Genomic DNA, 72,089 nt, shown 5'->3' with positions numbered 1-72,089 from the left:
TCTGGTAACTTTCACTAGGACTTTCGACTGTGTCTCACTGTTAATAATATAATTTTGCTCTCCAGCCTATACTGGGAAGTGGAATACAGCCATCATGACTAAGCACTGCATTGAGTTTATCTTTCTAATAATACTGGGTACTCAAGACACCCCTAAACAAATGAGAGTCATTGAGTTTATCTTTCTAATAATACTGGGTACTCAAGACACCCCTAAACAAATGAGAATCAAAGGTTTTAGCAGATACTCAACATGATACAATTGACACTCCTGCAGTATTTTTTTACAAGAGAATCTGAACCTACCCAGTTCTTTTCCTTTGAACTTTGCCACCACTTCAGTACACCATAGTGTCTCACTATTATGCATGCTTTACTTCTTTCTTCCTTGAACAGTGAAACATTTTTGTGTCATCATGTCATTCTGTGTCACAACTTAAGATTTTACTATTGCTGTTCCACTATTTGATTTCTTTGATACACAGGTTTGTATCTTACTGTGATTATTTCTAGTCATTTGCATTAGTATGAAACCCATCAGTTCCTTCATTACATGTATCATCTGACTGCTATCAGTGTAATGTCCTGTCTCCTTACTACCTTACTCTAACAGATGCAAGCAGTTTGACTCTACAGTGTACCCTTTTTGATACTGGAATGCTTCACACAGTCACACAAGACTTGCATGCAGCCCCTGTCCCTGCTACATTTTCTTGATCTGCTAACATTTTCTTGAGCTGACTTAAGCAGGAAAACACATCAGTTAAATATTTCTTCCAGGCTCCAGGAAATACGTATTTTATTTAATAATAACATGAATGTGACAGCAGTATTCTTGACAGCAGTATTCTTGATCCTGAAAAATTAATCCACAGAAGCACAGAGGTCATGCAGTGCAATCACTCTCCTCGCTTCACTATCACCATGGACACATCCACCAGCTGTGCTCTGCAAGAACAGAACACGGTGCATCCTCATTTCCAGATAAAGCCTAAGGATCAAAACTCCTAGCTGCTGTATGCAGGTCCCATTTTCTGCCATATGAAAGCATTTAAATTCAGGTAAATGGTGACACTGACAGCCTTTATGCTCAACCAGCAGAGAATGTGTTGTGCTAGTTGTCCTCCAGGATTTTCCTTCACGGTTTTTTTACCCCTAAGGAATCACAGCCTGACACTGAGGCAGTACCAGCCACACACACACGGGCCAACAGAAAAGGGGTAAATGACAGCCATGATGGAAGCCACCTGACACAGGAGGCATACAAAAAGTTCACAGCAACAAATAAATGCTCAGCTAAAGGGAAGGAATACCAAGGGCTTCTTTAAATGCGAAACTAACGAAACCGCAGCAACTACATGCAAACTACGAGCAGGCGGCGATAGGCAAACCCCCATTAAGGCACACGGAATAAGTGAGGCCATCTTGATTAAGGGTAACACCTTCCCATTCCCGGCAATAAAGGAGGCGGCCGGTCCACACGGGACTTCCGCCCTGGACCAACGTGTCTGCTCGCTTCCGTTTCTCTCCTTGCGTGGAGTAGGAATGGCTGTCACTGAGCTGTCGGCGCTTCACTGTGCCGCTCACTGCCGTGAGTGCCGCGGGCGGGGAGCCCGGCCTTTGGTGGTGGGTGTGCGCTCCCGTGAGGTGAGGGGAGCTCGGCCCGGCTGCGCCTCCCCGCCGCGTCCTGGCTGCCACCGCTCAGAGAGGGAGATCTGAAGCTTCGGCCTTTCCCTAGCTTAATCCTGCCCCGGGTTAGGCTGCTATTTATGCTGGCCTGTGGGAAGTTAGTAACTTTTAGGGATGCGGGGTGCCTCAGCCAGGTGAGAGTTTGAAGTTTTCTGTAGAGACTGTGTTTGCCTCAGCTGAGCAGCAGCGTGCTGCAGCCTTGATGTTTGCGACAAAGTCTTCCTCTGCCTTGTGTCTGGATGGCTCATGGCTGCCATAAGAGTGGTCCTAGGTGATGCCTGGCTGAGTTGGTACGGGTGGTGGAGTTTCCCCGTGGTTTAGGTATGTATGCAGGAGGGCATGGCACGGCACTAATCCTTACCAGCCTGCTGTGGGCACTAGGATGTGTCTTTCCAAATCAAAAGCAAGCTACTGTTGAAAGAAGGGCTGTGCAAGAATACTGCAGTATTTAAAAACATCTGTCTTCAGGTAACACTGGATTCTGTAAGATCCTGTGTCTCACAATTAATTAACGCTTAAAGGCATCAGAGATTAGTTATAACTGTCCCTAGCAATGACATGGTCATTCTGCCTGAGGCTCACAAAAACAACCTTTGAAAGATGTATGCCATCTTTTCTTGCCAGTTTTATTCTGTTCTTGAAAGAGCATTAAAAGAAAGAGATTACATTCATGAACATGAAAGCAAGACAACTTTTTCTTGAGGGTGCTGTTTCCCTTTAGCTGAAATATCAGTTTAATAATGCCACACTGAGGATGTTTTTTGTTTGTTGGGGTGTGGTGTTGTTTTTTTTTTAATAAAATACTGTTTTCAAATGCCTTAAGTAGCAAAGGGCTCTGTGTTTTCTTGCGTGATTTCTGTACGCAAAATGATGGAAGTGAGGCACTTTGGTTGGTTGTGGGGAGTTTGTTGGTTTCAGCTGTGCCTTGACAAATCAACTATAATCTAGACGTAAGTTTAAGAACTAGGGGCGAAATGTAGCAAACTGGTACTCATTTTAATACAGATCTTTGTGTCTTTCTCAATCTGTTGGGGTTTTGGGTGGTGGTTGGTTTTGGGGGTTAATTTTTGGTTGGTTGGTTATTTTGTGTTGGTTTTTTGTTTTGGTTGGGAGGGGGATATTTGGTTTTTTGTATTGGGGGGTGGGGTTGGGTTTGGGTTTGTTTTTCAGAACTTCCTTAGGGTCAACAGTATTCACAGCTTTTGTGGCTGATCGCTTCTACTGGCAGTCATGGGCAGCAGCTGATCTTTAAAGGTCCTATGCCTCTGTGAAGTCTATGCAGTATGTGTGTGCCTTCACTCCTGTGATACCTGAAAAGGGATAGGATCCCCCAAATTTTCCACAGTTTAGTACCCTCATGGAAGAGAAAGTCACAGGTTATTTATAATACCCACAGAAGGAATTCAGCAGCTCACTGCATCAAAAGGTTAGTAGTCAGTTAGGTGGTCCCCGAAGCATGTGGGTCAGAGTGCTTCCAGTCAGATGCAGCACATCTTGTTTGTAATCCAGGTGGACAGGTAAGAGAAACCAGGGGAAGGAATTGTGGAAAAGTAAATGGGACAGAGGAAGAGTGGAAATGTGCAGAGATGTGCCGTGTTGGAAGGCTCATCAAGAAAAGCAAAGCATGGATGCTGTTTGATCTGTTAAATGTGGGGGTTAGCTCACTTGAGTTACGATGAAGAGGCTTTGTATGCTTGTGAGGCACAGTTCTTTTTGCAGCATGTACGATTCAGTGTACCAGAAGGGACAGCCTCAGCTGAGGGTCCCCTTGGGAAGGACTGTAGCCATCAAGAGAGGATGTTGGAATTCTGTTTACATATAGCCTTTGACTTACAGATTTGCATTTTGTTTAGGCTGTTGAGTGAAAAACTTGACAGTTGTGGCTGAAAATAACTTTTTACTCCATGCCTGGCAAGAATGTCACAATTCTGATTCCAGAAACCACATCATTTGATGGCAGAAGAATTGTGTAAGTTTTAATAATACTAACAGTTTTTCATTAAAATAAGTGAATTAAGGAATTTAAATTCTGAAAAATTTACAAAAAAAAATAAATTGTCACTCATTACTAAAATACTGGAGTTGTGAAATCCTGAGTCAGTAAAAGCTTTTCAGCTTTTTAAATGTTAACTTTGTGGCTTATTCTGTAAATGAAATATATTTGAGCCCCTCCATTCTTCTTTTAAATAAGATGTCTGCTACAAGTTAGTGGTGTTTATAAGCTGTTGTCTGATGTGGTGCTGAAGTAGTTTCAGTGCAGCATGTAAATATGCAGCTAATATGACAAGTATATAACTATGATCTGTAACAGACCCACTGGATAAATGTGAATCCTCTTTTAAAAGAGAGATGGTGAAGTTGCCTAGTGTGTCATTCTTGTACTGACAACTCTCTGAATCTTTATTCTGTCACTTCTTTCTCTTTTATAAGGGTATTTTTTCTTTATTTGTAGTTTTATGGTTGTGATGTGTGATGGTGGTGGTGTGGTTTGGTTTTTGGTGGTTGTTGTTTGGTTTTTTTTGCTTGTTTTTTTTAGAACAGCATCTCCCAAATGAGCTTCAGAACCCAGAGTTTTTACTTTCCTATCGCTTTCCTATTTGTGATGACAGGATCAGTTAAAACTTTACCTCTTAACTTCTCAAGAACCTGCTTAGCTCCTCTTAGGGACACAACCAACCCCTGAGAGCAGTCTGACCTGCAGCCAGTTGTTAATGAGTTGAGAAGGAGGCAGGTGAGTTGCAAGTAAAGTGGCTTGATGTATATATGTACAGGGTCTGCCAGCTGTGCAGGGAAGCAGGTCAGGGAGCTGATCCAGGTCCGCTATCACTCTTTGGCTGGGATATCTTTTTTGAGGTAAATACTCTGCTGTGAGAATATACTTTAAAAGGCAAAATAATAAAAAAGGTTAGTGATGGTAATATTTCTGTGAAGGCTTGATGATAAAACTGCGTTGCAAAATGAAGATTATTTGTACTGAATTTTGTACAAAAGCCTTACCTGATATGCTTACTGACTTGGTTTATTCTGAAAGTACATTAATCATTACTCTTGGCTATGTTACTAAGTTTAAAAAACAGATCTTCAATTTTACGCACTCTTTATATATGTGACAGTTACTAGAACAGTTTAACAGGAGCCCTAGTATTCTCTGACTCCCTTACATGGGAGGGAACGTAGCCAAAGCACTCAGGGCTTCTAGACTATCATTCTTAATTGGAGTGCTAAATCAAAGTGGAAGGAATCATCTAAAATTTGAGTATAATGTCAAGAAGACTGAAAGCACAGCCTAGTAATTTTAACCTCTACGTTGAAAAGGTGAGAATTAGTTTGCCTTTGTCTTAAGAAATTATGACCTGCCCCAAGAGAAATTTTTCATGGGGAAGGGATGCCTTAATGTCTTTGTAACTGTTAGCCAAAGGACAGGAATGAATATTGACTGCAATTGCACTGAAAGGCTATTGTATTGAATAGTGATTCATATGGGGTTTTTTTCACTAAGCTAAAATGTACAAGCCTAAACCTGGTCTTGTGATTCAAAAGGCAGAAAATAGAGAATGTTTATTAAAATGTGTCTCAGAGGCCCAAGTTGCTGGATTAGCAGTGTACCATTCTGGGCTTTTGTAGTACTAGCTCAGCAATTTCACAGGCAGGAAGAGCAACATCTTGTTTGGAAAGCTGTGTGAAGCTTTCTGACAAGTGCAGACCAAGAATGAAAATACGTAATTAGCTCAGTTTTGTAAATTACTTAGCATTATTTAACATTGGTGTTTCAAATAATTTATATTAATGAGAAGTTACTAAAAAGCTGTCCTACTTTGTCTTCCATACATGCTGGCCTTCACTTAGCTATTCCTCTGCTTCTTGATGGTCCTCTGAATTAGGGTTTGTTTTTTTTTTTCTGTCCAAAGATTAAGCGCATGCATGCTGAAATCTGGGATTTTGGAATTTGTAAAAGTCTGTCCCCATAGCCATAAAAACAGATTGGGTTGTCTCAGTTGTATGTCTACCAGATTTGCTGTCCTTATATAATGTCTGCTTGATTGTCTTGTCCAATGCAGTATCTTGGAGCATAGCTGCAGGGTATAATTAGAAGCAAAGGCAAGATTAATCTTTTTAGCTTCAAAGCCCAGTAATTAAAGCATGCATAAGCTTGGTTTGAATAGTACTTGCTCTGGTTTTAAGGCTTCAGTTTTGAACCTGCTAATCAGATGATTGTTCCTCTTATTTTTCTGCAGAAAAATACAGTGCTTCCTAACTTACAGTAGACCATCCTTTCTGTCTAATTTAATCATACATTATAGGTTGCTTTGCATCTAAGCTCTGTCCTGTCAATTCTCGGAATTTATTTTTGTTTTGTATCCTGATGTCATTTTATGATAATTCGTGTAATTCGTGAGAGTTTCCTTCCACTTTAGTTTTCCTAGCTAGTTTCTCTTTGCTGGTTGGAGTGAAATTTAGAAGCATCTCATAAATATGTAAACTGCAAGTCAACCCAGTAAGACTGTTTGACTAACTATAGATACATTCCAAGAGCCTGCTGTGATTCTGTTTTCTGAATAATCAATCTGTCACATCCTAGTGGGGAAAAAAAAAACCAAAACAAACCAGCAATCCTGTTCCAAATATTGTGACAAGTTTCATAAATATTTTTACTTATCCTGAGAGCAGTAAAGCTTTAGTCTTTGGGTGTGGTTTTTTGCACCCAACTATTTCTGTTCTTTATTCTTACATTCATTTTAGCTTAACGTGAAAAAATAATCTTACGTGTAGTAATTCAGTGGCAGCCATCAGAAACAGCTATAAAAAGTTCGAGATAAACTGAAAACATATTTTGTTCTTACTGAAAGTTAAAGATTTTGGGGGAGGAAAAAGAATGCATGTGTTTACATTAGCTAATGTAAGCTCTTCTGATTTTGGCAGAGCACAATTGTCATATATTCTTCTTTCAGATCCTTTGATAGCTTTCTCCTCTTACTGTTTTCTGCCCCAAAATAATATTGTGTAAGTTTTCTTTGCTGTGAATGCTGTTCTTTTCAGTTCTAAGTTTGGTGTTTTTTTCAGCTGGGGGAGGGACATGTAGGGGAGTTGTTATCTTACAAGAATTGTGTTATTTAGCCTTATGCTGAGGAGCTTTTATGTATTGGATAGACTTTGTGGGTTTTAGTGGTTTCTCAGTGGATATCAAGATGCTTAGTGCAGTTTACTTGAGCTATCTGGGCAGTATCAACTTACAGAAGGTAAGAAGAATATATCCCAGAGGTTTCTTGAGGGCCTGCTTTCGTGGGTACAGGGTGGGTGGTATTTTCACTCTGGGGTTTTGTCCAAATTCAGAAATCTCATTTACCATTTAAACTCTGTAAGAGTATTTATAAAAGACCTTCAAATTACAAAAGGAGAAGAATTTGTTCCCTCGTATCTCCACCTTCCAGTTCCATTTTTGGGGACAAACTTCAGTCTGTTTGTGGTTTTGGTTAGGGGGGGGGGGGGGTTGTTTTGTTTTTTTTTTTGGGTGTTTGGGCTTTTTTTCCACTGAAGGTCATAACAACTTCGGTCACATCCATGTCTGGTTTTGGCAGCTGAACTTACTGTTGTCCTTACTAATGCAAGTACTAAGTGTTTTGTTTTGCCTTTTTTTTGGACACAGAGATGCCGCTTAAGTTTTGTGTTTGTTGTTCATTTTCAGTTGCTTTCATGAAATTCTGCAGTATGAGTTGGGCTTTACTGAGCAAGAACTATATGGTTCTGGTAAGCACCAGCATCCTTTCTGCAAAAAGGACAGGAAAAGTTGCTGTGACAGATATAAAGGAAAGTAACTCCAATTTATAGTTCTAGGTAATAATATCGCGAGTTTGTTAATCTGTTTTAAATATAATACTTATTCGTATGATATCTTTCAGGTAACAAGATACAGATGCATTCTACTCTTGGGACTCTTGGTTAGTAATATTTGCTTTGTAAGGTATGAAAGGCCTTAATCCAATGTTGCTGGAGAGCATCAATTAGTATTGATACTATTAAGTTATCCTGGCTGCAGATAGTATGACTACAACTTCTGTAGTCTTCAGTTATTCACACAGTGGTACAAGAAAACTTTTCATCGTGAGAAATCTAATACATGTTCTTCAGCTAAAAATGTCAAAAGACTCAAAGGCACAATCTGTATTGGCCCAGATGGCACAATTGTGTATGTTCCCGAAATGCTGGCAATTAAATGCTTAAACCATGACACCTGCAAATCTAACATCTGTATCTAAAGAGCTGTATACATAGCACTCATTTTGGAATTGAAATATCCCATTTCAGTTAATGTGAACACTGGAAGTGTGCAAGCTTGCAGTTCTGGTTCTTCAAACTCATTTTCCTTCTCCTATTCTGTCACCTGACCCAAGGGGACAGAGGAGTTTTTTAGGTATCCTGAACAGAATTATGATGATGCTAAACTGTAGTTACAACTAAAGCTTTATTTTCTTAACAGCATATTATGATAAGTATAGCACAGAATTTACAGTTAGAATGGCACAGGATTTCTATAAGCAAAATCAGTGTAGTACAGTTTGTAAGTAGTGTAATACAGCATTTACAGTACAATTTAAGGTTTCTAATCGCCCGAGTCCTCTGCAGGTCACGTCAAATCTTAATGCATGGTTTGCTGTATCAATGTAACAATCAGAATCTACACTCAGTCAAAGAATAGGAGTCACTTCCTCATTCCTGAGAGGAAGAAGCCAACAGTGGAGGTGTCCCTCGTCACTGGGGCAGGGTCATAGGTCTCAGTGACCAGCAGCAGTTTGGGTCCACGCTCCCCACTTGGAACCTGGTTGATTTTGCAGACAGTGCTCTGGGGGCTGTTGTGTGATGGGCTGTCAACAGCACCTGGCTGGCTGTGTGCCTGGGACCTTCAAGGCCAGCAAGAAAGGGAGTAATTGGTCTGGTGCCCAGGAGCCTTGAGGAGAGCAGGGAGGGGAAGAAGAAATCTGTGTGGTTTGTCTGCTTGGTTCACAGGACCTTCAGGGCTTGATAACGAGGGGAAAGGGAACAAATACATGACCTGTTTGGTCACAGAGAATGGCTGCTTGCCTTATGAAATGATGTTAGCTATACTAACAGCATTACCAGGAGCTGTGAGCCGGGGGTACCGGTCACATCTACATGCTTCTTTACTTTTCATCAACCTTTTGCGAATGTGAGGCGCTAAACATAAAACTTCTTAAGCAGTCTTTTTATATCTTTCTCACTGCTTTTATTCAGTGTTCTACTTGGTTTAGGAACCTTTACCTTGTATTGAAATAGATAAACGTCATCCACAGGAGATCAGTAAAGTGTTAGTGTTTGTTCATCAGGTTGAGGGAAAACAGGCTTAATGGATTCCACTCTTCAATCATTAAAACAATGTGTTGGATCTGTCTAAAGCTGATACGTATCCAGGCTGTGAGCATGTGCATTCTTTCTTGGTTTATGGATGGGAGGGTTTTTTTCTCTTCTGTATGACCATCCTCAACAGTCAAAAAAGTCCTTTGTTGGGGTACTATTGGGAAACTGTCATTTCAGTTTTAATCCTGATCATGAAAAAGTGATATATTCCATTATAAAACTGTCAGTTGCTGTGGGGCCCTGGGATTATTATGGGATTGGATTGACCTGACAATAAAATGGGGTAGCCAACAGCCTGCTATGTATTGCATTTCATAGACTGGGCCATTTCATCTCAGCTCTGCAAACCAGTCATTTTTTTCAAAAACTGTTGAAGAACATTCCCAAATAATGTCTTTAGGATCTCGGTACTTGCCAAATTAGTAATAATAATAATTTTGTGTTCATGTATCTAGCAGGGTAGACAATTGAAGAAATATGTTTGTCTGCTGAACTGAGGAACTCTAGTTTGAAAATTTCATCTTTTAAAGCATCTTCTTCTAATACGGGATAAATTACCTCTTGAATGTGTATGTCTGGAGTCCTTTGCTTAGATGACATATTTTTGATGCCTGAGGGTGGCTGAAATGTAGTGTGCCTGGAGTGCAATATGCTTGTGGCAGAGTTACTCAGTTATGTCTGAAGTACAACTGTATTATGAGAATACATTTCTTAATTAATCCTGTATTGTAAGAAACCATTGGAGAACTTGATTACCTAATGTGTTCTTGTCCAACTTGAGGCTTTTCTGAGAGAACTGGTGGTGAAAGCCAAGGAGCCAGCTGAAGGCTGGTACTTCACTAAGACCTTTTCAGGGCTTTTGAGTACTCTCTTGAAGACCTGACCTCTAAAGCTAATTCAGGAGGCTGTTGATGTTAGTTGCTTGGATGTACATAATCTCTGCTTCTCCAGGTGAAGTAAATCTCCTCTGTTCAGGGCAGATTGTTGGCTCACTCTCTCTCCTGTGTTTCTTCTTCTTTGTAAGAGGAACAGCTCTTGTAATACAGGAACTTCTTTTAATAAATACCAGTGTGATAATTAAGTTCTTCCCTGTTCCCAGGGACTGAATTTCCAGCAGCTGCCTTTCTCCATAGCTCGGCATTACAGACTTAGTAGGGTGCTGCTCCTTCGATCTATGAAGTTCCCTGAATATATTATCTTCCTGAATATGAGGGCTTTTTGCTTTTTTGGCAGAGCTTTTTTACTGCTTATGGCATTTAGATGAAATGCTGTAAGTCTTGAGTGATTATGTATTATGATGGTATGTGATTCTTGCTAAACCAGTGTCCTGATTTTTCACTATCATCTCTTTGCCAAGACTGCCTGTGGTATAATATATGTCAGATGAGGCTTGTGGAGGGAGGTAATTACCTTTTATTAGACTGGCTTATAATGGGACAGAGTGCCACTCAAGCTTTTGGTCACACAGTGAGTGACCTCAGAGGGCTTATGTGCCCAGATGACCATCAGGTCTTTTTTCCATCATATTAGTCTAATAAAAGGTATTACCACTCCACAGAAACATTGCATGACTTGCAGCCTCCATGATCTAAGCACGCAGCAACATGGCAACCGTTACTGAGGCTGACCAACATGCTCTTCTGTGTGCTATTTGCAGTTTCCCCTCCTCCTGTTTGCCGTATGCACTTTTTAGGTCTAAGGTTTTTATAATCAAGATGTGAAAGTTCCCCTTAATCAGTGTAAAATATTTAAGTAAATTGTGAAACAAAATTTAATTTGTCTACTTTGAAATGGAAAATTTCACTTTGTAGTGCCTTTGGCATCTTTCAACATCACTTTAGTGTATGTTTCTTATAAATGAGACCGAGGCTTGTAACTCTGGGAACCTAAAGGTCATGTTTCAGGTATAAGCATGTGTAATTTGTCACTATGTCATGTTAGTTTGCTTTAAAACTTAACTTGTGTTCATGAGCAATGCAGTGCTTCATGGGATGACATTTATTGTTGCCCTTCAGTCACTAAGTGAAGGATACTAAAAACTTGTTTCTGGTGGCTACTTTATGCAAGGTGTGCTTCCTGCTTGAGATAATAACTAAATTAAAAAACAGTTTAATAAGGTGTTAGGATGTGTCAGTAATGATCTCTTCACTTGCACTGTTTTATCTCCTTAGATCTTCTCTGTTTTCATGCATTTAGGTTTTACTTCATGATGAAGGAAGCATTTAATTGTTTTGAGGAGTTCACCGTTACTTACAAAATCCAAGTTTCCCTTCACCCTTTTTCTGTCAATTTTGGGTTTTAAGATCTACTGAAATATTTCCCTTGAATTTTTAGGGGAGAGGGAGCCCTTTGGAAGGATGTTATTGATCTTGGAAGTGACTGAGGCGTCGACAGCAATGTTGAGGCAGTGAGCATCCATAGCTACTGAGTGATGCTAAAACATAAAACTTTAGATATTTTAAAATTGACTGATTATGTCCAGGTTATGTACCTCTGACACTGAGGAGTACACTGGTGTCTACCTGTAATTGCCAGCTGAATGGACTTCAAAAACAGATTTAAATAAGAATTATCTAGTGGTGGTTTATGTTAGTAATTCCTACTTATACTCAGTTATTTACTTATACCTGGTTATTTTAGGTGGAGTATTTAATGTCTTTTCTCATGAACGAGTATGTGTGGTATTTCTATCATAAATAAAGAAGTAAAATAGTATCAGTATGATCTGTCTAAATTAGGCAGTGACAGTGATCAGGAAGATGGAGCCGGCAAGGCTTGTTTGCCATGATGGCTTTTATACTGTTAATAAGTCCTGTAGTACATCTGCTCCATCAGCAATAAAAAGTTGTGTGCTAGTACTGTAATGGCTAATGGCTTTCCAGTATGCAAGTTCTTTTTTTTTTTTCTTTTTTTTTACTGCTAAGTACTTACTGAGAACTACTTCTTTAAGAGCAGAAAACAGAGCCATAATGCTCCAACATATATAAACTTTCATAAACTCTGTGAATTTACTCTTCTATCAAAATGTGCAAACACTCCCCAAGTCTTCTAACAGTAATCTGAAGAAGCCAGATGTCAGTGTGCTTCCAATGTTATTGAAATTATGACATTTTAGTAACTAATAGAAAGTAGGGATGCATTTTATATCCCTCTAGCTGTAGCCTTTTTCAAATACTGTAGGGTTTTTTTATGGCTTTTGAAGATAATGCGTTAAATGAATTTTGGTCAGTTACCAACAGATTGTCTTCATGGGACATCAGCACTCTAACTCTTCCTTCACCTCACAATTTCAAGGTATTTTTTCCTTTGAAAGTGTCAGCATCCATAATTTTAGTAAAGAGAAATTTACTGTAATTAATGCTAAATCATGGTTCTGAGTTTTCTTGTCTTATGATTAAAAAAAAATCACTCTGATGCATTGCTTGTTTTGATTATGAATTAATATCTAGAGTTAGGCTGATGTGGAAAGGTTTATTTTTTACTAACTGTCGAGTGGTATGTGGTCTGTTCTTCATCCCTCCCTTCCCATATGTTGCATTACAGTCTTACAGTCAAACTCCAGGCCTGCTACAAAAGCAGTAAGTGAAACAGACAGTAAAAGTTAACTTTCTGAAAACAACTGACCTAGGTGTTCTTCTGCATTGATCTGCATCATTAACATGGTATCTACTGTAGGTTTCTCTTAGAATTTTACTCTATCAGATCCAGTCTGGGAAACACTCCCACCCTTGATATTGGAGTAATGTAAATGTGAGAGGAGTGGGTTTCATTCCCTTTGCAAAATACTCACATAATTAAATAATTACTTAAAAAAAAGGTCTTTTGACTGCAAATCATGGGTTTGCTCCATGGCTATTTGAGTGAATTAAATTTAATACTGCTATAAAAGTGCTTTAGATGAGGGAAACCCATTCCAGAAGCTTTTTTTAATACAGTAAACTTCGTAGTGTTTGAAGTCTCTCTAAATCTGTTTCAAGGCTCTTTCTGAATGGAACTTCTAGGAAATTTGTGGTGGATAAGAACATACACGTACAGCATTTGCAGTGTTAGCAGATTTGGTCTTGCCAGTTGTCTTTCACAGGTCCCTTAAAAGTAATTCACAATCCACACACTTGAGACAGCGGTTAAAAACAAATGGTCTCAAGCACCTATAAAACTTTCCATGTTTTGTTTTGGTTGGTTCCCTTCTTCTCCCCTCCCCCAGTGTTCTTAGCTGGAAACAAGCCCCAAGAACTTAACAGCACTACATTTCTTCAGAGTAACTGGTGCTGTTCAGCACACATTCACTCTGTCATGGCTGGAGCTACACTCAGTCTGCACTTGAATTCATAGCTTATGGACAGATGTTACAATGAGTGTAGTAGCTAATTAGTATAGTCGGTACTACTCAGCACTAACTAAGGGTGCAGAGAAAAAAAATCCCTTCAGAGATTTATCATTTTACCCTGAGCTCTAACTCCCTAGTTTTTTAGCTTGGTAATAATCATCATCACTTTTTGTGGTCTTAAAACAACGCTGATGCAGGTAATAGTTTTTTACAGTGTGTGTGTTTTTCCTTAATTACCAACGTGTGATGTAAATAATTTTATATGAAAGCACTAAAGAATGTATACAGCTGAAAAATACTAACTTTTGTGTCTTTGCTATAAGAGTGCTCTTGCTCCCTTGTACCAGTGTGGGTTTTGTGCAGTCTTAATGTTTTGTTGGATTTTTAATAATAATAATACTTAACTGCATCAGTTCTGTTGTGTTCTGATGTGTATTTTGCAGGATCAGATATTGAAAAAAAAACATATTCTTCATGGCATTCTGAAATTATGCCTTAGTTACAGTAATTCTTACTACCTACCTATGGTCATTCTAAATTGCTGTACTTAATAATATGTATATTTTTAAGCATTCAAGTTAATATCGTGCAGCATTTAAATGTCATTTGTTCAGTCTCGAGACAACCTAAAAATGGTAGAAAAATATTTAGTAGTCACACTATACTGTTAGCACAGTAATCTTAATACATAGAAATTGAGGAGTTAGCTTTTCTCTTGGACTCGCTTGGAAAATATGAAAATGCTCACTTCCTGAAAGAATGCTACATGAAGCATTAAGTAGCATAGCAATACTTAATCTGAAATACTGAGAGAGAATGTTCTGTAACTTGAGTTTAGTATTTTACATACTAGCTGTATGGGACTGTAACTTAGCAAGCAAGGGTAGAATGTACTTAAATGAAAATGCCATTTTATTTATTTTTATTCTTTGGATAGTTACCTGGGATCATTCAGTTCCCTACTGAATTTTAAAGTGCCAGATCTGTGTTTTGAATTACTCTGAAAAGCTTTATTTATTGAAAACTCATGGTACAATTAAAGCATTGATTGAAATGGGGTTTGGAGCCTTCAGAGATGAGAGGGGTTTGAGTGATGGAATAAAAATAGTGTGCTTTGCTTAGAGAGTAGAAACATAACTTTGGCCTAGCATCTCTAGCCATCAGAGGACCATGTTCCTTTCCATGACCATATCCTGGGCTGCATCAAAAGGAGCATGACCAGCAGGTGGAAGGAGGTGATCCTGCCCCTCTACTCTGCTCTTGTGAGACCTCACCTGGAGTATTGTGTGCAGTTCTGGTGTCCTCAACATGAAAAGGACATGGAACTGTTGGAACAAGTCCAGAGAAGGGCCACGAGGATGATCAGGGGACTGGAGCACCTCCTGTATGAAGACAGGCTGAGGAGGTTGGGGCTGTTCAGCCTGGAGAAGAGAAGGCTGCATGGAGACCTCATAGCAGCCTTCCAGTATCTGAAGGGGGCCTATAGGGATGCTGGAGAGGGACTCTTCATTAGGGACTGTAGTGATAGGACAAGGGGTAACGGGTTAAAACTTAAATGGGAAGTTTAGATTGGATATAAGGAGGAAATTCTTTCTTGTTAGGGTGGTGAGGCACTGGAATGGGTTGCCCAGGGAGGTTGTGAATGCTCCATCCCTGGCAGTGTTCAAGACCAGGTTCGACGAAGCCTTGGGTGATATGGTTTAGCGTAAGGTGTCCCTGCCCACGGCAGGGGGGTGGGAACTAGATGATCTTAAGGTCCTTTCTACCCCTAACTATTCTATGATTCTATGACAGATGCTAACCTATAAAGGGTCCCATAAAAATACTAAAGAATGAAGAGAACAAAACCAGTTGAGTTAAATAGAGTGACTATGATCAAAATGTTATGGAAAACTTACTTTTCTCTTGAAAAGGAATTTTGACAAATTCAGTGTCTCAAATTTCTGAATGTAGAAATAAAGTGGTAGAAAGCCTATTCTTGATCCTTGTTGATGTGCTGTGGTATGGAATACCCCTTTGGCTAGTTTGGGTCAGGTGTCCTGTCTCTTTCTTCCATCTTCTTGTGCCCCTCCTCTCACAAGAGACTGCAAAGTCCTTGATAAGGGTAAGTGCTACTTAGCAACAACTAAAACATTGGTGTATTTTCAGCGTTGTCCTGAGACTAAAGCCAAAACACAGCACTGCACCAGCTACTAGGAGGGAGAAAAATAACTGTTCCAGCTGAACCCAGGACAGGTTGGAACTAGATTATCTTTAAGGCCTCTTCCAACCCAAACCATTCTGTGATTCTATGAAGAGGGGGCTGGCAGCAGTCCCTTATGATGACAGACACAAGGGTAAGAAAAGGGGCCCTTTTTCTATATCTGTAGAGAATTCTTACATGTCTGCTGACCCTCAGGGTATTACTCCTTTTCCCTTGGCAGGTGAATCTTGAGGTTTTGGTGGTTTCTGTTTGTGTTGGAAGTGGAGTTTAAGCAGAAGCAGGCAGTGGTGAGAGGGAAGTGTTCAGTGAATGTCAGCTATTGTGGTCCAACAGTTGCTCCAGATGAGTCATGAGACACATTTTAGTTCTTGCTGTTGACTGTTGAGTAGAGTTCTGCCATGTACAAAATCAAACTCTTCAGAATGGCAGCTTGAGTTCAATGTTGGTCTGAGGTGGGAATGTTGTTTTTGTTTCAGCTCCATTTCTGATGCCAGTTCTTAGTGCAACTCCACCCTTGCATGAAGCGTAAATGTTCTAGTTAGATTTCTAAAAGGGGTTTTTAGTATTCAGCATATGGATATACCAGAATGAACATATATTGTGGGCTCTGAAACTTCCATCTGAGGTGCTCATGAAATACATCTTCTGGAGCAGAACAAAGACGTGATGCCAATAATGCTTTAAATCAACTGTAGTTCTTTTGGATGGGTCAGTGATACTTCAGACCTGTCAGGTAAAAATCTAACAAACTTGAACCATGCAACTTTTGGTTTAAATGTGCCTTTCTAGAATATGCTTGCATATTTTAATCCCAGACATATGGTTTTGCTGATGTCAGGTTACCTCACAGGCTCAACTGTAGAATGGTAATTTACTGAAGCTTTCTAATATGTATGAAGTTATTGTACTTTCTTCCACATTTTCTGATGAGCTGGAGTTAGGGCTACTGAGCAAAGGTGTCCTGTTTTGATTCCATACTTTACCTACTTTGCTACAAAGCAAAAGACTGAGTAAGCCAATAGGAAGACCTCTGTTGTGTTTTAACACTAAAAGAACAAAACAAAACCTTAAGAAAACACAGTGATCGCCATCTGTATACTCCTGTAATTGGAGGTGGTTACACGGACAGTGTGAGTGAGCACCTTAACAAGGTTGAGATTGAGAAGCTTGATGCCAGTCCTGAAGAATTCAGAATGTAACTGATTTCACACCTCCACTGCAGGGTATGTGAAGCTACCACCATTTTATAAATTGAGTGAAAATTAGGTTAAGATTTGCACAGGGCAGCGGCATCATTAAATTACGAGGTTTTCACCCAGTTCCATGCTAGAGCCAGTAGACATTGTCTGTTGTGTGACAATGTGAAGTGTTTCTACTGTTTAAAAAACTTACCTCTCCCAAACCTCCTTAAACTTCTCCCCAATTGCAAGATTAACTGATTAACATTAACTGATGCATTCTAAAAAATAATCCAGTCCTGGCTGCTATCTTCAGTTTAAAGTTATGGAAAAAAAATTGCTTATTTGTTGACTATTCACTATGGACATGCACAGAGGCACCCATGTTGTCTGTGACTTCAAAAAATGCTGAAAAACAACATTGCTTGAGTTGAAATTACATGATTTTGTGGTAACAAAGAATCTTACTTTTGAGAAAACACTTGGCTTTAGTGAAGACCTTCTCCATTTTTTTTACTGTTTTGCTCATACAGCTCAAGAGAGAATGTGCATCTGCGTAGTAGTACTAACACAGAGGTTAAAACAGAACTTACTCCATAGAAAGATACAACTGAAGTGCAAAACAAGTCTTTCTTTTAAGAAAAAATAGTCACAGGCAGTATACAAGACAATTTGTTTCACCACTTGCATTTCAGCTCCTGTCTGGCATAGTTAGTTCAACTGGGTGTATGTTATACTAAGGCTTATACTATACATTCTTTCTAAAATGGAAGAAACTAAATTTTTCAGTAGAACTTGTGTTTTTTATGCAGTGAAGTATGTGGCTGACTTCAGTCACCTTCAGGAGTTTTTTTATAGTAGGTCTGAACTTTTGCTATCGTTAGCTTTTATTGGAATGATTCTAAATAACGGTATTTGCTGCGGCACAGCATATGGGGTGTGTTAATGCTTTATTTTTAGTATGCCTATATGCTCCTCCCCTACAGCATGAGCTGGCTTTCCTTATTCACATTCCTTGCAGTTCATCTGCCTATAAATGTTTGTAGAGTACATCGAATGATAATGGAAAGATACTGATGTGTTAAGTCATTAACAATAAAAATCAAAAATAAAACTTTGTGGTGTATTTGGTTTTAACACGTTCCACTACCACCTCAAATTCACCCTCTGTTTTTTAACTAAAATCTTATTTGGAAGTGTTTAATCTAATGCCAGCATTTGTCACACTTGTGGAGAGCATCTTTGGGACCAAGTCTGAAATTTTCTCCTGCAGAATGCCTGATGTCTTGTGGAGAAGAAAGATCAAAAGATTACTTGTGCTCTTCTGATGAGGGCAGTCATTGTTAACTTTCTCCTGGGGAGAAATTGTGGGTTTTTTTCCAAGTCATTGTGAAATGAAGGAGCCTGAAAGAGGGTATGTGCCTGTTAAGACACAATTCAGCTAGTTATACTTTCTGAAAGGTGGGTGGTTTTCATCAGATAAGCCTCATCCAAAACAAAAATATTATTTTGGGATGTTGTGGTATAAAACACTGTGTATTTGCAAAGCAGTAGAGGTTGCTACCTCTTCTTGCTTTACCTCAGTGGTTACTGATGTAAAGGTGCTAACGAACTTAGTTGCTTACAATTCACAAGCTGCATTTTTTGCAGTGGGCTCCTCAGGATTATTCAGCATATTTTAGGAGTAATTCTTGCTCTGGTCAAGCCTTGAACTTAAACTGCTGTTAAGCAGGATCTTGTGATCCCACACTGGAAAAAGGGAAAACAGGTGGTAGGGCTAGATATAATGGTTCTTTCCATTTTTACCAGTGCTTTGACAGCTTGCCCTAGGAAGCTTTCCCTTTAGAAAAGATATAGAGTAACAAGTAGAACTGGCGGGGCATACACAACTTCTGTCAGCCTCTGACTCCTGCAGTATAAATCCTTGGGTTTAGGAGTTGGTCATTTACTCATTTATGCAGCAACAAAAATTTTACTCTTTGTTTTTAGAAACAAACCTTTTGTTGTCAGTATATGGCTTCATTCAGTAATACTGTAGTTAAATTAGGGGTGTCTGTTAAGGCCTATGTATAACTTAAAAAAATTTTGAGTAAACAGTTGATTCATAGCAGAATCTCTGTATTCCTTGCCAGTTCCAGATCCCTATCTAAACAGGAGAGCAGCATGCACCTATAGTTGTGTATGCGGCAATACTGTATTTAATGAACATTTTCTACCACAGTTTGCTTCCCCCAGAGTACAAAAGATTTTGAGGTGAGAATTCTGTGCTGTGTTTGAGTCGGTATGGTCAGCTTTGTACTTGTAAATGGACATACTGTTTTCATCTGCAGCTGCTTGGAGATGAGCAGAAACCACCGTATCACTAGTGCAAACTTAGGTTACATTAAGGAAGAAGAAATAGTTAGAACTGATGCTGCTTTATCTGGATCAGCAAGGCAGATACTAAGTCAGAACCCTTCAAAACTCAAATAAGCATTGTACCCAGGTTTGGATTTTCTTTGGCAGAACAACTGGAAAAACATGCCGCTTCTGGCGTGTCAGTAGCCAAAATCTGGTAGGTTGAAGAAACTTCTTTTGTAAAAGTATTTTTACAAAGTATTTATTTTTTGAAAAAAAGGCTCTGTAAGAACCTCTACCCTGTCCTTTACGTAAATTTTGTCTATGATGCATTTTCTAATTCAAACACTCATGCTAATAAGTATAGCAATTTCTAGCTTATGTGAGGTATCTCAAATAGGTATTTAAAAGGGTGAGGCTCTGATTTAAAATCCCCCTGATCCTATACTTTAGGTAGTGGGATGATTCAAAATGCCTTTGTCAGATGTCTTTAACCTCTCCAGCTGTCCTGTCAGTGAGGATGAGTCAGAAGTTGGAGTCCTACAACTAATGCTCACTAAATCTGGAAGGCTCAAGTGTTAGCATGACTGATTTGGCAGATGGGGCAGGATGTGGACTGGTGCATTACTGAGGTGACAGCAGCATTTCTGGAGTGCTGCTGCATCTTTTGGAGAAGAAAGTGTCATGGTCCTTTGTTTTATTCTACACTGACAGTGAAAACAGTATTTTCTAGGAGAACTGAGCTGACTGTGGCTAACAATAGAAACAACTATAGGAACCCCTTCTCAGGCTGCTTGTATGGTGAACACGTTCACTTTCTATGAAGAAGCAGCAAGTCTGGTGTTTGGGGGAAGGTGCAGAACTTGTAGAACATGCATAATAGAGGGGGAGACTGGGCTGCAGTCCCATGAACCTGAAAGGAAATAGGTGGCTGGCCCAGTCAGAAAGGTCTCCATTAAGACCTGAGCATCCCATCTGTTCAGTAGAGAGGTAAACAGTATTTATGCAAACTGCGTGCATGTGTTCAGTGCTGAGGTACCCACACCTGTGTCACCTGACACTAAGAGGACAGAGTGGGTTTTTTAGGTATCCTGAACAAAATTATGATGATGCTAAACTGTAGTTACAACTAAAGCTTTATTTTCTTAACATCATATTATGATAAGTATAGCACATAATTTACAGTTAGAATGGCATACAATTTCTACAAGCAGAATCAATGTAGTACAGTTTGTAAGTAGTGTAATACATTTACAGTACAACTTGAGGTTTCTAATCACCTTAACCCTCTGCAGGTTGTGTCAAATCATAGAATCTTAATACATGTTTTGCTGTATCAATGTAACACTCAGAATCTACACTTAGTCAAAGAATACAAGTCACTCCCTCATTCCTGGGAGGAAGAAGCCAACAGTGGAGGCGTCCTTGATCACCCGGAAATCACAGGTCTCAGTGACCAGCAGCAGTTTGGGTCCACGCTCCCCACTTGGAACCTGGTTGATTTTGCAGACAGTGCTCTGGGGGCTGTTGTGTGATGGGCTGTCAACAGCACCTGGCTGGCTGTGTGCCTGGGACCTTCAAGGCCAGCAAGAAAGGGAGTAATTGGTCTGGTGCCCAGGAGCCTTGAGGAGAGCAGGGAGGGGAAGAAGAAATCTGTGTGGTTTGTCTGCTTGGTTCACAGGACCTTCAGGGCTTGATAACGAGGGGAAAGGGAACAAATACATGACCTGTTTGGTCACAGAGAATGGCTGCTTGCCTTATGAAATGATGTTAGTTATGATAACCGCATTACCAGGGTTGGGAGCAGGGGGTACCAGCCACGCACACACCTGATGCTGGGTTTGGTAGGGCTGTCCTATGGATGTTAAATAGAAGAACCTTCCTCACAATGAGGATGAAAAGAAAAAGACCTGACAGGATGTCATCCTGTGGAAACCATGGCTAGGGTCTGTGTATCTGATTTGTGTGTTCCCTGAGTTTTTAAGCCTTTGAAAGGAGAGCTCTGTGCTTCATCGTCACCTGGCAACTGCGTACACAACAAGAGAGTAATTTTTCTCTTTTCAAGTTACATCATCTTGATTTAGCCTTACAAACTGCTGTTGTCAGGGTATAGATGTGTCTTGGATTTTTTTTTAACTTTTTTCCAGAGAAACTCCATAGATCTAACAGCACGTTTTTGTAAGTCTTAAATGAAATATCAATGAACATGTCATTTTAGGTCTATAGGCATAAAGAATATTTTTTTTTTGTCTGTATTTTGTTGATGGCTACCCAGGCTTTATGTTTGTGGTTTGGTTTTGCTTTTAGTAGAGTTTAAACAGTTATTACACAAACAATGCTTTCGTTTTACTTCTACAGTATCTCCTACAGGCTCCAATAGAAATGCACAGAGGAAACAAGATTTACTCCTACCTTTATAATGCTGTAATTTTTAAAGAGATTTCTTATACCCCAAGGCTGTATTGTTTTGGTTTGGCACTTGTCTCTGTTGATTAGGAAAACACAAAGCACTTGGAATATGGTTTAACCTATGATTCATCCTATGATTTAAAGTATTTTAGAACAGAAATGTCTTGCTTTTGTTGTTTTGTTGTTGCCTCTTCACAAATCCTTCAATGGGGGAAGAGAATCTTAAAGCATAATATGCCTTAACTGAAGCTTCCTAGCTCTTCACTTCCACTCCTAGAACATTTTCCACCTGGAATGATGCAACTGCTTTTGCATCTGAATTGCCTGAACTGGATCATGGAACTGACAACAGGTTAAAAGTTTACAGTCTCATGGGTGTTAAAGAATTATTTTTTGGTGTGGGTTTTTTTAATCCAGTATCTAGTAGTTACTGCAGTATAGCACAGGAGGTAGCCCAGCAGGGAGGGAGTGGAAAGGACTGAATAATAAGGCATTGTAGGATGGGAAAATGTTTTCAAACTACAGCCTTTTACATCCTGAGGTTGCTTGCAGTGTTCTCTCTGGTTTTGAAGGAGCAGCACCTTGCTGAAGAGAACTAGAGAACAGCAGTTTCTGAACAGTAACATGAAGGGAAAACTTTGTTTCGGGGGGGGGGAGGGGAGATTATTATGCTTATGGGCTTCTTCAGTAATATAATTAGTAAATCTGCAAGTGGAATGTCCTAGCTGTCCTCTGTGTGTGTGACTGGCTTGGTAAAAGAAGAGTTTATTTACAGCTTTAGAGTACAGATTCTAGCTCAAAGATTCAGGATAAGGCACCAAACGTGCAAAGAACAGGCAGAATCTGTCAGAACTGCGAAGTTCATATGCTCTGTCTGTATTTAGGTCTTGGATCTGAAAAATACAGATGACTACCAGTTGTGGCTTTCTTGTTGGTTTTTTTTTTAACATACATCCTCAACATAATGGCCAATTTGTGTGGGGAAGAATAATTGGCCTAACAAGGAAAACAACATTGATGCAAATTAAAGAACAGCTTGATTACATTATACTATTAAACAAAGATGATGACAGCTGCAATTGCAGTTGCAGCATAGATAGCATTTCAGTCACCAGCTGTCAAGTGAACTGTAGTGTGTGGCTGCTAGAGCAGTGGTTTTAACCAGACTGGGAAGGAAATAGTAGAATCCTGTGAAAAGTACAGCAAATCATTTTTTATACTAGTTATCTCACAAATTTGGGTCATAGTTTTGGAAATGAAGTAATTATTTTTTTTCCGTTATAAAAACTTACAGGAATCTGTGCGATGAAAACAGTGGATTTGACAGACACAGAAGATTACACTTCCACCTGATTCAGGTAAATTAGATTGAGATTAACCACTTAAATTTGTTTTATTTTCAATTTTCAGTCTGAGGGTCTTCCACTTTAAATGGGTTGAAGAGAGTTGTTAAATGGCCATCAGTGTGGGGAAAGATTTGATGTGACAGACTCCACAATCATAGAGCAGATGGGATTTGTCCATTGAAATAATATCTCTGAATGGCTTTAAGCAGCAGATTCATCAAATATAACTTATTCGTGAAAATAAATTTAATTTTAAAGGTTCTTAAGAACACCATTAATTTTACATGTCTTTTTTTTTTTTTTTTAAGTTGCTCATTGGTACTTTGTGAAGAATATCTCCTGTGCTTTTGCACAGAGTAAACCAGTGCAGAGGCTGATGATCTTTGAAGAAGGCTTGCCCATGCTCTGGAATTGACCTGGCAGAAGAGTTACTTTATGGCAGTCCTAATGTTTGGCATGTGAAATAGCATGAAATAGAGGCCTTTGAATAACTATACCATGGATGTAGTATATGCTTGCTAAACTAGCTTCAGGTTAGATAAAAGCTTTTCATGCCTTGCTCAGTTTGATTTATGAGCCCTTCATTGCCATAATGTTTGTAATTTCTGTGTTATGAAATCCTACTTGAAGAAACAATCTGGAGAAAATTGTGCAAACTGTTGTATCTGCTTTTCATTTTGGAATAAAACAGTGTTTGACCAAATATGCTTATGTTTTGTTGTTGGTTTTTGGGTTTTGGTTGGGCTCTTCGGGGTTTTTGGGCGGTGTTTTTTTTTTGGGGGGGGGGGGTAGGGAGGGGGTTATGTTTTGGTTTGTTTGGGTTTTTTGGTTTGTGGTTTGGTGTGGTTTTGTTTTTTTTACCATAGGAACTATTTTTCCACAATTACCAATACATGGCTGCAGCAAACTGCTCTAAAACTTCTATGAAGTTTTCTGCCAGTCATACTGTCCATGAAGCCTCCTTACCTTTTTTCCCAAATCTATCATCCATCCAGAAGCTTCAGTAAAGATATTTAATTTTGCATAAAGCTCTGAAGATCAGACAATCTGGCCTCAATGTGAAACTCATTCTTACCATGTTAAGAAGTGAGTTTAGACTCAGATTTTTGTTTCATTTTTGTCTCCTTTTTAAAGCGGGGGGGGCACAGGAGATATCACTCCAAGCATTTTAAGACTGGATTTTTTAAGGAAGTTTTTAATCACATTTAACTGCGTTTAATTGAATGCTATCTTAGCCTGTTTACAATATACCTTTTTCAAGTTTGTAACTCCTCTTAGTAAGAAAAAACAATCTTTTAGGATACGGTAAGCAGTTTCATGGAATATAGAAGATCTTGTCTAATTGGGAAACACCTAATTCCTCATACACAAGCTAAGAAAAAATGGATACTACTTCTGTGCCATTTCCATAGCAAGCTGTCTTGAAGGGTTAGTAGTAAATATGAATATAGGTCTGAATTTTCCTTTTAAGAAAAAAAGCCATTGATCATGAATGAAACTGGGTTTCAGTTATCACAGCTGAATTTTAAATATACTGTGGGGAACAGTTATTATAACTTAATTTTAAAATCTATTTAAAATCGGTGTCTGTTAGATATCCGGTGTGATGAACTGTGCCATCTGCTCTTCCTGCAGGGCATGTGAGAAGAGAGGGAAAATTAATCAGTTAGCCATCAAAACCACTGAGCAGTACTTGAATGAGGTGCACAAGGACAGCATAAAATTTACCAAAAGGGTATTGGTTTTGAAAGAACAACCTCTTCAGAAGCTCTCAGAAATGCCATCTACCTTGCCTGCTCTAGGCAATTTCATCATGAACACAGAAATCTCAAAGGCTATCACAGGTTCAAGGAGGATAGGATTAATTTAAAGCTAATTAATTAATTGATCTAATCACTTTTAATTCAGGGAGATCCTACTATGTGCAGAGTTGGAACTCCTGGGAACACTTTCCGTTGTTTTAAATATGTAATACCTTTTTAAAAGGTGGAGGGCTTGCATCAAATTTGGCTGTGAAGTGCTGTGCACAGTGTTTGATACTGTAGACATTCTGGGATGGTTTCCCTGTGGCCTTCTGTGCTTTTTCCAGGGCAAAATATGAGCAAGTTCGATGACTGATTTTTCTTTTGTTTTCATGGGGATCAATACAGACAAATCAATAAAGATTACTGGATCTCAAAACACAAATTATAGTATGCCTGAGAGTTACAAGGTGACTGTGTTGTTCTTTACTACCTTTTCATTGCCAGAATGCTCCAATGTTACGCACTTCGGTCAGGACAAATAGTGGTCACAAGAAGAGGAGAGTATCCCCTTGAAATACGTCACCCTACCTTCGGCTTCTGTGTCATTTTCAGTTGCTTGTTTTGCATTGTGCTGTTTGTCTTAAGGAAACTAGTACCCTTGGTGAGTTGGCTTAGGCTTTACTCAAGGTCTGAAGTAACAGGAATTCACACAGATTGTACTTCAGACTTACAAGAGCTATAGCAGCAGCCTGTAGGGAAAGCTTGGAGGTTGACCCTTGATGTATATTTCAGTGTGCTGGGAGAAAATAGCAAGTGAGAGAAGAACAGGTGAGATTCATTTCAGACAAATATTGTTACATGAGGGCTGCTCTGTGGCCTCTTTGTAAGTATGCTGTAGAAAAAAGAATTCCCATCCCAAACTTTTTTAAAAACCATGTCAAAAGGAGACTAGCAGTGGCCAAAGCTCCTTTAAGAGTGTATGGGACTGCTGTGGAGCTTGCCTGCTGCTCTAGTGTGAGAAGACACCCTTGGTGGTTGTGATTCTAAGCATATGTGATGTCAAAATAAACAGGTTGCTTTACTCTCTTGGCTTCCTGTCCAGATTTGAGTTGCTGCTCCCTATTTAACCTCTCTGTGAATGTAAGAAAGAGCACTGGAAATTAGATGTTCCTCATTGGAAGTCCTTTCTTATTCCCCAAGTGCCAAGTCTTAGTTGAAACTCCTGCATGTGGAAGGACTGAGGACCCTAGGGAAGGGGGCATGAGGCTGGGAAGGAACAGCATCTGTTAGTGCTCAAAGGATTAGTTGAGGGATATGGGAGGAGATCTTCCTGAATTTCCATCATTTCACAATATCCAAAAGGTTTTCGAGTGTTACGTTTTCTGGTGAGGGGAGGGCGAGAACTGTATTGTGAAACATTTAAATACCTTGACCTATCTCAGAGCTAACAATTCCTAGATTTCTGCAAGCTGAATGGAGAAAAACGGTACTGCAGAGAGGAAAACTGACTGGTAACACTGCTCATGAAGATACTGAGAAGTCAAAACAGCCCTGGGTTAAAGACTGGTGAGTTCTACAGTTGCTGACTTGTAAAATAACATGAACATGGACAAGCAATTATCTTGTGCTCAGACATTGTAAGATAATAAAAAACTAATGGAAGAGTTACTTGAGTTCCACATCACTAACATTTTATGCTAAGTATGTAATTAATAACTCCCAGTTTTAAGCCTTAAGGTTTCAGAGGATTTGGTGGTTTTTCTCCTAAACTGATGTTTAGCAAGAAAGCTCAAAAGACTTCCCTTAACTGTAAAAGGTTGGAAATCAAGTTACACAATGGTCTTTTCTCACCAAGATGATGTTTAATCAAGCAGTGAAATGCAAAAAACCTAACTGCATACTTCCACTTCTGTCTCAGCAAAAGATATCAATACAGAATTTTACCTTTTAAAATAATCTGATATTACAAATGCAATTTGAAATGTCCAACAATTATGCAAATCAGCTTCTATTTTTAAATGTATGTTATGAACAAAAAAGATGGAGAGCAATACTGTGCCTAGATTAAATCACAAGCATGTTTTCTCTGTTTAGCTAGCATTTCTAACTAGATAAATGGAACCTGGTAGAAGCTTGCTGCATGCATGTCAGGATGAAAAATGACTTGGACAATTACTGTAAACTTGTGCTTAAATCTAAAAGGCATTCTTTGAAGTTTTATCATTCCAAATGCTGACCCTGAAAAGCTAAGCCATAAACTTACAAACTGTTACTTAGGCTCTCAGGAATGATCTAATGAATGTCAAGTCAATGAGTTTGTTTGTGTAACAGGCTGATGTACTGGTGGGTTGGTGGCAGTGTGATATAGTCAATCTGCCAGGCCTCCCCATATTTATACTTCAGCCATCGTCCTCCATACCAAAGAAGCTTTAACCGCTTGGCTTGCTTAATCACAGCACGTGTTTCACACTCATGAATAACCTGGGCTATAGTGTCCATTGTTAAGCCCACCCCTCGATCACGGGCCCATCTATATGTTGCATCTCTGCCCTGATGGCCTGAAGTGTCATGGGCCCACGGGGCCAAAAATAATTCACCCTTATGCTGCCAATTTAAGTCCATCTGAGCCACTTCAATCTTAGCCGCTTTATCCACTTGTTGGTTGTTCTGGTGTTCCTCAGTGGCCCGACTCTTGGGTACATGGGCATCTACATGACGTACCTTCACCACCAGGTTCTGCACCCGGGCAGCAATATCTTTCGACAGTGCAGCAGCCCAGATGGGTTTACCTCTGCGTTGCCAGTTGCTCTGCTTCCATTGCTTCAACCACCCCCACAGGGCACTTGCCACCATCCATGAGTCAGTATAGAGATAAAGTACTGGCCACTTTTCTCGTTCAGCAATGTCCAGGGCCAGCTGGATGGCTTTCACCTCGGCAAACTGACTTGTTTCACCCTCTCCTCCAGCAGTTTCTGTAACATGTTATTTATTGTGCTTCTGTCATTTCCACCAAGTAAATAATTGAGTCTTAGTTTTAGTCTGAACATCATGACAAACGAACTTTCATTTCTTACAAGTGAAAAAAGTGGTGTGATAGCATGAAATGGAAGTATTTAAATTAATTTTCCTGCAGGGTTACCACAGTTAAAGGTTCTCAGATTTTTCTCCTGCACCACTGTGCTTTATTGTCACTGTAGATGAAGCCGATCAAGCTGACCTTGATTCTTTTGAGACTTTCTGAGAACTCTCAGCAAAGGAGTATCAGCAACACTGACAACTGATGAGGACTTTTTAAGAAGATACTGGTTTCATTCCCAGAACATTTCTTAATTGCAAATAATTAAGTTTGTGATTAAGTTTTAAAAAATAGTTGTTAGGAAGGAAAATAATTTTACTGCATTTTACTGTTTATAAGATTGTTGTCCTAGAGCGAACCTTTGATTTAAATCAGTCTCTTTCCAGAGTCCCTGTAGCCCACACGTCTGAAGTCAAAGCACAGCTTGCGTTGGAGAGACGTTAGTTTCCTTAGTACCTACCTCTCTTCTAGCATTAGCTTGAATGTCTCTGTTGTGCATATGCTTACACGTAGTCTAAGGACAGATTATATATATAGGGTATGTGCTAGAGCTGCTGCACCCTGCTGCGTACCGCGGGTTTCACACTGAGGTGCCAGGCACGGTTGCCCACTCTGCCCTGCGTACCTCCGTGCGGACAGAGGCAAGCCCTTCCATGAACGCGGAGGAGGAGGAGGAAGAGAATACCCCCACTGGGCCCCGCACCTCCTTCTGCCATAAGCCTTCAGCGTGCTCCCCGCCTTAGGCACGGTGCCCTGGCGCGAACACGAGGCCCCCCCGGCTCCGCCCCCGAGGTGCGCAGGCGTGCGTGTAGGTGGGCGCGGTGCGCATGCGGAGCCCGCCCGACTGGTTCCGTCCTCTCCTCCCGCCGCGCCCCTCCCCCGGCCAGACGGCGGAGGATCCCGAGCGACAATGAAACAGCAGCAGCAGAGCCCTCAGCCGCAGCCCCCCCAGGCGCAGCCCCTGCCCGCCGCTGGCGGGGGGGTCCCGGCCTTCCTCAGCAAGCTGTGGGCGCTGGTGGGCGAGGCCCCCAGCAACCAGCTCATCACCTGGAGCCAGGTGCGGCGCCTTGCCCGTGTGCGCTGGGGGGGGTGTGTCCGTCGGTCCGTCAGCCCGTGTGTGTGTATGTCGTTCTTCCCGCCTTTCTCCGGCGGCAGGCACTTGGGGCCTGCTTGGGACGGGGGGGCAGGAGGGCCTTCCGCGGGGCCCGGGCCTCGGCGGGCGTGGGGCTGGCGGAAGAACCGGGTACGCGCGCTTGGTTTGGCTGGACTCCCCTCAGCCGGTCTGGGGGAGCGGCCCCACCTTCCCCGGCCGCTCTGGGCCGTCGCGGGTTTCCTAGCCCGGGAGGGGCAGTCAGAGGGCGGTTTGCCTCAAACCCTGTCTTGTAGCTGGGGGTAAGTGGGGAGTATGGGCGCCGGTCCAGACTGAGCAGGCCGGCTTCGCCTGGAGGCCGCTGCCTCTGAGCTTGAGGGACTGGGGCATGAGGATAGGGATCCGAGAGCGATTGGGCTTTGCGGAGCGCCGACAAGCAGTTGTTGAGCCGTGGTACGGCAAACACAGGGCCGCGGTGGGGTTTCCAGGGCGGGTTGGCGAGTTCGGGGTGAAGCGGGGGCGGGGAGAGGGGCGCTACGTAACAGCGCCCTGCCCCGGGTGGAGGGGGCCGGTGATGCTGGGAGTGCCAGTCCATCTTGCGCGCGAGGCGGGCGGCAATGGTTCCCCCGCGTGGCACCCGAGACCTCCCGCTCACTGCGGGGAGCGGCCCGCCCCCATTGTTGGCCACGTGGGGCCACGGCTGCCGGTCTTTTGCCCACCTGCTGCGGCGGGCGCCTCACCACCACCCCCCGCCCATCACGGCCGCTGCTGGAGATGGGCAGGGTGCGGGGCAAGTGTCGGTCTGCCTGTTGCACCCCTGTCCTGCTGCCTGCAGGTTAGGCGTGCGTGGTGCCTGTGGCGATGGATGTCCAAATGGAAGACCTGAGATGGATGCCCTCTCGTCTTGAATCCCGTATATTCGGATGTAGAAATAATAAATAAGCATTATCCGAGCACAAGAGTTACAGGCGTCTTAAAACATTGCAAGGCAGGAAGTACTTGGCAGATTTGCTATAGTAAGCATCATTAACTCTTCTGATGAATGCCAAGCAGGAGATTATTTATTTAATTTTTCTATATTTTTGGTGTTTAAAAAATAATTATTAAATAAAAAGTAATAAAACAATTATTAAAATACTGAAAACAATCCTGTCCTCCAACTGCATCTCAAGTGGTGTTGAGATGGCAGCTGTTGTCTGAGCTTATTTTAAATGCTTAAGCAACGATAAAATGCTTTTCTTAAACATTTTACTGGTAATGCATTACCAGTAACTTCAGCCAGAACTTCCTGAAGAAGGAAACAGGTAGACTCGGTAGATTTTGTCTTTGTTTGTTTGTTTGTTTGTTTTTTTCCTGGGCAAGAAATGCTAAAGGCTACATGAAGATTGAGATGTTGTCTAATATAAGAAGTACTGGTTTTGCCACTTGCACTTTCAGTGGAGACTTTCCAAATTAATTGCTTATCCTTATCTCAGGGAAGCAGACCACAGCTATTTGGTATCCTTGTAGTATTTTCTAATTAGAAATAAAGACTAATTGGGGTTCTGCAAGGCTGTTTGTGGGAGGAAGATAGACTAATCACAGTTGATGTTATTGGCATGCAGTAGTTTGTGTGTGGGGAAGGTATTGGGATCACTTGGTGCACAAGTGACAACTTTTGAAAATGAGCTGCGTCAATATTATGGGTACAGAAAGTGTACCAGTTTAACAGGAAAGGAAGAGTACAGCTACTGTAATATTTCATTTTCCGCCTATGGCAATCCATAAGTTTACTCTATATGGATAAATGCCATCTGCAGCCAAACAGCTGAATTCTGTCACCCTGCAAACATATCTCCATGAAACCATGGTACGTGTTGTCCATGGAAACACATATGAGGAGTACCAAACAAAGTGTTCGGAAGGTTGCTGAATGCTGCAGTCAGTAACACTAGCAGTTGAAAACTGTATTTAGCTCTGTGGTAATGCTTTAGTGAGTTAAAGTCAGGCTTTAATGTCTGTACAGCTTTGCTGTAAACAGCTGCCGGGCCAACAAGAACTAGTAGATGTGTTTCCCAGATTCTTGTGCAGTAGGTCTGAACAATGTCAAAGTGACAGTGAAGTGAGGTACTGCAGATCACTGTAGTACACTTGTTTGAGTATCTTCAGATGGTGGTTTTCAATAATGCATAGGCTAAAATGGCCTGTTCCTGCAATTTTCTTTGCTTCCCTTTTTTCCCTTCCATTGACGTGCTCAGCAGGAGATAGGTAGGCAGGCTTTACTGGGAAGTTTTTGTCTTCATACCCTCTTCTCAGTCTTGAGCTCCTAACTCATGCAGTGGTAAGCCATTTATAAATCCTGTTGCTAATGATCGTTGTTGGTCTGTCAGAAACAAACTCCTGGGCAAGGATCATCACATGGTCTCCTGGTTGGTTGTTTAAGCTTGGGATCATAGAACTGCTGTTGTTTGGGAGTAAGAAACAAATGTGACTCGTTTAACTAGAAAGGGCTTCTAAGAAGATGCAACATCAGTGCTGATATCTGTCAAAGATGGTAGATTTCTCATTAAATACAGGATGAGGGTACTGTGGAGGTACAGGCAGAACCGAAACAATTTTGAAGTGGCTGGTTTGGATTCTGCCATATAGTTGTCCTTTGGTTAATGGAGCACAGTCATTGAAGAACAAAGAGCTGAGGCTTCTGTTTTAGTCTAGGCCTGTGGATGAAATAAAAGATCAGTTCTCCCTCACAATTGGCATCCCAGGAGAAGGGGGATGAAGCCTTGGGTGGTTACCTTTTTGGTGACTCCAAAACCTAACAGACACTCTCAGCTCTTTGACAGCTCCATCCAGTCTACAACTCATTTTGAACTAATCATGCTTTTATACCAGGAAGCAGAGGAGACCTTAGCTGGTTGCTAGTGTTTTTCCTTTCCAGTCTCTTTGTTAGATTACTTCCCAAGTCTTTGAAGCTATGTGCAAAATGTATAGTATTGTCCTCTAGTGAAATTACGGTAGTTGTTGGTAAAAAAGTAATTAATTTCTTGAGGAAGCCATGAGTAACAATAGAGATGTTCCCTTTCATGTATAGATAGGGATTGTAAATTGATAATACTTCCCAGCTGCAGGCTTTGTACGCTTTTTGTTGTGGAAAATAGTAGGCAAGCAGATCAGTTACCTACTGCATGCACAAAGGAAACGTTCCTATCTGATGATTAGTTCTGAAAGCCCAGCATGTTTTCTCCAATGGTCTTTAAATATCTTAATGTGTCTCTCTCATTTTAGAATGGCCAGAGTTTCTTGGTATTGGATGAGCAGAGATTTGCAAAAGAGATTCTTCCCAAGTACTTCAAGCACAACAACATGGCAAGCTTTGTCAGACAATTAAATATGTGTAAGTTCTTGGCTTTTTGCTTTCTACCATAGTTCTAGATCCTGTGCATGCTCAGTTACAGACCGTACCCTTTGAGCAGTGGCCCTGTGTTCTCTGCAACTAGGTTACTGTCTTAACCTCAAAACTGGTAACAGGATAGTTGGAACACTGTAGTTTGAATTTCTTAATGTGGGCTTTGAGAGTTATTTGGGTTTTTTTCTTCTTTTTTTCTTTAAAGATGGCTTCCGTAAAGTTGTTCATGTTGATTCTGGTATTGTCAAACTGGAGCGAGATGGTCCAGTAGAGTTTCAGCACCCATATTTTAAGCAGGGCCGGGAGGACTTGTTGGAACACATTAAAAGGAAGGTTAGTGAAAATTCAGTGGAAAGCTTGTAAGTATTGAATGAGTAGCAAAGTTAATGTCAGCTTTAATAGCAGGATTGTGAGTGCAAATAAGTTTGGAGTTGAGGAAGCAGTCTGCACCGCTCTTATATATATCTTGACTTATTTAAAGATATTTTGGGTGACTTGACTGGTTTCCTTTAACCTTTGCTGTCATTATAGGAAGTTTCACAGGTGGCAAAAATAAGCTAGTTCTGCAAGTACAGCGTTTTACAAATGGGTATTAGAAGGCGTGCAGAGCATGCTTTGACTTTACCATCAGTAATATAACAGTCTGCTTGCTTACGTAGTTTGTTTAAGCCCAAAGCTACAGTAAGCATTAAACTTCGCACCAAATTGGACAGCGGGCAAACTTATAAATGTTTGTTATGCTGCCAGATGTGATTCTGAAATGTGTTCTGCCGTTACTGTGAGTCAGGTAGAGATAATGAATAGAAATGCAGCATTTAAACTGTGGTGAGGGGTGTACTTGTTAACACTGGATTATTGTGAAAGACTTGGGATAAAGTAGATCGCTTAGGAGAATGCCTGGCAAATCTGAATGTGCACAAATGTTTGTAACAACTAAATGTGTTGTGGTGGCAGCTGTAAAAAGAAATTTCTGTGTGTTTCTGTTTGTTTTTTTTCTTATTTGATGCTTGGTATATTATTGACTTAAATGCATAGTTTGTCAACACTAAAGGAAAATATACTTGATCACCAAAAGAAAATAGTTAACAATAAGTCAAGGAAAGCATTGTTTCTGGATTCCAATCTTTTAAAGGTTTCTTCTTCGAGACCTGAAGAAAACAAGATACGTCAGGAAGATCTCTCCAAAATAATAAGTAATGCTCAAAAGGTGCAGATTAAACAAGAGACTATTGAATCTCAGTTGTCTGCGTTGAAGAGGTAATTTGCTCCACCAGCAACCAATCCTTAAATTTGAGTAATTATGATAATAGATACCAGCCAAAGACCTAATTTTTAGGTGTCTCTTGATTTTTATTTTTTTTTTAATTTCCTAACTTTAAATACTGCTTTATAAAAATAAATTTCAATAAAAGCATTGCATTAAAAAATTAATATTCTGATATGGCTAAAAGTAATAGGCAGTGCTGGTGTTTGGAAAACTGTATACTAGTGGGCAATGAAATAACACCTTTAATAGTTCCATAATGGTACTGCGGCTGAATATTCAGCTTGGCTCTTAGCATGAAGTATGCTGGTTTATGTCTTCAGGTTTGAAGTAGTTGTTATGTTTAGTTTGAGGCAGAGTTTGGTTTGTGCAAATTGCTTATGATACTTTCTTACTACAGTTAATGTTTTTGCTCATTGCTTTTTGTTGTTGTCTTCATTCCCCCACTGATAATAGAGGCAGCATAGGATAACCTACCGGTGCATGCATGACTTGAGAGCTTGTTCTGTAAAGATGCTTTCAAGGGGGATGTACAGTTGCTCATAGGTAGCTTGCCATCTAGCAAGAGGTATCTGAGGGAGGACAAGCAGGTTTGATGAAAAATTTGAAGAACAAGCAGTATAGATGAAGAGCTGTTGTTGTTTAGTGGTGAGAGGAAACTGCATTCTTGTGCTCTTTGGACCCTTGCTGCTGGTAGGAACCAGTTTTATGCTTGTTTTTTTATTGTTATTATTTAATCACTAGAATCAAGAAGAAAACTTAACCTTGTTACAAGAAAAAACAAATGCTGACTGTATGTGTAATAAGAATTGCAAATTAGGGAATTAATTGTTATTTTTAAGGGGTTGGAAATTCTCTGCAGGCTATTTATTGTTTGGGTCTCCATTTTGTAATCATTTGCTAAGGTTGCTTACTGTGTGACTTGGTTTTTTTTTCCCTACATGCAATCTAAAAAGACATTTCAAAGAGCTTTAATGAAGCCAGCTAATCTTAACAAAAATTATTAATGTAGATATTCTAAAACTTTTAAACCATTGTTTACAAACAGAGAGAATGAATCCCTGTGGAGGGAAGTAGCAGAACTGCGAGCAAAACACTTGCAACAGCAGCAAGTTATTCGGAAGGTAAGGTTCCATTGAGGCATTGTATGTGAATGTGTGCGTTAGTGCTTCTGAGATAGGAATACTGTGCCACATGTTACCTTGCTTCTCCCTCACTTTTTTTGTAGCATGTGAAATGTCTTTTTAATAGAAAAAAACATCAGGGTGATGAACAAATCTTTGTGAAACAAACATGCATAAGCAGAAAATAAGGCCAAACTCTTGTAAACATTTTCAGAGGTTCAGGAGTATTGTACATCGTTCATTAAGGTACCCTTAAAATGGTCCATCCACTTTGTTACTTCAGAAGTCGAATGACTAATGTTCTGTGTTGGATGATCATTGAGTGGAACCCACTGATAGTATATTGGCTTACCTTGATGGAACAGATTTATAATCTGCCAAAACTGATGTAAATGCAAAGAGTTCCATACTTTTTTTTACGTATCAGAAATAAATAACCACTGAAAGCAGCCTCGTAGGAGAGACTCTTACTGATTACTATTTCCGGTTTGTTCAAGCCAGATACGTACATTTAATCCTTAAATTGAAAACATAAGGGAAGAAAGTCTAACATTTCAAAAGGAAAGGCAGCTGATCTTGATAATCTGAGAGAAGCAAATACAGGGTAGAGTGACTAACAGTAGTGGTTTGTATCTTACAGATTGTACAATTTATTGTTACCTTGGTGCAGAATAACCAATTAGTGAGCCTGAAACGGAAGAGGTAAATATGGTCTTAAAAATTTGCTGTCCAGTCCATACACTGACACGTTTTGTGGACTGAAACCAAGGACTTAGTTTTGAGGTGACTTTCTTCCTATACTCTTTCTGATTTAGGCCTCTACTTCTGAACACTAATGGACCTACAAAGTCGAGTGTGTTTCAACAAATCGTGAAAGAACCAGCTGACAGTAACCATCATGTAAGTATTCTTTTATGCATATTGTTTGTTAAGATGAAGGAACTAGTGGAGGGGCAGACTGATCAAGCAGCTTGTTTTATGGGGAATAAAACATAGCTGTGTACTGAGAGCTGTCAACTTCTCCAAGTGGTACACTGTGTTGTGTTTCCTTCAGAAGCCAAGTGTGTTGAAAGTCACCATTCACTTTTCAATATAAGCATGTATAAGCCTGTGTGTTAAATGCAGCTTGATGTGATCCTTCTGAAAGCAGTCTGCTTTTAATAATAGAGTTATTAGAAATAACATATGTATGTTGTATTTGTATTTCTGGAAGTTAGGCACCTGTAGCCCTATGCAGGGACAAGGATCCAGTGTGCTGCTCTGCAAGGCAGCATCCAACCTAGCAAAATCATGTCAAGTCCCTCTGCCATTTGAATGTATCGTGTCACTGAAAGTTATTTTCTGCTGTCCAAATAATGGTTGGTGGGGAAATTCTTAAAATGAGGGCTGGAGCATGAAACTAGAATTAATAGCTTAAACCAAAGTGTTATTTAAACAGCAGCCACTTTTTAATATTTTTTGTTCTTGCGTAGTCCTGTTGTCACAGCTTTTTGTTGCTTTTGCTGACAGTGCTAGGATATTTTTGTTTCTGTGGCTGCAGTATTTATGAAACATTGTTTTCCTGTAGCTGCTATTTTTCATCTTGTTCATTTTTTTTGTATGGTTTCTTGATTAAATGTAGATCTGTACAAACAGCATATAATCTTTGAGGTGTAGGACAGCTTTTACAATTTAAAATTGAGGCATTGTAAGATACAATGGTAACTGCCAGAATGCTGAAGCTCTTTGTCTTTCTATCCCCTGACACTCTTTAAAATAATTCTCAGGTACCTCTCAACAGAAATGAGGGCTTAAAACAAAGGGAACAGATTTCAGATGACATCATTATTTATGATGTCACTGAGGATGTGGGAGATGAAGAAAATCCTGTGGGTGATGAAGAAAATCCCATGGCTGATGAAGAAAATATTCCCACTGCACCAGAAGCAAATGAAGATTCCACTTCTAATTCTTCAAAGTAAGAAGTCTCTAGAACTGTATATAGATCAGTGGCTTTCAGTGTTGTGGAATATGGAATAATTCAGATGTCTTAGATTTTTTTTTTTTAAGTAATAGTCAGAATTATTCAACACTCCTGCACGTATGGAAGCTTAACCTGTGAATTCACACTAGGTTCTGATCTACTTACCTCTGGATTTGTTCGAAACAGTTAATTGGCTGTTGGAGTTTTAATATGCAGAGGATAGAAACTAGTGAGAAGCAGTCTGTATTATTGTATTCTGTTGTTAAATATAGTACTTCTCCAAAGACAGAGTAAGTGGTGTCTTCAGACTTTTGGTTATGAATACAGTCAGGAATGACTTCCCAGGGTTTTACAGCATGTGCTGTTTGTCAAATGTTGCTGTGGTCTTTGAACTTTATTAAGCCAGTTAATTTCAGGGTTTTTTTTTCTAGGATTCCTAGATGACTGGGATTTCCTGTTCAAGCTTGCTGTGAAATTAGTCAATCCCAAGTGTTTTGTGACTGTGTTCCTTCCTGTCTGTAGTTAGTACTATAGTACTAGACCTAGTATTATAGAAGTAATTTCTCTTTCAATTCTGAGCATTTGAATCTTGGTCCATGGATTGGCTTGCAGCTCTCTTCCTGAGTTGCATGGTATTGATAGCACCTGTTTTATGCCTTAAGGAATAAAACTTAGCTATTTGGACAGATTGAAGTACCTCCCGTATGAAGATAGGCTGAGAAAGTTGGGGCTGTTCAGCCTGGAGAAGAGAAGGCTGCGTGGAGACCTCATAGCAGCCTTCCAGTATCTGAAGGGGGCCTACAAGGATGCTGGGGATGGACTCTTCATTAGGGACTGTAGTGATAGGACAAGGGGTAATGGGTTCAAACTAAAACAGGGGAAGTTTAGTTTAGATATAAGGAGGAAGTTCTTTGCTGTAAGGGTGGTGAGGCACTGGAATGGTTTGCCCAGGGAGGTTGTGAATGCTCCATCCCTGGCAGTGTTCAAGGCCAGGTTGGACAAAGCCTTGGATGAGATGGTTTAGTGTGAGATGTCCCTGCCCATGGCAGGGGGGTTGGAACTTGATGATCTTAAGGTCCTTTCAAACCCTAACTATTCTATGATCCTATATTTCCATCTTACAGAATCATAGAATATATGAACTATACTTGAACTGATACGATTGTTTTTGTTCAGCTGATACCTGGGAATGCATTCCCTAGTAGAAAAGTTTTATGAAGATAAGGCTCTGGTATAGAAGACAGCACAACTAACAGCTACTTAAGGGTTAAGAAAACCAGAATATGGATAAAAGCAAATTACTTGAGACACTTAGTTTTTAGGTTGCCTTCCTGGTGTACATAAGAAAAGTACTGTTGACTGATGCTCCAGAGTTGATTCTGTACAAAAGGAAAAATGCATTGAATGCATTATCTGTCTAGTTTGTGGCCTAATACGTTTAGGTCCACTTCATACTTACTTTATATGCAAGCTTATAGTTGTTCTAATGTGAAAAATACCAGTGTTCTTCTGTCTTTTTACTAGTTGTTACTGTGGTTTAGCACACCAGTGTCTGCTAGCTGAGCTGCATTAACAGTGTTGAGCACTACAGCCCCATATCAATGGAAAATAGATATTTGGAGTATCTTGCCAAGTTCTGTATTAAAAAGTAGTAGGAAGGTTGATTTCCTTAAAGTGGTTTGACTAAAGTGGGAAGTAACTAAACCTGTAGAATACTCCCAGTTTAATGAGTGTATGAAGGGCTTTAATTAATTTGTCTCACATTACAGCTGTAGTCATTCTCCTGATATTGTAATTGTGGAAGATGATAATGAAGAAGAATATGCTCCTGTAATTCAAGGGGATAAAAGCACAGAATCAGTTGCTGTCCCAGCTAATGATCCACTCAGCCCTGTCGGTGACAGCACAAGCCCACTCATGTCAAGTGCTGTACAGCTGAATAACCAGTCAACATTAACTGCAGAAGATTCTGTCTCAATGATGGATTCCATACTCAGTGAGAACGGAGTCATTTCACAGAATATAAATCTCCTTGGAAAGTGAGTAGCCTGGTCTTTTTGAGGTTTTTTCCAAGTATTAGAAATGATTGTTTGACTTGAAGTAAGAAGATCTGAGTAGTAGTTCCTGTTGAGAACTTTTGTTTACAGGTCACCTTTATTCTATCCAGCTTATAAAGATCTTCATACTTTTAAGACGAGACCTTTAATTTTCATTGTGAAGTGAGTTAGGGTACATAATCTGACAGTGTAATGTTGTGAATGTCATTTTGTTAACTGTCAGCATTTGTCTGTGTAACTCTTGGAGGCAGTGGGACTCATTAGGGCTGGCTGGGTGCAAGAATCGCGTCTCTGCTAATGTCATGGCATAGTGTTATGGTGTTGTGATACCTGTTTTGGAGCACCTGTCTGCTTTTCTTGGGTTGAAGAGGCTAAAAGTTTTTCTTTCCAAAGGTTGTTTCTAATGAAAGACTTGGCTCATTATAGTTCTGGTGAAGAATTTTAGATGCACGTAGTATATCTGTGTAAAGCGTAAGTGTGGATTTCTCCTTCTTTTGTTAAGGGATATGAATAAAATATAATTTGTCTTCTAGGGTTGAACTTCTGGATTATCTTGACAGCATCGACTGCAGTTTAGAGGACTTCCAAGCTATGCTATCAGGACGACAGTTCAGCATAGATCCAGATCTCCTGGTTGAGGTACTCTTCACTGGTTAAGTATTTTGGTGGTACACCACCAAAAATATTTGTGTGGGTTGTTACTGTTTAAAATGGATTTAAAACAACAGATTATCCTTTCTTCCCTTTAAGAAAGGAAAGTTAGAAGTATTTGTGAGCGTGTTTCTGCGGCACTGGTATAATTTTGCGTGCTGCACTACTGGTCAAGTGAATGTTTAATGTTTTGATTGAAGAATGGCTTTCTTAATGTATTAATGCTTATATTTCTTGCTGCATGAACTCAGACACCAATTAGATAAATACTTTTGCTTTGAAATAACCCAGCACATCATCTGTGGGCTTCTCAATGAGCTGGTGTTAAAAAGGTTCTTGGCATTTATTTTACAAGTTTGTTTGCCATTTCACAGTATTTCTTAGGAGCATGTTCTCAGTTTCTCTTCAGATTTATGTCTATTAGAATGGTCTAGGTTGGAAGGGACCTATGCATGTCATGTAGGCCAGCCCCTTTGATCAGAGCAGGGTCAGCTTGAAAGCTGGTCATGTTCCTCAGGACCTTGTCTCAAATTCTGAAATCTCAGAAGATGGGAGATTCTTGGGTGCCTGTTCGAGTGCTTGACTGTTCTTTGTGAAGGATTTCCTTAAGTCAGTCACAGTTTTCCCTGCTGCAGCTTGTAGCTCTTGCCTTTTGTCCTTTGTCCACCTCTGTGGAGTTTGTCTTCTCCATAACACCTCTTCGGAGGCAGTGGAAGAGTACAGTTGTTCTCCTTTGTCTGCCTTCCTCAGAGAAGATTAGCCAAGCTCCCTCAGCCTCTTGGATGTCACATGGCCCTCTGGACTCCCTCTAATTTGAAAACTCTTGTACTGGGAGGCCAAAACCTGGGCACTCTTCCACAGGTGGCCTCACATGCTGAGCAGCAGGAAATGGTAATTTGGCCCTCCTGGCTGTGGTTTGCCTGTAGCAGAGCGTGTCTCACTGTAGCAAGGCCATGCTGCTGGCTCATGGTGGGGTCTTGCCTACTGTGACTCCCTGCTACCCTCTCCGAGGGGCTGCTCCCTCTCTGTTCCCTGACTTGGTGCATGAGGTTATGGTGTCCTAAATGCGCTTGGCTTTTGAACCTTATGGCCCTTCTGCTTTGCTGAGATCCCTCTTGACAGCAGCTCTACTCTCCCATGTACAGATGACTCTCTCCCTTTTGGTTTCACTTGAAGACTTGATCAGGGTATGTTCTTCCTTATCCGCAGAGTTCTCTGGGCAGAAACATAAGAAGGAAGTGGTATTTTAACACTGCAGCAAACCATGTTAGACTAAGTAGACACAATGTGGTTGTTTCCTTTGTGACTGAGGTTCATGTAATTCCAAACCATTGTGCTCCAAAACAAGGTTTTCTCTACAAAAGTGATAACTGCCTTTAAATAAACTTTAATCCTGATGGAGAGTGAAAACGGCAAGTACAGGGATTATTCTCACACATGCCAACATGATGTTCATGTATTTTTAATAGCAACACTGAGATACCTAAAACTTGATGTGTTTTGTCTTATTCAGCTTTTCACAAGCTCCGTGCAGATGAATCCCACAGATCATATCAATAATATCAAAGTAAGTCTGAAATCCATTGCTCGATGTGCACAGCAGCGAGTGATGCAAACTTCATTCATCCTTTACTGTTTTCTTTACTGGTATAACAGTACCTTTTTCATGATCTGGCTTTGGAAGCTTCCATGCGAATAGGAAGGCTGCAGCTGAACTCGTCCTGTTAGGTTTTAAACAGAAAAGGGAAACGTACACCCATAAATAACATCCTTCAGAACTTGATGGCCTTGAGGTCAAATGCCCATTTGTTGTACCAGTCTCTTGATTTCTGTATTCTGTAAGAGTTTAGTACTTGCAAACATAGTACCCGCTTTGTCAGAATGTTTTCATCTGTATTGTCTGGTGGGAAAAGAAATGAGCAAGCAGCGGAGCGAAGATCTCGCTCTTTGAACTTGCCCTGTTTGTTTATGAGCATTACTCTTGGCTCTTTGTTGAGCAAGCCAGTGCTTCCATTTCACATTTTCTCAGTCTGTGAGTATGGGTAACGGATACCACTGCATCCCTTCGCGAATAAAAATGTTTTCTAAGAACTGGTCAGCTGTGTCCTAGTGGCATTGGAACAGGTTTCAGCATGTGTTTAAAATTTTGCTCTGTTTTCCAGATGGAGACAAAGGAAATAGAAACTACCAAGAATAATGCTGGTCCTACGGCTTCACATGAGACACAAGTTTCTAAGCCCAAATCAGGTCAGTTGTAGTGCTGTGTTAAAACAGTTTAATGGTTGAACAAGCATTGTTCTAAATACCATCTCAGTTATTTGCTCTTTGTCTGGTTTTGTGGCATGCTGATAGGCAAATAACCAAAATACCTACCATGTTTGGGTTTGGTTTTTTTTTTGGCACAGCACCAGGTGCAGAGAACCTGGGGGTTTTGCAGGAGAATCTGAACAAATAATGCATGAACATAACAATCCTTTAATTACTCATTTAAAACTAACACAATGGTTTTTATTAATTATTCTTCAGATCAGTTCTGTGGGTTCGGTTTTGTTTGCACACAGAAAGGCACGTGAACTGATGATGCTTTGGGATTTTTTTTTCTCCTTAGATAAACAGCTCATACAGTACACAGCATTTCCACTCCTTGCATTCCTTGATGGGAACCCAGGCTCCACCATTGAGAGTGGGAGCTCTGCTGTGGAAACTCCTTCCTGTGTTGACAAACCCCTTGAAGTGGATGAGCTGCTGGAGAGCAGCCTCGATCCTCAGCCCACCCAGAGCAAACTGGTGCGGCTGGAGCCATTGACAGAGGCAGAAGCAAGTGAAGCCACGCTGTTCTATCTATGCGAACTTGCCCCGGCACCCATGGACACAGACATGCCCTTCTTGGATAACTGATGCAACGGGGACTCTTTATATAGCCATGAACTATTTATTTAGAATATTGTTTGGTATATGAGTTTTTTGTAAATCACTGTTTTATGTAACCAGGTAACGTGGAATCCAAAATACTTTTCCTATGTTACTTCCTACAAGCAACTGTTTAACTGTGTGGTTAGAACAGCTGTGAGGCACGGTTGGCAATACCAAGTTAAGACTTGCTGTACTGCTGTGAAATACTTGGTATTACACATATTGCTAAGTATCCGGGTAACTGCAAACTTGTTGATAGTAAGCTTTATGATTTCTTATACTTCTGGTCGTACATACGATGATGTAAACTAGTAGTGTATGGTTAGAGAACACTGACTTTCTGTATTTTGGTTTTTTTTTTTTCTATTTTTTACAACATTTTAACAAACATATGGCTTTTTGGGGGTGGGGGGGACCAGGACCTGATGTAGGCTTTTTTTTTCCCTGCTTGAACTGGGAACAAAGTGCCTGTACCTTGCAAAATCTTGGTTCTGCCTTACTTTCACTTCAGCAGAAGTGCTCACACATAGCACAAACCGGGGAAAAGTTCTTCACAGCCACCAGGCCCCTTGACTGCATGAGTACTTTTATCTTGGACCATCTATGCTGGTAAAATAAATGTTACTTAAGTAAGTAATTAGTGTGACACTTGTTACGAGTTGTCTCTTACTCCATGTAGCAGATGGATCTAACAGCCCTTGTTCTTCCTGCCCAAGTAGCTGTGCAGTGAGGTCTGCCTCCATGCATGTTTATTGGAAAATAGTTTCATTGTCTTCAGCCTTCAAGGTTTATTTATATACCTCCAACACAAGTGGCTAATGCAGCAAACTGGTTTTGTGTGGTAGTACACAATAGGCTGTTCTCTCCTTTGTTTTCTGAGAGCCACAGCTTTCCTTCCAGCTGAAGAGCTCCGGAGCAGAAGTGTTTCTGTCAGTCACTGAAGTCTTCTACCTTTATTCAGATGAAGGTGCTGGGAGCTGCATTACATGGCTACATGCCAGAGGAGTCACTAATGACTAGTGAAGGTGCTGCCAACATACTTAACTAAGCCTTGTCACCCTGAGTTCCTGATTCAGTGTAAGCAGGAAGTTACACTGCTTGTGAAGATGAAAGTTTCCTTCTTTCTCTGCCCTCAAAGCTGTAGCTGGGGAGGTCTGAGGAGCTCCAGTGTGCAAGATATTCCAGAGAAGGGAGAAACTGGATTTAGTAACTTAACAGGATATATTCCACAATTCTGGCACTGCAGTCAAGATTTCCAGTTTTTATATGCCCCCTCTCCAAGGAAGCTGAAGCTATAGGCCCAGCCATCTGTTGATCTTCCCAGTTAACAGCCTAGTTACTGCAGGATTCAAGAACTGCTGTGGTAGAACCAGTGTTCAGGGGTTTCATCCACCACCCCCACTTAACACACCCAGCACATATGCAACAGAAGGGACAGGTAGCAGGTGAAGTAGTTACAAGTGTTGTATGCTCATGTTTTCAGAGATGGCAGCAAAAGAGCCCACAGGGAGGAACTGCCTGAGAGCTTGGCACTGGGGTTTGATGTGACCTGTTGTGGTTTAAACCCAGCCAGACAACTTGCTCAACTGACTTCCCCCCCCTTCTTGCCCTACCCCTACTCCCGGAGGGACGGAGAGGAAAAATCAAAAAGAATGCAGCTCCCCTGGGTTGAGATAAGAACAGTTTAGTAACTAAGGTATAACACAGATCACTACTGCTACCACCAATGATAACAATGATAAAGGAAATAACAAGGGAAGAGAATATATCACCTCACCACCAGCCAACCGATAACTCCCCCCCCCAGCCCGACCAAGCACTGACCAATACTTCCTCCAACCCTGCAGCCTACCAGCCCTTCTGGCTAATTCCCAGTTAGTTACATCCTGGGCATGACGTGCTGTGGTATGGAATACCTCTTTGGCTAGCTTGGGTCAGGTGTCCTGTCTCTGCTTCCTCCTGGCTTCCCCTCCTCCCTGGCAGAGCATGAGGCTCACAAAGTCCTTGGCCAAACCAAAACATCGCTATCAGCTCTGTTCCCAGGCCAAAAGTCAAAACACTGCACTGCACCAGCTACCAGGAAGGAGAAAAATGACTGTTACTGCTGAACCCAGGACACCTCCCCAAGAGCTTAGCAGTACCTGCCCTGTATGCAGGTGTATACTGCAGTGCTGCTGCTGTGACATCTGTGATGACAAGGGCCATAAAACACTCCCTGGGAACAGAAGATGAGAATACAGCACAAAACCACACACAGTTCACATCCTGCAGTAATATGAGACATCAAGCCACCGGATATCTTCATCCAAATTTATTTATTAATAAGTTAACAACATATTCCAAATTATTACAAGCCTTTACTTAATCCTTCCATTACAATCTCAAGTTTGTCTGAGATTTCAGACTCCTGCTGTAACTGTCAGTGTTCAGGTGCAGAATTAAAAGCTTAGAGAATAATTGGCAACAGGGAGTATAACCACCACAGTAACGTGATGCCTGCTGAAGGCCCTGGATCACCCCCAGCCAGGCTGCTCCAGCCTCAAGTTGCAGCAAGTAACAGAAATACTGAGAAATACTTCAGTTACAAAGCAGCAAGCACAAAAGCATTTAAGGTTTTGTAACCGCACAGGAACTATACGGTATTTTAATCAAATGGATTAATAGCTCATGCCTAGATCTAGACTCCCTATGCTCAAGTCCATCTCTGGCAACAAACAACAAGCAAAATACCTAATACATTAAAAGATTTCAAAATTTAGAGCTGCAAATACATGAAGAGACACTTACTGAAGCCTCAGTTAATATGAACCTCCTTCAGCTACTGCAATTTCAGCACCCCTTTTCCCCTGCTTCTTTTTTAGTTTAACCACAATACTCAAAAATGCCTCTAAAGGGCTCACACAGTTTTCACCACTCTGCTCCTTGCAAACTCTTGTGATTGTAGCTTAGCCAAGAAAGCGGCACACAAAACAGCAATAAATTACAGCACAGCTATCCCGTTTAAACTACTTTAAAAAATAGTAATAATACATAGATGCACGTTGTAAACAGATGCCTTAAAAATGAGCTTCTAAGCATGTGATACCAGGACCCTTCTCAACAGGGCATCTGCCCTCTGCTCTGCAAGGGCACACATCAGACCCAGCAGCACGCAGGAGGGGAGGACATCAGCTCCTCTGTAGCTTCAAGTGCAAGTTCCCTCATTTACCATCTCTGCTAAAGGTACTGCTGCCCTTGGGACAGACAAGGGTCAGGCTGCCGGTGCCAAAATGCTGCTGCAGGATGCCCACTAACCCCCCACATGCACCACTTTAACAATGCTTACTCAAGACTTGCTTTGGAATCAAGGCAACAGGGATAATCAAAGGCAGCCTCTCCTTTGCTGCCACAGCCTGATCTAACACTGGTTTGTTAGCCTAATTAACAACACTTGCACTTTTTTTTTCCTACAACTACTTAATGCAATTGAGATGGACAAAAAAAACACCACCACCCTACTTTCAAAGGGTCTTGATCTTACATCTAATGCTCCCAAAGCACTTGATCTAGGAGTAATCCTATGAAAACCATCGTGACAGCAATTGTCACTGAGCTCAGCTAGAAAAAGTCATCTAGTGAAATGACAAAAAACGTGATTCAAGGTACTCATGCAGAATAAAGCAGGGTATCCTATATGGACAGCACATGCGTGCACACACACATATTTACAACTGCACTACTATCTGGAATACTGTTTGTCTCAAAGACACTGTGAATAAAGCTAACAGAGTCTCCCCAGAGAGCAGCATGGCTTAGTCAAAGTCACGGTTTGTGAGGACCAGTGGAGCAACCAGGGTCCACACATACAGCACAATGCCGATCCAGCTGGAAGATATCTTCACCCAGACAGATGGCCATTTGCTGGTCATGGTTTCGTAAGAAGAATCCGGACTGTGAAAGAAGGAAAAGAAAAGTGAAGATCTGCAATCTTTGTTTGGGCATGTAGTACACCACACTTCAGCTCTGTTTGCACAGTAGGTCATTTCCACTTAAGCTCCACACCTCCAAGGACACTTCTACCCTTCTTCCAGGCAGTTCCCAACAATGTTTACAAGAATGCCAGGAGTATGTTGGTGTCACAGGAAAGTGGAAAGCAACAGCACCCCAAAAAACAGTAAGAGAAGCTGTCAAGCAGCAGAAATAATTACATGGAATCTCTGAGGAAGTCTGTGGAAAGGAAGGGAATGGAAAACATTTACAGATACAAATAATGGATTTCACCTTGCTAAAAGACAACATCTAGAAGAATTACTACTCTTGATGTCATATTGACCCACACAAGGCACACAGTAGGACCATCTACTAAGAGTCACTTTTAAGAGAACACCTGTCCTTTAACATGATAAATTTATATTTTCTGAACTCTGAAGAGCATCTGTTCAAGCTGTTAACATAAAAACAATTCCCACTCAGGAGGACTGTTCTACTGTGAGAATTTTTTCAGGAGCAGACAACCATATTTCCTTCCACCAGATCCCACCACAGAATGGCTGAAGTTGGAAGGGACCTGTGGAGGTCACCCAACTCCCTTGCCCAAGCAGGGCCACCTACATCCTGCAAACCAGAACTGTGCCCAGATGGATTTTCAACATCACCAAGGATGGAAGCTCCACAATCTCCCTGGGCAGCCTGTGCAGTGCTTAGTCACCCTTGCAGTGATAAAATGCTTCCTGATGTTCAGAGGGAAGCTCCTGTGTTTCAGTTTCTGTCCCATGCCTTTGGGCACCACTGAAAAGAGCCTGTCTCTGTCCTCTTTGCACTCTCCCTTCAGCACTTATACACAGGGATAAGATCCCCGAGCCTTCTCCAGGCTGAACAGTCCCAGCTCTCTCAGTCTCTCATTGTATGAGAGATGCTTCTGTCCCATCATCATCTTGTGGCCCTTTGCTGGACTCTCTCCAGTATGCCCATGCTTCTGTTGTATAGGGGAGCCCAGAACTGGTCCCAGGACTCCAGGAGTAGCCTCACCAGTGCTGAGCAGAGGTAAGGATCACCTCTCTCTCAACCTGCTGATATTAACATGTCCCATCTCTCCTTTTTCCAGCTCTCTGTACCAGACATGGGCCTGGTGGTTACTTATCTGTAGTTGTTACAGAATTTAAGACTCTATTCTGCTCATTTCAGCAGGAAGTATTCCAGCAGTCCAGTGAATCATAACAATTACTCTAGAAAATATAAGAAAGCACTTGTGAACAAGGCTAGCTACTCCCAGTCTTCAAATACAACTCATTTAATATAGATCAAACAGTATACTTCCCTTGAGAAGTCCCATTCCAGACCTACGTTCCTCACAGCACACAACTTACCTCCTTGTCCAGCAAAAGATGGCATCTGTTGTGAATTAAGTTTAGTTATCTGAACTCCTTTAACTGAGTTCTTTTGAATGGGTGCTTTTGCTTACCATTAGTAGTTGCTTAGCACGGGAAGCTGAAGTTACTAAAGCCTTAGGCCACAAGCAGGTAACTCCCACCTAGATAAAGCTGAACTTAATTTACAATCTGCACTTGTTTAGTTATGTAAACCAAGGCCTTGAGACCCTTACAAATTGGAAGATAAAGGAACTGCATCTGTTAGCAAAGAGTGACAACTGGAGAGATAAGAAAAGGATAAGAAGAGGCTCAGAAAGAACCCAATAACCGACAGAAGAACCTAGACCAAAATTCGCCATTGGACCAAGAAGCATGTGCAAGGAACGTGCTTGCTTGAACAATGTGATGGTCCGGTGCATAGAATGCAAGAGTACAAAACCCCAGGAATCTCTGTTCTGGGTCCCGTACCGGAGGCACACAGCTCCAGCCGCTCCTACTCCTGTACCACTCAGTTACATTATTTATCTAAGAATCAGATGACAGAGACTCTGCTGTGGGAAACCTGGGGGTCAAGAATTTTCCTTAACAGCATCTTGTATGATTATTACTATTATTAGAAAAGCATGTTATCAAATGTGAATACCTGTACCAGTTGGTAAGTGTCATCATGATATACAGTGATGCCAGGAAAAGCATGAAATGAAAGAAGGAGTAACTGTAAGTAACTCCATCCCTCTCATTATCTATGGCTCTGTGAACATCATCTCCATCATCAAGGGAGCTGTCACTCCTGGGCATTCCATCCTCTATCAGTGTTGATTCATCGCTGGTCAGCATCAGCTTGTTCACTTGGCTGTTGTTGGATGTTCGGATGCTGCATTTGACACGAAAGGACACAGTACAGTTACCCAAATACAATTTAGTGTCTGGCAATGAGAAGTAATACAAGTTAACAGGAATTAATATTTTATTTTTTTTTAAAAAAGCTTACCTTGAATAGAGAACACAGAGCAAAAACAAAACCAGTCCTACAATTCCTTGTGCATCCCACCACTGAACTACCTGACCTTCAGTTGGAATGGTGGTGCTATTGTAACCAATGATGCTCAGCAAACTTGGGTTACAGCGCCTGTCTGTGGGAGATACTACGTTAGGACTTCAGTACATTTCCACATCGAATGCATGGTAATAGAAAGGAACTGTGACAGTCTTGAGTTAAAAAATAACCTTTAAATCTGATTTTAACCTACTGAGTCTCTCTAAAGCAGGCAAATGAAAGTATGTGACATAAAAATCGGTCTCTCCAAGCAGATAAACGGATTTTAAACTTATATAAGATATGCATCAACTGCATTACTGTTTCATCTCATAATTAGATACCACAACATAAAAACACTCTGCATATTGAGCTTTACAAATTTTACCATTAGAAAACAAGTTTGACAACAATATACTCTGTAGATGGGGTACCAGAGTCATCTCAGAGTTGGAAAATAACGTTTCAAAGTCAGATTCATATTACCAACTGTTCCCAATCCACCGCCTCCACAGATAACATGGATGAAACAGCTGAGAACGGCAGACCATCCTATTTCTCCATAATTACTGCAGGAATTAGATATGACTCATATGTACTATTACACAGAAGCAGAGAAGATTGTCCATCATTAAAGACGAAAGGGCTAGAGACCCAATTAAAAACACCAACAATCAATATTTGACAGCTTATTTTAACGACCAGAATTTCTGCATTTTTTTTAATCTTTTTTTTTTTAGAGATGCTCTGCTGTTTTCAGACGCAAGCAGCACTGAAAACATTTATTAATACATTATTTAAAATCCTCTGTTTGGAAAAATATTATCAGTAGCATCTCAGTCACCAGAAAGAAACTTGAAACTGGGTGGGGAGATGAACCTTCCAGACACCTGGGAAGAGCTGTGGGAACTTGCAACATCTAACCTTTAGAATACGGCAGTCCTGCCAGTAAGAAATCAAAATTTTTCCATATGATAAACATAAGAGCAAGTGAAAAACACATTACTTTGGAAGAACTATTTCTTCAGTATGATTACAGAAAGTTGGGGAGGGGGAAGAGAACACTAAGTAATGACTCCTGCCTCTACCTTACACGCATGGTAGTAGCCCATTCAAATACTGCCCTGCAAAATGGTGAAAATACAATCTACTGCCAAACTGGTTACCCAAAAAAACATACACTGCTCCTATACTTACCTGGTTCATTGGTCATAGCTGACCAAGTCAAATACATGGTATAAACTGTGATCACAGAAGACTGCAGCAAACCAGATCTTGGCTGAGATTCCTATGCAAAGTAGTCATGGAACAGCAAAGTTAGGCAATTACAATTCTCAGGCACAATTATATATTTTGTTATATATAATAGGTGCCTGGGACTAATAATAAGACTCCCAACCCCCCCCCCCCCCCCCCCCCCCAAAAAAAAAAACACCAAACAAACCAAACAAAAAAAAAAAAAACAAAAGGCAAAAAAATACCCCAAACAAATCTAGTAGATAAAAGAATTAAAACTATACCTGAATCTTCGGCAGAATTGACATGACAGAAGCACCAATACACAGCAGCATATTAACACTGATAAATGCCTTGTTTTCAGAACAGCCTTCCGGATGAGTGTAATAAACATAAAACAAGACAATAGCTACCAGAGACAGCAGGTAATTGACAGCTGTAGCTGACAGCAGTGCTGTGAAGAGACACAAAAAGAGTTAAGCTGCTTAATAATGGAAAGTATTAGAATTGAAGTAGTATTACATGACTCTCAGGTTTTGGATATGGCATACAATCACAATTAGACAGCAGCTCTGGGCACTGAAGCACAAAGGAAGTAAGTTTTCAATACTCTGATGTGTTAAAAAGAAAGAACACAATAAATGGGAAGCCTGAAGCCATACTAGATTCTCTGGTGCTCAAAGAGCAACCAAGAGCAGCAAGTGTGAAGGAACAAAGTTCTATTACACACACTCTGGCTAAAAGCTTAAAAAAGAAATTGAAGAACTACTTCTCCAATAGAAAGAAAACCAAATGTTATTTCCAAATTCCATCTTGCTAAAAACATTAAACAGCAAAACAGCCACTGCACAAAGACAGGCCGTGCTGTCTTTTGAAATACCTAAATTATCACATCTGAAATGATTTATTAAAATTAACATGTATTTTCTTTACTATCTCAGCCTTTCACTCAGCATGTACATTTGAAGAATGTCCGACTGGCAGACAGAAAGTAAAAAACAATTATTTGAGATATTTATGCTCCACATGAAGCAGTAAGAGGCCAGTTTGGTTTTAATCAGTGCTAAGGTATAACAAAAGTTATGGCTGAAAAAAAGAAAAGACAAAAAAAAACCAAAACACCTACAAATGCCACTTCTTTGCTATCACGAACTGAAACTCTGCTCCCAGAAATTAGATCTTATTACTGATAGATTGTTGCCCCTCTCCCTTGCCCCCCTTATTTAACTTGACATCAAAAGGACAGCACAACAGAGCTGAACTACACCATCTGAGAAAGTGATACTTATGCACGACGTAGCCCTTCTGCACTCTTGTAAAATGCACTGCTTGGTGAATAACTGATTTAATATAATGCACAACTAAATCTAAAACTTGCTTGTGGTCCAGTCCTTTACCTGCATACCAGCATCTTGAGTTCCCTTCCTCCATTTTTTCAACCCAAGATTCATTCCAGGAGTGGGCAAAGTCAATAAGCAAGACCAGTTGAATAAGAATAAAGCAGAATGCTCCAGCCATACCTACATAAAACCACACTAGAAGAGAAAGAAAACAAGAAGAACCACAGATATGTCTCTAAACAAATAAAAGTGCTATAGTTAAGACAGCTACAATTAAAGCTCTAAGACATCAGCATGCACTTAGTTTAACTTTAAACCCATTTATGATGGCACCATGATACGGCAAAAGAAAATATTCCCTTACCAGTTGTAAATGGTCCCTCGGGTATGAAGAAAGCTCCAACACTAATTGCAAGTGCTGTTGCAAATTTGAAGAACCAGAATCTAAAGTGAAATTAAAAAAAGTAAGGCCACTGCTGAAGTCTAATCTAATTCACCAGAACTTGAAAGTAACAAAATACGCATCTTTAAGAATGAGTGAATTAAAGCCCCCAACTCTTAAGTCTTTTGAAGTAGGTTATAAATCTCTTCTTACCTGCCCAAGATTTTTGTTCTTATTATGCTTGAACTGTGCTAGACTGACATACAATTTGGCACATTTCCCAGGGATATCTCATTCGCGTATTACAAATTAAGCCAGGGTGAAGATAACTGAGAGGATTTATGTTTGGATGTTTGTTTTTTTTTTAAGAAGGTTTCTACCTAGCACAGTGACATCACTGAGCCGCCTGCATATCAGAAAAACAGGTTAAAAATCCCTACCTGTTTTTAATATCAAACCAAAAAGTCAGAAGATCTGTTCGGTTCCCACAATGACAGACAACATTATGCTGGAGTTCCCTACCAGTCTCAATTCACTTCCTACATGGAAGAGATGTACAAAACCCTGGATTCAGACTTTTTAGGCCTACACCTGCTGAGGTTTAACCACAGCAACAAAAGCAAAGGATTTATCTTTCACAGAATAGACACAAACAAACTAAGTCCCCATTCCAGGGCAGTAGCATTGGATTTTATTTTTTTCTAGTAGAAGATAGAGTCTTGGACAAACAAAACAGATCAGATGTTTCCTAGAAAACAGACAAGGAAGTATCTTCCACTAAAGATTTACTAAACTCTCCCCAAATACAGACAGTGTACAAATACACCCTGCATAGTAAACTTCTAATCAAAAAGTTACACCAACAAAACTACAAGAAGCTGAAGATGATTTTTTCTGATCACAGTGGCAGGCAGCTCCAAATATAGGCACAGTATCATCTACATGTACTTCAAAACTGAATATAACACAAAGACAAGTACCACACTCCACAATGGATGGTTTTCCAGTTTTCTATCCCTGCCCATCTTTCCTCATACTTTGAGCAAGTGGAATCTGTCCTTCCGGCTGTTACAATCAGGGGATGGTGACCAGAGAAACACATTCCAGTTGTGTGGAGAGGAACTATGTGAGATGACTGAGTGAAGAATGTAGGGGAAATGGACTAATTCACTGGGACACAGAGAAGTGACTAAACCCACTTTGAAGGCTGAATTAACAACATTCATGGTGTAGCATATGCCTCACTAAAATTAGGTTTTGAATCCATATATTTTTTTGAATTCTCATTCTCAACTGTAGAAATCGGAACATGTTCAACTTTGATTAAATCTAATCTCTAATTTCCAGACTTTTTAAAGTGATCTTAACACTCTACCCATATAATGTGTGACAGCTGAAAGCACTTCTCATCTGAACCACCACCTACATTCTGTATGAATTCTGTGCAAGCCAGCAACAACCCTGTGAATACATTATAACTGATTTTTTTCTATTAACCCAAGGCTGGAAACCATTCTGAGTACTGCCATTAAAGCCAAGGCAGCAAGAACTGGCACCAGACCACATAACTAGGCTTAACTTGCACATGAGTATGGAAAAGTTAGTACATATATATGGGAAAACCCAATATTCTGAACATTTCAAATCACTGGCAGAAAGATGACATCATGAAGTATTACAGAAGATACATACAATTTCAAAAATCAAAAGCCATGGTTTTCATCAAGCTACCTGTATTGGAGCAACCAGTTATTACAGAAGTGTTGGAAGTAACATTATTAAGTATTGTACCAGTAACAAGTATTGTTTTTCCCTCTACCCTGGTGCTGACACTAGACTGGCTAAGAGTAAACTGCTACAGGTTGCATAAATAGTACCAACATTTGTACTGGATAGCACAACCCCATACAAGGACATCAAAAAAATCCCAAACACTTAAGAAGCACTTTCAGGTTTAAAAAAACAAAACAAAACAAACAAACAAAAAACCCACCCCAAAGTGTTGCTGTAGAATGTACCTGAACTATTTTCTTGCATGTACCAAGTATGCCCTTCTGAACAAAGCAGGGTGGAGGGAAAGGCTGATCTGAGTTACTGCTGCTAATGCATCTTAATATTGTACCCAGCCTCTTTTTTAAGACCGAAACAAACAAAAGAAGCAAACAAAGCAATACTCTTCTCAGTCTTATTTTCCTTTCCCCTACAGCAATCATTTGAAGATTTTTCTCATTTCATGCTAGAAATGTTTAATCTTATTACACTGATTTTCATTTTTATGGCTTAGCTGTTCATAGCTTCCATTAAATATAATAATTTTGAAAAAGTAGTCTAAGCAATCACTGTGACCACCAAGACTAGGTACCATAAATAATTTTATACTTTTTAGTGCTATTCCCTATTACAGTTATTTACATCTCCTTGGTTCAAGAAGCTATGTTACACATAAGCTGAGCCTGGACAAAAACTACCACTTATGTCAATTCCACTCATCTTCCATCTGATAATTCTAACTATAATGCAATACAAAGAATAATTTCTGAGCTTCCCAGTAAATTTAATACATAACTCATACTTCTTTATGCAGAGGGAAGAATGAAGAAAAGATAACAGAGGGGAAAGAGATATGTTATGTATCTATATAGAAACATACATAAATTGTTATAAGTTTCAAAACAAAACTGTTCAGAAAAGTGCAAGCCTTTACAAACATCAAAGTTAGGAGTGTAATTCCTCTTACAGATGGACAGATGAGGCTTTTTAATCTTTCAATTTGTTGAAAAAAATCTCAGTGGAATGAAACTTAGTACCATCATTCATCTCTGAATTTTGTCATATTTGGACAAAAGCAGAACCTCTGATCTTGGAAAACCTCAGGACAGATTATCCATTGTCAAAATGGATCTTTTCCTCTTACAAAAATTAATCTGCCATGCCTAAGAACTTTGAGTGCCCTCTACTGCAACATCACTCCTCTAGCTACTATGCCACTCTGTTTGTGGAACAGTATATTTGACTAGTGTGCTTGGCCACAGACTTTATTTCCACAGTAGCTTTATCTCATATGCACATACTGCTCATGTCTGTATCTTACCCATTGTGCACCGCTGCTCTTGGGTCATTGCTGCTCTTCACTTTGATCATCAATAAGGAGAAGAGGAGGAAGAACATGGCCATACCAAAGCACACACGGTACACAGCTTTGTAACCAACTAGTACATCACAATTCACATGGCCGTACACACCAGGAATAGTTGTTCCCATACCTCCATCACAAAATCCAGGAATCTGTGATAAATACAAGACACTTCAGTCATCTGTAAAAGGCCTCCTGCGAGTATGTATTACTGCTTTATTAATATACCATTAATGAGTATTTTAACGTTATGCAACTATCATCGTCAGAAAATATAATACTGAAGGGCTGTACTGTTATTTACAGTCTAACTAGAATATTAAAAACATTTAAGGAAAAAAAAATCCCACATAGGCAAATTCTACACAAAACCAAGTCTAATTAACGGGGGGTGTGTGTCTTGATATTAGCAATTTCAGAACTTCTCATGGAAATGCAGTTTTCACTTGCTGATCTGAATCAGAAGATAAATAAAAGATCTGGAATTTAATAAATTTGATTTGACAGCTACTATCAGGTAGCTAGGAGAAGGCAGCCTGCTTACTTCTCTTTAAAACAGAAAGAGCCTCCCCGTCAAAAAAGCAACATCAGTTAGAAGTATCTGTAACCTCCATACAAAACAGCTGAGAATATCCTTTCCAGTCACTACCAGGACATGAACAACATCTTTCTGAAGTCAAATCATACTCCAGAAGGATTAGTTTTCTTTCCTAGGTGACTAACATGGCTCTCACAGAAACTCTAATCACTACACCACACCAAAATAACCATTTACAGATTAATCATTTCAGGGGAAGAAAATCAAAAGCATGTCTAACAGAAGTTCGTATCACCTACAAACAAAATAAAAACAGCAAATCAAACACTAACAGAAACAAAGCACATGCATTCCAAGCTCAGTGAACTTATATGCACTCCCATAACTCAAATTATCACTCAGTAATTTTACATGCACTATCATATCTGCATATAACTAATAAACTGTAAAATCCTATAAGCACTTCCTCATTTCCTTAGTGAAAAATATGCTACTATCGTTAGTGAAAAGTATTTTTGTTATGCATTTACACACTTTAAAACAGAATTTTAATCAGTATAGCAGAATGAAACTACTGTGGTTATTTTTTGATTTTATTAACAGCAACCAAAACCAATCAAGTGCCACAAATACATGCATGTTGATAATGTATAATTTAAAACTCCATATACATAAACTACATTTTCTTGTTTGAGACAAGATTTTGTTTTTTTCTCCTCTGAGCTGTTAAGGAAGAGGTGCAACTTTATCTCTAAATAGTACTTCTCATCCATGCAGTGATGGTCCCATGAGTTCTTTGTTTATATGATCTACAATCAAATTAACGGTGACTGTGAAGCACAGGTGGCAGCTCAATGACCTATTTCCAAATAAAACTCACACTTTCAAGATGTCATTTACTACTATCTATGACATTTGTTCTACCACACATGTTAGCAAAGAAGCAACCTGACCTTCTTCAGCTGCTCTTCCATGCCTGGTATTAACATCACACAGGCAACACTCACGCCGAGAAGTAAAAAGAATGCATATATGAGCCGAGTTATGGTGGAGTTGTTTCCACTGGGGCAGCATCGGCAGAGCAGGCATGGAGCACTTCCACATAAACATGGTATCTGACAGAAACAGAACATACAACAAACTCTTTAAAAACGTTTGCACCGCTAGATTTCAATATTTAATCAGGCTGTGCAGATCATCAGCAGTTATGATGGAAAATTACTCATCCTGTGCATTCCATCACTAGTGCAGGCTAAGTCACTGTAACACATTTACAGAGCCCCCTCACAATCTTGGAAGCACTTCCTAATGCACCACTGTACAGTGAAATTAGTGCTATGTCAGAAGTAATCATTTATCCATTCACAGGAAATAAAGACTGGATTCAGGCTCATTTGTTCTCTTGAATTTTATTTAATTTCAGCTAAATGAGATGCAAGGATTGCTTTTAGTTAACAATTCCATCCTCCCTTCCACAGCTGCAGAGATTAAACAAATACTCCAGAAAAAAAAAAATATTTGAGCACAACTGCCACCTACAACAAACATGTCCAGTATCTGGCCAAGCTGGGCCACAATCCTCACTGGTGAGGATTCATAAACATCACCCTGACATAGATACCAGACAGCAGCAGAACCCAGCTTCTGCCCCAGCTCATCCACAGGACACCTCCACCATGTGACAAAAGCCATAGGTGCTAATCACAGCAGTGAAGACACCCAGTCAGTCACATCAAAACATGACTAGTTACACAGCCACATGACCAGTGCATGTCAATCATGCAGCATGACTGGCATGTGTCAGAACAAGTTCTTAAAGATTTAGTCATATGACAATTAAAAAGGCCAGTAGTGTGCCGCTACCAGGAAGGGCCCAGGGCTTACAGGAAGAGCAGACAAACTGTCACAACACTCCCAGCAGCCTCCGCAGAAGCCCTCAGGAAAAGGCACAGATGATGCGTTCTTACAGGTTCAACCAGACTCACACACTTGAGGTCTTTTAAATAATTTCCTTGCATTCTTTTTGTACTTGTGTTCCTCTCTGAGGATGGAGGAGCCAAGAATCTCCACTTGCTTTGCTACAGAATCATCTTTAAATAAGCAAACTTCAGTACTGAATTTGTCTTGCTAAAAAAGTGAAACTAGGCAGATTCTCATTATAACTATTTCAATATGTAAAAGATATTATGTTGACATTTTTTTACTTCCTCCTCCACTCAGTATCATTATAGCACAAAGAGTACGAGCATGCTGATTCCAGGAGAGGAATTTTACAATGCAACAACTTCCCCAAGGAGGTGGCAGAGTTCATGACAAGGTTTTCAAGATGAGATTGAACATGGTGCTTGCTCATCTTATCAAGGCTCCCTTTCCCATAGAAGGTTGGATCAGATGATCCTTTGAGGCTGTTCTGTAACTGCAAGCAACTACATTAGGGCACCTATGTTTAGTACGCAAGAAATGTATGGCAAATATTGGCTTAGGATACATAAGGATTTTATAGTACTATATGTATTCCAACAGTTCCTCAACACACACAAATAACCCTTCTAGTGAAGAGTATTTCTATTCTCTATTCAAAAAACTTACTTTCTTGAACGAATTCTTTCTACATTAATATTTTTAAAGATCCTGTTGAATAAAAGGCTGAGTTTGGCGGAGTAGAATATAACCTTTAGGGTCATCTGCTGCAGAAAACTTGGTGCAAGGACTCCCTGGTATACAAGCCACTTCTCTTCTGAATCCCAGTTGTAAACTGTTTGTTAAGCGTTTAAATAATTCAAGCAACTTCCTCCCAAATGCACACAGAGGAATGTGTGTTTTGAGAGACATGGGAGGTTTGCAGTGGATGAAATAAAGATGACTGTCTCCACCTCACTGGGTGACAACATGCCTTGAACGAGGCAATACAACTCATGTAAGTGTCTGAGCTCCAACAACAGCTTCCAAAACATTTTGCCACCAAGAAGCTTATCCTTACAAGCTGAGACCATGCACATGAACAAGAGACACCTATTGATTACTGATACTATTTATACAAGTTGGCCACTTCTACAAGGAAACATGGTATAGTCCAAGTCCCTCTTTCTTTAGGCAAAAAAGAACAAAATACATACCATTCCAATCAAATGTCATCATACTACTGGCAAAACCACTTCTAACAGACTTCCAAAAGAACAGAAAGCAAAGAACATTCAGCCCATAGAAGCGAGTTTATCAGCAGAGAGGACAAGGACAGTTTGTGCTGCTTTCTTCCTGAATTCCATACCTCCTACCAAGAATCCTACAGTACAAAAAGTAAGATACTACCACAGAAATCAAAGCTTAACTCCCCAGGTGAGACTCAGCTTAGTCACAGATGCGCACAAAGAGTTACCCTGCAATTAGCTTTGAGATTGTTTTGTAAGGAAGCTCAGACAACAGTTACTAAGTCACAACCACCATCCAGTAACATTTGTACCTACCAACTCATTTTTCCCCAAAACGCACAGGGATACAAGGAGCTCAGTGGTGTTTGCTAAGGCAAAAATAATAAAAAATGACCCACACACCTATTCTGGGAGCAGCCAGCTGGGCAGACAAGTTAATTCATGCCTGCTAAACTAGTCACTTCATTCTCTCTGGGAATTGCAGGAGGAACATATAACAAGATGAATACTGTAGAAAAAGAGAAATGCCAACAAAACCACTAAAAATCAAGTGTTACTGCCCCGAGGTACACAGAACAGGGTTTTAGTATCAAATATAATCTTCTTACTGGGGTAATGACTACATGATTATATACTGAATTAAGTATTCACAAAAAAACTAAGCCCTCCCCCGCTGAGCCTATTCAGGATTTAGATACATCATCCCTACAATGTGCTTAAAAGAACCAATTTAGTCAAGATCTTTGCTTTGCTAAAGAATATTAAAGTGAGTAGAACAGCAGCTGAGCTATTCCAGAGAACAGAGCAAGAGAGGCACGACCCAGCAGCGTGAAAATGGCACTGTCTGACCAATCAGGATCAGAAGACTTCTAGTGAGATGACAGTGCTCTTAAGGCCTTTCCCCCATCCCACTACCCATCTCTGGTATGCTCATATGTGCTCTTAAAAGCACTGAACTGAAGCACTGCCTGCTCAGCACAGAGCAGGGCAGAGCTATAACCAGCACTAACACCACACAAAAAAAAAAAATCCCAGAATAAAGGGTATGAGGCCAGATGCCAAGGTCAGGTACTCAGAGCAGCTCTGCATGCCACAACACATGGCCTTGCAAAAGCTACACAGCTGAAGCAAGAGCAATAGCAGCATCTTCTCAGACAAAAGCAGAGCAGTTCTACTGGCCATGGACAGTCCACACTAGCACAACCTCTGCTCCTTCTAGTTCCCCGGCTGCCTCACCCTCACAATTTGCTTTGCTTTCTGCATCCCAAATGGCACTTTACTGACATAGCCTTAGAGACCAGTGCAGACAGACTTCTGTAAAAACTATCATACACAAGGTTTTTATGTACTGCTTAGCTGTGGTATTAAGTGTGGAAAGAAACCCCAATTTGCTTGGGCATTTTAAAAGAAGGTATTACCCACTGTAAATCTTGACTTAATCAAGATTACATACTCATGTAAATCATTCTGGCTAAAAGACTACTACATGTATTTCTCTGTACAGAAGCAAACACTCAAAACTAAGAGCAAGTAAACCGAGATTCTTCATGCAACTACAAACACCAGCCAGTTATCAGAAATGACCATTTATGCACTAGAAAATGCAGCATATACTAACTCAAGTATGTGAATTAAAACCTACAGTCATACTGTCACTTTGTATTTGACAATAATTAAAAATGCTAACGTTAACTATATTCAGCTAGTAATTAAAAGTCTAACTGGCTAATCCATTAAGTAGCATTTTAAATGTTAATTAAAGCAAAATGAACACTGACAGTACTTCCTTAATGGGATATTATCAGTGTTCTAGTCACCTATTACATGCATATCAGCCAGGAAGCTTAGCTCATACAAATTTACCCATCACTTAACAGAATTCAGACAGGAGACTAAGGAGTTAAGTATCATCTCTGTAATTAAATATCACTCTATACTACGGGAACCAAAATCCATATATTTTGGCAGCACAAATACTGAGGTTTGAATCAGTATGAGGCTTTGTTAGACCAGCATGTAGGAACTGTTTGAATACGCATAATTTCATTTAATCCAGGTATAGTACAATATTTTTGATTTGGTAAATTCAGGTTTTCACAATTGCACTGACATTCCCAAGACAGAACTCTGAAGATTCATAATCCACCTGACTGCATCTACACAGGCACTAGAGTTGGAATGACCTGTCATCACTTAAGGATCAAAGAGCAACGCCTCAAATGAGGACTGCTATGCAGGATCTCTTTCAACTTCTGTGCTGTTCTGCACAGTGCAAACAATTTAAAACCACATCGGAACTACTGTTTCCCATTAAGAAAAATCACCTGACGATGCTCAGCATGGTGGCGACACATTAGCACACACTACTGAGCACTGCGAAAATGATGGCTCAGTAAGACAAAGATACTATGAAGGGTGGAGCTGCTCAAGACAAAGCCGTAAAAAAGAGGCATTAAATGCAATCACTAGGATCAGGGAAACATACATGGTTTATTTTTCCGTAAAGAAACACCAAATTCTTAAGCATTTAATTAGATTTTGACTCCTTTATACGTTTGGTGCGAGGGAGCTCAGTGGACAGTGACACCTCCCACACCGTTAGGCGAATCAAGCAGCGACCAGCAGCGCTGCAGGCCGGCCTGTCTGGTGAAGTACGAAGCTCCTCACTCGGCTTTGGCGGATCCCTGAAAAAGCCCAACGGGGGAGGGAACCACCGCGATCTTGTCTGTCAGTCCGTCCGTCCCCGTCCCCGTCCCCCCCCCCATTCTTTGGGCCCGCCTTCCCCAGCCTGCGCTGAACGAGCCCTGCCCCAGCGGAGCGGCTGCCACACGGGGCGGGAAGGGGGAGAGCGCCCACGGCCCACGCTGGAGGAGGCGGGAAGGCAGCGCCACAGACGCGCCCGCCCCTGGAAGACAAAGGCCCGGTGAGGCGACGGGCGAGGCACGGGACGAGGAGGGAGAGAAGGAGCAGCACCGGCCGCCTGCCTGGGGCCTGCGATGGGCACGGAGATGCAGGGAACCGCCGCACCGCCCGCCAGCCCCCGCCTTACCCAGCTCGCCATGGAGCAGAGGCCCAGGACGCCGCCCATGGTGGCGGCGAGCTCCGGCGCCTCAAAGATGGAAGCACGACGGCAAATACCTCTCGACAAGGTTGTTTACCGCTCCCAGAAGCGCTTCCTGCTGCGCTGACGCAGCGCCAACGTCACTTCCGGAGGAGGAAGGGAGGTGGTGATGGTGGGGCGGGGCCTGAGCTGCTCCGCGGGGTCGCGCAGCCGGAGCGCCCCCAACAGGCGGGCACCAGCCTCCGTGCCCTCGTTGCGCGTGGGTTACCGGTCATGGGGATGAGGTGGTTGAGCCCCTCCCGTGCTTTCCACGAGTACCCAAAGCCGGCGCTTCCCGGCACCTCCCGAAATCGGCTGATGGGCTGGAGATGGGTGAGGGGCTGAGGTCTCCCCTACCTGAGTGGTGCTAGCGGGCATTACGGACTGCATCCCATATAAAATGTATAAAACCATGCAGGACTGCCATGGTGGTGCTAAATAGAAGGTGAACACAGTCCAAACCCGAAAATAGTCAAAAAAAAAAAGTATACCTAAAAAATCTTTAAAAAACAATCAGTAATCATGGAACAGAAAATGTACACTTTATATAATTATATATTTTATCTGTTTATATTATAGACACAGTAATACCAAGGATACTGGCTCAGCTGAAAAACAAAACCATTTCATATGTCAAATGTGTTTTAAAACCCCAAAAGCAAGCACCTGAGAAAGATAAATAATTGAGGTTTTAAATAAAATACTTAGAAGTGTGAGGCAGAACATTTCATATGGAGTTTTATAGTACCATTTTACAAATTAAGAAACATCTTTGACTCACAAGTTTCTCTCCTTGCTAACATATGCAGTGATTGCAGTACTACATACTGAGCTGCTGCTCAGATTGGACTTCTCTATGAATATAGATAAATCTATCGTTTATAATTGATTTTAAGGGCAATCCTCTTTCCAAAATCAAACATGAAAAGAAAAGGCTAAGAAGGTACTTTTGGAGGCTGTAGGTTTAAGGCTTAGACTATTATCTAGTGATAAAAAAGGGAATGGGAATAATTAACAAGAGAGCAATAGTTACTAGCTTGAAAGGTAGGTGCACAGAATTAGTGGGCACTGAATGCTGAACTGAAATAAAAAGTCAGTGTGCCTGTCCTTACCAAACATTAAGAAAGCTTTGGAAAGTTCCTATAAAAACATTGCTGAAATGGAAGTCCTCAAGCATGGGAGGTGGGATCAACTGTTGCTTAGGGTGCACCTGCTTCTTGGATAAATAGTCTACTCACCACTGGCCCTGGCTATTGCTGATAAGCACCTCTTTGTACTGCACCAAGACTGCAGACTAGCTATGATCAGAGCATGACGCCTGAGCCTAATCCTGAGCCATCTTCTCTTACAAGACTCACTCTAGGGTAATGGGACCTTCCACCTCCATAAGAGAGGTGGATTTGCACCTGTGGCAAGGAGGAGAAAAGACAGGGAGAGGAAGGCAGTGGGTGCTACTCTGTCCTGCGCTGTAAGGCTGGGTTTGGCAGTGAGCAAGAATTTAAACCTTCTCTATGTGTCCTGTGGAGGAGGACAATGGGAGGGCAGGGGTGGGAGAAAATGTTGGAGTCCCTTTAGTTTGGCCAGTAGATCCACAATAGTAGTTCTTAATGATCACTTCTGTTTGCGCACTAAGTTAAGCTAATAATGGGTGTTGTGTTCATCTTCTACATAGCACCACCTGATAGCCAGAAGGTCCTGGAGGCTCAACGTCAGCTCACAGCTAACACCGTGACTTGCTTTGTGTGATGAATTCATAGTCTCTCAAAAAAGGAGTCTGTTGCCTCTCATTTTGAAGCCCTTTATCTTTTCTAAATACAGGTTTTCATTAGTTACTGATCTGCTCTGCTTCTGTATTCCCACAATCATCAGTGTGCTCTTTTTCCTTACAAGAGCTTCTGATAGCCAAGGCAAACTATTTCTGTCCAGACCAACCTGATCTCTTTTCTTTCCAAATATGAAATCACATCACTGTTCTCTGATGTTTCTTTATTTCTGCTGTCTTATTTGGAGCATTTACTGTGGAAAGATACTGAATCATCACATACACTTCACTGAACCAAGTCCTCCTCCTTCATCACACATCTTTTCTAAGAAATTGTAAGAGAGAAAAGATCTGCTACAGGAATTTTGTTTCTGGAATTCTGTTTCACTTTCAACTCACACAGCTTGCTCAACAGTTTTAAATCATATTGTGAAATCTCAGTTTTGTAGAAACTAGCAGTTTCTCAATGTTGTTCTTTGAGAATTTGGAAGCCTGTTTTGGCTGTTCTTATGCTGCTATGGAAATGGTTAGGACTTTGCTTACCTTCAGCTATGATGGTACATACTTCACTGTGCACCAGAGTTTCTTTTAGCTAGATGCTGTCAGTCCCCTTGCCACTTGAAAAGCCTCTTGCAACATTGCTAGGTTTGGATGCTTTATTTTCACTGTGGTACTTCAGTTTTATTCAGTTTGAAGGGGCGGGGAGGAATCCTTCATACCCAGATATGTGTCTCGGACGGCTTCCCCAGTGTGATCTCCTGCTTCCCTGTAAGCCTCTTGAGTTTGTATGGATATGAGAAGCAGAGCTGTCCGTTTTTTGGGTAGCATTCTGAATTTTCATTTTTAGAAAATAACAGGGCTCAAAAAACTGAAGTAACTTTTTTTTTTCACATCTCGTTTATGTTAGGGAGCTTTTTACTAAAAACTATCTTTCTGTCAAATGCTTATTGGAAAATGAGGATTTTTCCAGACTGGAGACCATTGTCAGTTCCATGGTCTGCACAAGAAACTTCCATCAGCCTCTGCAGCGAACACTGGATCTGCAAAGCCCAGAGATACATCATGGGGGATCCCACACCATTCAGCCAACACGGCTATACTCACTTAAACCTCCATCAGAAAAGCTCTGGTGACCATTTTGTCTCCTAAAGTTGTTTCCACTGAGAGGAAGGGTGAGCTAGGCAGAACAAGATACACCAAACAGGCTTATGCTTTAGGTAAGGCTTTTCTGAATCCGCACTTTTCTGTTAGTGATTCAACACTCTGGTACACAGCGTCAGAGAGAGAATCCTGGAAATTGCTTTGGACAGGAGGTGGACGAGTTGCCTGGTGCCTGCCTCACCCTGAGGGAGCCTGCCCTTTGTGCTGTGAATTCCTGTCCTCAGTAACTGAGTTACCATTCATTGCGTTTGCTTTTTGAAGGAACAAACAAGTAGGAGGCTGGAAGCACAATGTAAATACTGCACTGCCTGGCATACACAGAATAAACCCTGCAGCTTGCAGGAGACACCAGGTATTCATACAGTGACCATGTGCGTAATGTGTGCACCATAAGCCCAGCAGTTCTGCATATAGCCAGGCAGTGCCCATGTACGTGTTAGGAGCGTGCACCACGTAAGCAGGAGTTAAAACATTTTGGGAAAAGTGTTGACCCTGACGTGTTTTCTGCCCATCTCCAGTTGTTCAGATGCCATGAGCACGTTTCTTTGGGACCTAGGGCACTGCTTCGTGAAGCACTCAGCGCTACGGTACAACAGCATCAGACCTTTCACCATGGATAGACTACAAATCTCAGACAAATACATCTCCAGGCCTTCCCAGACAAGACTTTCCAAGCACACAAACACAGATGAGAACATGTGTAAGGGAATAAAAGGACAAATAAAAGGTGGCTGTAACGGGGCCTCTCTCATCTTTGTGCTACAATGCCAAAATCATGCCAAGCATTATCATGAAATTCGAAGGAAACAAAATGTTCAGCCTTCAAAACTGAGGAAGACTTGTTCTGTCTACATGGATGTGGAGCTGTATGTGAAAATCATCTCCTCCAGAGGGCAGTGCAATTTAAAGAATGGAAATGTCTCGCTGCTGGTGTATAAATGGAAATCGGCAATTTGAAGATGTATTTTTATCTCAACAATGTTAACAGAAAAATAGTCTACAGAGATGTATTTTCTGGAATAATTCTGTGTACACAGTATGACTCTATATTTCACTTGCTTTAAGCCATATATAAGTGAAGTCTACAAAAATCCCCTTGTTTCTCCCTTGATCCTCTAAATGAAAAGTAATATAGAAATAATGTCTGTGATAAAAGATTATAGTATCCATGGTTATATCTCTATTGTGAGAGAAAAGTGGAGCACAAAATACTAAAATTCCTGTTTCTGATGGATTGTGCAAAGACTCAGAGATAGCTGAAATTAAATGGAATTCAGAAGCCATCTTTTTTAAGAACTGACCTAGATGTAAATCTAATACTGAGTCTAATAAATAGATAGGACTATAGAATAAATGTTTATCTTTATCTTAGTCTTACAAGGTGGCTTTTTTTTATTCCAACAATACCCATTTATGTAGATCAAAATCAAGTAATGCAATGGATTTAAATGGTAAAGCATTAATATGTATGTTTATGAAATTATATTTTGTCATCTCAAAAAATTACATTACTGAGTAGAAATTGATTAACAATGTACATTTTTCTTTTTTATAAATATATATGAATTTTTTTTTTTTCTTTACATAAGTGTGCATAGTCTGGAACTGGTTTACACAGGCACAGTTGTGAAGCAAAGAACAAAATTAATCATCAGATTGTTCCATTCATGACATCAGAAGATTAGATACAGATTGTTATTAACATTCCTGTTAAGCCCCATCACAATCATTGCAAGTGAGAGAGAAAAACTAATTTCTACTTCTGTTACTGTTATTGTTTGCTTGGAAAGATGCTCATCAAGCATAAATTAACAAGACAGTTCCACATCACTACGTAATGCTCTGTGTTCTTAACAGGAAAATACACAAATACTTGGAATAAAATCAACTCCCTTCAATTTGTGTAGCAGAGTATGGTTCAGTGTTTCTAAATAATTGGCATTTTGGAGACTGCTGCTAGCATTATAGCAGTGTGAGTTGGGTACCATTAAAACACAATACTGACAACTTTCAGTCTATTTCCGTCTTATCAAGTGGTCCATCCATGAGAAGCTTTGTGTTTGTATTATTTGTCCTGGGGATAAGTCTAAAGAAACTTGTGGAATACACCAATTAATTATTCTACACCCCCGCCCCCAATTCCCGCCCCCTTTTTTTCATCAGACAGTGAGATTTAGGTTAGATGTAAGGAAGAAATTCTTTGCTGTGAGGATGGTGAGGCCCTGGCACAGGTTGCCCAGAGAAGTTGTGGCTGCCCCATCCCTGGCAGGGTTCAAGGCCAGGCTGGATGGGGCTTTGAACAACCTGGGCTAAGGTGTCCCTGCCCATGGCAGGGGGATTAGAAGTAAATGATCTTTAAGGTACTTTCCAACCCAGACCATTCTGTGACTCTATGATCTTAGAAGACCGTCTATGTTCTTCAAAATCATTCTGTCTTGTGTATTGGAGGCCTCATTCAGGTGTCTGAAAGGACCTGAGGGGACACAGCTGGCAATGCACTAGGTGACCTCCAGCCTCAAGAATCAGTGAGCAGAGACCTGGTGGCAGTGGCTTTGCTGAAGGCAGCTTTCAGCACAGGTTCTCAGAGGCTTGTGCTCAGGGTTCCCTGGGCACACACTGTCGGTCTGTGACTGCCACCCTGTTCCCCTGCCCATGAAAAGACACTGATCAACAGCCTCACACCAAGAGAGAGAAAATGCTGTGAAAGCTGCCCCTGCACATCTTTCATGCATGTTCAGGGTTAAATGGTAACCTGCCTCTCTTCACTAGATTATTTTGGTGGGTTTTTTTGCAGACAGGCGTGGTTTCTTTGGCTTTTACTCTGTGCAGATTTAAGAAAAACTAGTTTAGAATGGAAAGCTATGCTGTCACCATCTCATTATGTATCTATAAGTTAACCTCACAGATACAGACACACAGTATTTGTTCTTTCTCATTTTTCATGTAGATCTGTGTATATAGATAAATGTGTGTGTAATTATGTATCTGCATGTTGCACGCTGATGTACATACATGTGTACACAAACATGCATACATGTGTACATGTGCGAATTAATGTTACTTGAAAGGAACTGTCATGGATCTTTATGCTGTACCAGCACTTCAGTGAATCTCTTGGCACTTCCCTCTTCATTTCAACATTGTAGATACACAAGCATTTGTTTTTTTCTTGTTTATTTTCATTAATAATGGCTAATTTGGAGCCAAATCTTTTCCTGAATTTTTATAAATGCCTCTTAACTTCCGTGAAATCTACCTCTGGGCCAGAACCTTAAGTAGCACAGCATCACCTCTCTCCACTGAATTTGCTGGAGGTATATGCGTCCCAACATTAACTAAAAAGACAATGATTTTTATAGGTATGGAGTAGGCAGCGCATATAATTATATGAATTGTAACGTTTTTGCTAATTCCACCTCTTTTGACAAATACATATACCTACTTCTAATCTAAAAAAAATAGACTGAGAAATGTAGATATTTTTATCTGAGGATTAATAGGCAAGTTTTAGATGAGACACTAATTCTAAATGGCCTCAGAGTTTTGTGCCTCATAGTTATAGCGTTGATTAGAAGAAGATAGTGGTCTAGACAGTATCTCCTCAATCTCTGCTGGATAGCACCATCTGGAGCTAGTTGATTATTGAAATAAGGTTTTTTTAATAACCATTAAAATACATACACGTAGACAAAAATGAAAACCTATGGAAAGCTGGTAAATTTTGTGGGTTTTTTTGTTGGGCTTGTTGGGGTGTTTTTTTTTGTATCTGTAGGGATGTTATTTGTCTGTATTATTAATGACCTTCCCTTCCTTTTCAAAGGCAAAGAGAACATATTTCCCTCAATTATGAGTTTTGGCTTAGCATAAAGTTTGCCAGTCAGGAGTGGCAATACAGGGGTTCTAATCTTAAAATGTAATCATGAGGAAGTAAGGCTGTAGGATTTTAGTATTTGCACCATTAAAATATCTTTTGAAGCAACAAGAAAGCAACAGCTAGGGACCATTTTGCTGTTAGGACTGGTATTTTGGGCACTGTGGCTAATTTCAAAGAAATTAATAACATTGGTAGAATGAGATGCCATTCACTGGCTATTTTAAGCAAATTAAAATATGAAATTGCTGAACCACTAGATGTTATTTAACTGGCTCTGGCAGTTGTCCCAGAAGAAAGGGGGCAACAGATGCGAATCCATTTTTCCCAATGGCTCCAGAGGCACCTGCACAGCTTAGCTTCCCGGGAACACATGCTTCACAAATCTAATACCTTTCTTTTAAAAAGTCAGTGAGCATATGAATAAGGGTCATTTAGCTTCTGCAGTGTACCTGGATTTCTAAGAACCCCTACACAAGGCCCTCAGTAACAGCTTTCAAAGCAACTAATCAGTCATGAAATGACAAAAGAGGCTTCCTTTCTGATTAATAGCTATTAGGAAGATCCATCAAGGGCTATTAAACATAATTGTCCAGTTGCAACCTCTATTCAGGAAATCCTTAAAATGGTAATTGCTGGAACCGGGATGGCAAAGCTACCACCACCTGCTTGTCCTTCACTTACACCTTTTCCTGAAGCATTTGCTCTTGGCCTCTGCCGGGGAAGTAATGCTGGGAAAGAAGGCTTTTACCCTGACCTAGTTTTTACCTGACCCTTTCTAATATTCTTAGCTAAGTGTCGTATTATTATGTGTTATTATGCACTGAATAATAACAGTTATCTATGTTTTCCTCTTTTTAATGCTCAAAGGACTCTTTCTTACATAACCTATTTTGTTTAAAAATAGAGCAATAATTTCCACATCAATAGCTTCTTCTCTGGAGGACAGCAAACTTTCAAAATTTGAGCCATTGTCCATTTTTTTAATTGCTGTAATTTTAATTACAGTGTAGGAGGCAATGCAGAAATCTGTCATTCCTCTTGTTTTTAGAAGACTTTGGAGAAAGGAACAAGGTTCCTGCAGTTTGATTAGTCGCAATGAGAGATAGCCTCTGCAGAGACTTCGGAGACCAGCAGGAACATGAGCTGGACACAAGATGGCCATAATCCTTCAACCTGAGAGCTGCATTTGTGCTGGGAAATCAAAGATGAAATTTGCATGTGTGTGCTTTAGTAACTCTTACAGCCACAAGCAGTGAAGTACTGAACATGAGGGAAGTTTGGACTACAACATGAACTCTGCATCTGTATAAACTCACATGAGACAGAGCAACACTATTCAAGTCAACTTTTGTAAATGTAAGCATTCTCCCTCACTACAACTTCTTTCCCAGCATGAACATATATATATTAGTGGCAGTTTCAGGTGCAGAAGCAGGCAGCGCTGTCCCTCAAACAAAGCTGTTAGGAGAAAAGATTTATGTCTGTGTATTAAATGGGCAAATTGCTCTCTCAGTCTGTTAAGCTGTTGATATGATCTCTTGGCAAGCTAGAATGGCTCATTGCTATTTTCTGGAGTGGAACAAATTGCCTGTGTGCAAGTATAACCCAATAGTAAAAGACACCAGAGATATACTGATCAGTGCATTCAAAGAAATAAATCAGTGTTTATTTCCAGAATCCATTGACTTCATATGGGACCAGTTTTTAAATAGAGAGAAAAAGAATCAAGGTTTTCAGAGATTAATGCCTGAATTAATATGTAAATAACCCCTCTTCTGTTCCATTAACTTTAGCTGAACTTGTTGATTCACTGGACCTCCAGCTAGCAGAACATTCAGGCCACCCAGAAATCATGCCTAATTTTAGGTCCTTATTTACAAAAAAAAAAAATACACCCCCCCCAAAAAAAAAACAAAGCAACCTTAAGAGGATGCTTATAGCCAGAATTAATTTTTAACAATTGTTTATTTGTGATGACAGCCAATTTATTTTGTGGAAACCGAAGTTAAACTGATTTAACACCATGAAAGAAAAAACTGCTGAACAACAGAAACATAATTCTGCTGTTTTTCTTCTCTGGCTTAATAGACTGGTTTGAAGAACAGTGTTTTTTCACTGATAAATTTGAGTTTCATCTTTCATGGTATTCTGCACTGCAGTAATGGTATCAGAGCAGCTGCTTTACAATAGTGATGGAAGAGCCATGGGCTAAAGGAAGCATTCAGGAGTACTGGTATTTCTGTGACTGCTTTAGAATATGTTCACCACTGATTTCCTCTTTATGCACATGAAATCACCCAAGTACAGCAAGTCTTCATTGCATACATCTGGTTCAGTATGCTGCATGTGGAAGTTTGTTATCATGAAAAACACATGAATCTCCATAATTTTCTTTATTTGTTTAGCAAAGACTTTCTAGCAAAAGTCACAACTTATTTTAAAGTGTTTAAGTGCTGCTGAAGGACCAAAGCAGAACCCTTTTTGGTTTGCAGACGACGAATGCCCAGTTGATGGTGGGTGGGACTGACAGGTAACCTGACTTCTCTTGTGGGTCCTGGATCTTGACAGCATGCCCCACTGCCGCATGTCAGACCAGCAAGCGCACAAGGATTATGGCATGTCGGGTACTAAATCATGACCTATAACCACCTTTGGTGGTCAAGCATTGACCCACGAGACATTATCAAGAAAGATGAAGTACTAGCAGGTATTAAAAGCTGAGGTATTTACTGTGATACAAATGAACTGTATTTCTTGGCTGAGGTCAACTGGACAGTATTCTGGCCAATCTATAGCACTTCACAGATACAACTTAGCAACAAGGAGGCTTTTGTTTGGGGGCATTAACACTTCCCTTCCCCATTTTTTTAACTTTAGGCTGTCAGTTTGCCTGTATTTGTTTCTCTTAACTCTGACCAAATGATTCTTTTTCTTCTTGAAGGCCTTTATGATGAAGAGGGACACTGGTCAAATATTAAGCAATTATAATGGTGTCAGGAAATTTTTATGTAGGAATGTCAGGGAATATTTATGTAGCCTGTTGTGAATTCAGTGTGTCCCCTATAAGATGTGTTTCCTGTATATAAAAATTCTGATGTCTGAAAACAAGAGATTTCTTTATTTAACTATGCAAGAGTTTAGAATGTGTCTATCTACTGTGCTACCACGAATGTGGCAATGCATGTTCTTCATTACTAGGAGCTTCTTGTTTCTTCCTGATCCCATTTGCAGACTGGCTTACTGTAACCTAAGGTAGGAAAAGGAATGACTATAACTTTTGTTTCTCTACCAACACAAGACTTTTTTCTTTTTTTCATACTAGTGCAGCTGGATTTTTGCTGTTCCATCTGTCTCACGTAAGTGAATTACAAACATTGATTTTGTAAGTCATCAATGATCTATTGTATAAATACTTAGTCCAGATCTGCTTTCTTAGGTTTTCCAGACTTTCACAGCATATTATTATGGCAAATTTGCTTGATATGTTCTCTATATTTTATATAAATATTTTCTGTGGATATTCTTTCAGATCCAGAATTAAAATTATTTTTCTTATCTTGTCTTTTGACTTTCATGGCAGCTTTACTTTTATGCTAGAAAGCATCTCTCTTCAATGACAACATGTGCGAGTGGCAATGTGTGGAACTGTAGAGAAAAAGTGCTCATCAAAAGGAAATACTACCTGACCTATCTCCTCTGGGCTGTCAGGGTGACTCCCAGCCTGCAGAGACTCCCACCTCTTCCGGCTCTCTGGAACCTGCAGCAGTCAGCAGCATGATCAGGGCAGCTTCTGCCAGTTCCATATTGCACTCTCATCTTATGTCTTACCACAGCTTGTCCCAAGCAGCCATACTGTTTCAGACCTACCCTGACATGAACTTTTCAACGCTGAACTAGATTTAC

General features: G+C 40.5%; 2 protein-coding genes across 3 annotated transcripts; one reads left to right on the top strand and one right to left on the bottom strand.

Annotated features, from left to right (window-relative positions):
- Positions 1–28,559: 28,559 nt before the first annotated feature.
- HSF2 (heat shock transcription factor 2) lies at positions 28,560–42,764 on the top strand. 2 transcript variants are annotated; one of them, XM_057409594.1, is made up of 13 exons: positions 28,560–28,737; positions 32,035–32,143; positions 32,361–32,488; positions 33,288–33,412; positions 34,468–34,543; positions 35,184–35,245; positions 35,359–35,443; positions 36,310–36,500; positions 38,276–38,545; positions 39,097–39,202; positions 40,728–40,781; positions 41,377–41,461; positions 41,823–42,764. In XM_057409594.1, the coding sequence occupies exons 1-13, from the start codon at positions 28,591–28,593 to the stop codon at positions 42,110–42,112; spliced, it is 1,728 nt and encodes a 575-aa protein (XP_057265577.1). In that variant the 5' UTR covers positions 28,560–28,590; the 3' UTR covers positions 42,113–42,764. The 2 variants fall into 2 exon arrangements, with proteins under 2 accessions (XP_057265577.1, XP_057265585.1); XM_057409602.1 differs by lacking the exon at positions 40,728–40,781.
- Positions 42,765–44,423: 1,659 nt separating this feature from the next.
- SERINC1 (serine incorporator 1) lies at positions 44,424–61,430 on the bottom strand. The gene is made up of 10 exons (XM_057409433.1): positions 61,339–61,430; positions 56,094–56,255; positions 54,561–54,754; positions 51,452–51,531; positions 51,145–51,282; positions 50,032–50,201; positions 49,709–49,799; positions 48,467–48,608; positions 48,119–48,349; positions 44,424–46,057 (listed from the first exon to the last, which is right to left on the bottom strand). Exons 1-10 carry the CDS (start codon positions 61,375–61,377, stop codon positions 45,919–45,921), a joined length of 1,386 nt encoding a protein of 461 aa, XP_057265416.1. The 5' UTR covers positions 61,378–61,430; the 3' UTR covers positions 44,424–45,918.
- Between the last annotated feature and the right edge of the window lie 10,659 nt (positions 61,431–72,089).

Source organism: Pezoporus wallicus, unplaced genomic scaffold, assembly GCF_028554395.1.
Source record: "Pezoporus wallicus isolate ANWC-B61680 ecotype Strahan unplaced genomic scaffold, APGP_CSIRO_Pwel_v1 contig_3817, whole genome shotgun sequence".
In the NCBI taxonomy this organism is placed as follows: domain Eukaryota; kingdom Metazoa; phylum Chordata; class Aves; order Psittaciformes; family Psittacidae; genus Pezoporus; species Pezoporus wallicus.
The sequence above is the reverse complement of the archived record's forward strand: the minus strand, read 5'-3'. Positions and strand labels throughout refer to the sequence as shown.

Coding starts and splice junctions, on each gene's coding strand:
- HSF2 (XM_057409594.1), top strand. CDS start 28,591: ATGAAACAGCAGCAGCAGAGCCCTCAGCCGCAGCCCCCCCAGGCGCAG. Junction 33,413..34,467: donor CAGTTGTCTGCGTTGAAGAG/GTAATTTGCTCC, acceptor GTTTACAAACAG/AGAGAATGAATCCCTGTGGA. Junction 39,203..40,727: donor ATCCAGATCTCCTGGTTGAG/GTACTCTTCACT, acceptor TGTCTTATTCAG/CTTTTCACAAGCTCCGTGCA.
- SERINC1 (XM_057409433.1), bottom strand. CDS start 61,377: ATGGGCGGCGTCCTGGGCCTCTGCTCCATGGCGAGCTGG. Junction 54,755..56,093: donor TGGAAGAGCAGCTGAAGAAG/GTCAGGTTGCTT, acceptor TATTTATCACAG/ATTCCTGGATTTTGTGATGG. Junction 51,283..51,451: donor CGAGGGACCATTTACAACTG/GTAAGGGAATAT, acceptor TTTCTCTTCTAG/TGTGGTTTTATGTAGGTATG.